This window comes from Triticum aestivum, chromosome 3D (genome assembly GCF_018294505.1).
Source record: "Triticum aestivum cultivar Chinese Spring chromosome 3D, IWGSC CS RefSeq v2.1, whole genome shotgun sequence".
Classification (NCBI taxonomy): Eukaryota; Viridiplantae; Streptophyta; class Magnoliopsida; order Poales; family Poaceae; genus Triticum; species Triticum aestivum.
The window spans coordinates 328,734,525-328,806,613 of NC_057802.1; the positions used below are offsets into that span (position 1 = coordinate 328,734,525).

Genomic DNA, 72,089 nt, shown 5'->3' on the forward strand with positions numbered 1-72,089 from the left:
GCAAAAAGCTTGCATCCGACACAGCACTGTACAGGGGCATGTGCATCTGCTCGGACCGTGCGCCAGAAGAAACCTGTACGGAAGGCCTTGCTTACGAGGGCCCGAGCTGCGGCGTGATGGCCACCGAGGCCAGCATGTATTTCGGCCAAGAGCTGCCGCCCCTCCTCTTCGGAGATACATCTTTGAAGGACTCCAGTAGTGCTTTTCTTGTAGAGTTCTCCTTCGTGAACTTTGTAGGCCTTAGAATGTCGAACTATGCGACGGGCCTCGTTCTGGTCATCAGGGAGCTCCTTCCTATTAAGGCAGGCTAAGAAGGGTTCGGTCCATGGAGCGATTACCACCATGATTACATGGACAGAAGGCGTTGGTTCGGTGCCTGAGCCCCCGATGATATCCGAATCATGTTCAGCATCCGGGGGTGTGATTGGCGCCGGACTGGTATTTCCGCTCTCGTCCTGCCATACCACGGATGGCTTGAAAATCCTTTCCACGAAGGTGTCAGGCAAGACGGGGTCGCGTTTAGCGCCCATTCGAGCAAGGATGTCCGCTGCTTGATTACTGTCTCGAGCCACATGATGAAACCCGAGCCCCTCAAACCGAGCTGACGTTTTGAGTATGGCATTGTGGTAGGCCGCCATCTTTGGATCTTTTGCTTCGAATTCTCCATTTATTTGAGATATCGCAAGATTCGAATCCCCACGCACCTCGAGGTGTTGTATGCCCATAGAAACGGCCATCCGGAGACCATGAGTAGTGCCTCATATTCGGCCGCGTTATTGGAGTCCGCATACATGATTTGTAATACATAACGGACTGTGTCCCCTGTAGGGGATGTTAGGATGACACCAGCCCCCAATCTGGCTAACATTTTAGAGCCGTCAAAGTACATCACCTAATTGGAGTATGTGCTATACTCTTTAGGGAGTTCGGCTTCTGTCCATTCGGCGACAAAGTCAGGCAACACCTTAGATTTAATAGATCGGCGTGGTTTGTATGTTATTTCAAATGGTAAGAGCTCGATAGCCCATTTGGCAATGCGGCTGGTGGCGTCTTGATTGTTTATGATGTCATTGAGTGGTACTTCGGAAGCCACCGTGATCGAGCACTTTTGAAAATAGTGCCGCAACTTCCGAGATGCCATGAAAACCGCATACACTATCTTTTGATAGTGTGGGTATAGGGATTTGCATGGTGTAAGGACCGCCGATACATAGTATACTGGTTTTTGGAGTGGGAATTTGTGTCCCTCTTCCTCCCGTTCGACGACGAGCACCGCACTCACCACCTGGTGAGTTGCTGATATGTAGAGCACCATAGGTTCGCCGACGTTTGGTGCGGTGAGGATTGGGTTGCTTTCTAACAAAGTTTTTATTTCTTCCAACCCGGCTATTGCCACATCCGTCCACTCAAAGTGGTCGGTATGTCGGAGCAGGCGATAAAGTGGCAGTGCCTTTTCTCCCAATCTGGCGATAAAGCGGCTCAAAGCTGCCACGCACCCAGCTAATTTTTGGACCTGCTTTAGGTCTGTTGGCGTTGCCAATTGTGACAGGGCTCGGATTTTGGTTGGATTTGCTTCGAGTCCTCTATTGGAAACAATGAACCCGAGTAGCTTTCCGGCCGGAACGCTGAAAACACATTTTTTCCGGATTGAGCCGTATGTCATATGTTCGGAGCTTGTCGAATGTGAGGCGTAAGTCGTCCACCAATGATTCGACATGTTTAGTCTTGATGACTACATCATCTATGTATGCCTCCACCGTATTGCCGATTTTCTTTTCCAGGCATGTTTGAATCATGCGTTGGTAAGTGGCGCCGGCATTTTTGAGTCTGAAAGGCATAGTGTCGAAGCAAAAAGGCCCATACGGAGTAATGAATGTCGTTGCGGCCTGATCAGATTCCTTCATCTTAATTTGATGGTATCCGGAGGATGCGTCCAGGAAACACAGTGAATCGTGTCCTGCAGTCGCGTCAATTATTTGGTCAATGCGGCCCAACAGGAAGGGGTCCTTAGGGCAGGCCTTGTTGAGCTCTTTGAAATCTACACAAAGGCGCCAGGATTTGTCCTTCTTTGGCACCATGACCAGGTTTGCTAGCCAGTCCGGGTGTTTGATCTCTCTGATGAACCCGACTTCGAGTAGTTTGGCTAGCTCCTCCCCCATAGCTTGTCACTTGGGTTCGGGAAATCGCCGCAGCGTTTGCTTGACTGGTTTGAACCCCTTTATTATGTTGAGGCTATGTTCGGCCAGTCTGCATGGGATTCTTGGCATATCCGAAGGATGCCAGGCAAAGATGTCCCAATTCTTGCGCAGGAACGCTCTTACAGCAGCGTTAGTCGTTGGATCCAGCTGTGCTCCAATGGCTGCTGTTTTGTTAGGATCCGTTGGGTGTACTTGAATTTTGACTATTTCATCTGCTGGCTTGAAGGAAGTGGATTTGGGCCTCTTGTCGAGGATTACATCATCCGTGTCCATTGTGGAGCTCAGAGTGGTTAGCTCCTCGGCCGCGAGGGCCTCGGATAGCGCCTCGAGGGCCAGGGATGCAGTTTTGTTTTCGGCGCGGAGTGCTATATCTGGATCACTAGTGATAGTGATAACTCCATTGGGCCCTGGCATTTTGAGCTTCATGTACCCGTAATGGGGTATGGCTTGAAAGCGTTTGAATGCATCTCGCCCCAACAGGGCGTGATATCCGTTGTTGAAAGGTGCCACGTGGAAGAGCAACTCTTCGGACCTGTAGTTCTCCGACGTGCCGAATACGACGTCAAGTTTAATCATCCTCGAGCTTCGCGCTTCTCGACTGGGGATAATGCCTCTGAAGGTGGTGCCGCTTTTCTCAATGCGACTTTTGTCCATTTGCGTTTTTTTGAGCGTATCTTCGTAGACGAGGTTCAGTCCGTTGCCGCCGTCCATGAGCACTTTAGTGAGCCGAAAGCCATCCACAATTGGGTTTAAGACCAAGGCGGCAGGTGCTCGGACTGATTTGGCCCTTGGCTTATAATCGGCGGTGAAAGTTATCGCCATATCATTCCAAGGATTTATTGCGGCTACCTGGTTGACTTCGGCAAGGTCGCGTAATGCCCTTTTGCGTCGGTTGTTGGAAGAAAAGGTCTCGAAGACCGTAAAAACATTGAGATCGGCGTCCTCCGAAGAGTGCCTTTCTGGAGTGATGTTGGTGAGGATGGCCTCGCCGTTCTTAGCCACCTGCCGGAGTACCCAACATGCCCACAGGCTATGTGTTGGTTCGGTATTCGACGTTGTGTGTATCTGACAGGGTTTGTCGAGGAGGTCGTCAAGGACAGTTCTGTGTCCCATGAAGGGCTTGATTTTTCTGTCCATGATATGACGATCGGGTTCCCCGTAAGGGTGCATCCTTTTTGTCCATCCGGAGGGCTGCTTAAAGGCAGGAGGTTCCCACCGGGCTGCCTGGGTTTTCTAAGCGCTTTCCATTGCGCAGTACTTCTGTACGATGTGTGCCAAGTCTGCAAAGTGCAGTATGCGGCGGCGGTTGAGGGCGTTCGGGATTCCCTCGTCCGTAGAGTTGCGACAAAATAGTGAAACAGCATCGTCGTCGCAGCAATCTTTAATCTTGTTTTTAACAAGGAGGAATCTGGCCTAGAAGTGATGGATCGTTTCCTCAGGTTGCTGCCGCACATACATTAGGTCACATACGTCTGGAGAACCTGAATTGCTTGGGGAATATTGCTTGTGGTGGGTGGGCGGGCTAAAATCCGAACCCTGAGCCACTATTGCATCCGGAGTTTGAAGAGTTTCCAAGGTCACCAGCCCAGGATCCGGAGTGTCCTGGTGGATTTTGGGCTCAACTCCCGGTTCTATGTTCGGAGGACATGAGGTCTCTTCCTGAAGATGGGTATCCGGCTCGCGGGGCTCGAAAATCCGAACATAGCTTGTTCTTAATTTAAGAGGAGAAGTATTCTTGGCTCATTCCTCCACGACCGCTACCAGATGGGTGATCGGCGGGACTTGATTTTCCTCTGATCGGGTTTAAGCCCAATCCGATCGTAGTCAGTTGCAACCCCCAGGGCGGCGATGCGATCTAGTAGCTCGTTTAAGGACGATACATCTGTTGGATCCATCTTTTCGCTGGTGTAGTCCCCAAGGGCCGATTTATCTTTCAAGGTAAACCAGGACATTAGAAGAAAATCCATAATGTTACTTTGAACAATCATACATTAGCCCCCAAGTGCCAAGAATAATACTTGTATTGTGCTTGGGACTTATAGAAACTTCTGATAACGAGCAAATAGGCATTAGCCCCCAAGTATCAGGTGAATAACTTGTTATGTGCTTGGTACTTCAAATATGTACTACCAACTCATCATATGTCTGCCTCTTACAGGCTGAGCTGAGCAAAAAGGAAGCTCAAACCGCTGATTTGCAAGAAAACATCAAGTCCCAGCAAGCAGAAACCTCCAAAGCAAAAGATGAGCTGACCAGTGCCTTAGCCGCCATAGAAAAGCTGAAGGAGGGTTTCAATAAGGAGCGGTCGGATTGGGCCATAGAAAAATCCGCATTGCAGAAAAGAGTCGAGGATGCTGAGGCATCCCTTAAACCGGTGGCAGAAGAACTGACCGATCTAAAGCGGCAGATCAATGCTATGACCACTGTTGTATTTGGTAAGTCTCCTCACTTTAAGTTTTCAACATAACATCCCATACATTGCCGGTTTACTAATGTTTTGTAATGATGCAGGGACTCGCATTACCCATCTAGGTTCTGACATCAGAAGAAGTTGAAGGCTGCCTATACTCTGATAGAGCAATTATATACCGACGCACAATGGATCATTTGCACTGCTTCTCACAACAAGTAGCCCCCCACTCTTATCAAGGAGACCTTAGAAAGGTTGTCAATGCTGCCTGCCCGGGTAGAAGAGCTAAAAGATCTGCTGCAAGGGTTGGTGCTCTGACCGCGCAAACCCGGGCAAAAGCATGGGGGCCTGATCTTGATCCGGTGGATGTGGGTAAAGGTTATCCGACCTTAAAAGAAGATGGATCAGAATTTGGCAATGATGACCTCCGAGCCACAAACCGGGAAGTATGTCCACTGGCTTGCCAATTGGCTGAAGAAGCTGATCTTTCACATTACAAGGCGAGTTATGACGTCAACAACAAACGGGTTGCTGCACCAACTCCTGAGGCTCAAAATCTGATCCCGCCAATTCGTAAGCACACCTATGCCCCTGACATTGAACCGTCCACCCTTATCAACGACGAAGCTGTGTTCCAAGCCCTAGCTGGGATCAACTGGGCAACTATTGACTTCCAGCCACTGGGTAGAGATGAGGAGGATGAACCGGTGCAAGATGATCCGCAGCTGTCAAGTCAACCTGGTGACGAATCATGATCCGGAGGCCGGGTTAGCCTTCTGCGAACCGCAACACTTGCTGAAAAACAATTATTCTTTTGGGCACTGAAACGCCTTGTAATAGGCTAGTTCAAACACTTGGTCTATTATGCCTTCATGCATATTTATTTTGCCTGATACTTGTTAATTCGCCATGCTTAAGATATATGACATTCATAATCCGTAGCTGCTCCTGCATACAAAAAGTTTGAAAGTGTCCTGGCGGTTTACCGCCGGACGGGTCATGATGCCCAGATATATAGCCAGGGTTTATAACCAAGGCTGTAAAAAGATAATCAAATATGAAAATAAATGATACCTGTGACCTTGAATCACAATGTTGGTTGACCAACTTTTGTAGTGAGGGTGATAACCCCAATCTTGAGTATTGATAACTCCTTTCATATTATGCCGGTTTATGATAAAACCGTATCAGGTTGTGATAAACACCGGATTAACCATACATAATACTGGCGACTTGTAGTCAAAACCAGACTGGGTTAAGAAACACCGGATTATAAGTGATCATGCACTGACAACTTGTAGTTGAAATCCGAGCCGGGTTAATGAACGCCGGTTTATCAAAAACATTATAAATCTCATCAAAGGAGAAAAACTTGGCAAATAAAAGCATATGAAAACTTGTAGTCGAGGCTTTTCATGGGCTGCCAGGCCCCAAATTTGAGGCTTTTCATGGGCTGCCAGGCCGCTGAGTTAAACCATTTTACAAAGCCTTTTAAGATGGACCTCAATCTTTAACCAATCGTCGTTTTAACTTTGACAAGTTCAGGATCTATGAGATTGACTTGTCAAAAGTTTGGCGGGTCATACCAGGTTTACCTGGACGGAGTGGCTTACTTAAAAAGGCAGGCTAACCCAGGGTTTTAGGTGTATACACCAGGCTTCCAAGCCGTGGCTTGATAGCCTATTACAAGTGTAGATTCTTTGTTCATTGTGAAGCAAAGAATCCCCAAGCAATATTTTAAGTTGTGCTCAGTGGGTGCCTATGTTTGAGTTGTTCTTTTCCAACACTCTCTTTGGCCCCTAAATAATTTTCTTTTTGGCTTTGAGCCGATCAAGAGGTGTAGCTATGGTTCGAATACGACCAAGCCCCCAAGTGATTTTTCTGGTGGCCTTGCGCCGATCAAGATGTGTAGCTATGGTTCGAGTACGACTAAGCCCCCAAGTGATTTTTATATAAGGCTTTATAAGCTGATTCAAGGGGTAAACCGGACTCTGCTTTATGAACAGAAGCTCCCATGTAACCACACATGATATAAGAAAAACAACAGATACCCCGCTTTAGCTGAGGCTCCGGTTTATTATATTGATCATAATATATACATTGTCATAACTATGTACATAAGCAGAGCCTGTGGCTCAAGTATAATATGGCTGAAGATGAGCGATATTCCACGGCCGGTGGGTCTCCTCTTCCGATTTACGTGAGTCTTTGTGCTCTCGAACATCTATAAGGTAGTATGACCCGTTATGCAGATTCTTGCTGACCACAAAAGGCCCTTCCCAAGGCGGGGATAACTTGTGCATATCAGTCTGATCCGGGATGAGTCGGAGCACCAGATCGCCTTCTTGAAAAGTTCTGGTTCTAACCCGGCGGCTGTGATAGCGATGCAGATCTTGCTGGTAAATCGCCGAACAAGCCGCTGCAATGTCACGCTCCTCATCTAACAGGTCAAGTGCTTCCTGTCGTGCCTTCTCATTATGAGCTTCGACATAAGCCGCCACACGAGGCGAGTCATGACGGATGTCACTAGGGAGAACCGCCTCTGCTCCATATACCATGAAAAACGGCGTGTAACCCGTAGATCTGTTGGGTGTGGTATTGATGCTCCATAACACAGAAGGTAACTCCTCCACCCAACAACCCGGCGTCCGCTGTAAAGGAATCATGAGTCGGGGTTTTATGCCTCTCAAGATCTCTTGATTGGCTCTCTCCGCTTGATCACTAGATTGGGGGTGAGCCACTGATGGTACGTCAAGCCGGATGTGCTCACGTTGACAAAATTCTTTCATAGCACCTTTGGACAGATTAGTGCCATTATTAGTTATGATTCTGTGTGGAAAACCAAACCGGAAAATCACCTTCTTGATGAATTGAACCGCCGTGGGTGCATCACACTTACTGACTGGTTCTGCTTCCACCCACTTAGTGAACTTGCCAACTGCCACCAACAGGTGGGTCTTCTTATCCTTGGATCTCTTAAAGGGCCAGCCATATCTAGCCCCCAAGTCGCAAACGGCCAAGTGATTGGAATCATCCTCAATTCTTGAGCCGGTACACGAGCGTGTCGTGAGAATTTTTGACATCCATCACACCTTTTGACCAAGTCCTCAGCATCAGCATGAGTCGTTAGCCAATAGAAACCATGACGAAAAGCCTTGGCTACCAGAGACTTTGAACCGGCATGGCGACCACAATCTCCTTCGTGGATCTCACGCAAAATTTCATGGCCTTCTTCAGGAGATACACAACGCTGAAACGCCCCTGTCACACTGCAATGATGTAACTCTCCATTGATAATAGTCATGGACTTGGACCGCCGGATTATCTGCCTGGCCGAAATTTCATCCTCCGGTAACTCGCCCCGGTTCATATACGCCAAATATGGAACCGTGCAATCCGGGACAACATGAAGAGCTGCTACCAACTGAGCCTCCGGATCAGGAATAACCAAATCCACTTCTGTAGGGAGCTTGACGGACGGATTATGCAGCACATCCAGGAAGACATTGGGTGGAATCGGTTTACGTTGGGAACCCAAGCGGCTTAAAGCGTCCGCCGCTTCATTCTTCCACCGGTCCACATGATCGACCTGATAACCTTTGAAGTGACCTGCAACAATGTCCACCTCTCGACGATATGCTGCCATGAGTGGGTCCTTGGAATCCCAAGTACCAGACACTTGTTGAGCCACCAGGTCCGAGTCACTGAAGCACTTAACCCGGCTTAAATGCATCTCCTTAGCCATCCGAAGACCGTGCAGTAAAGCCTCATACTCAGCTGCATTGTTTGTGCAAGGGAACATTAAACGGAGAACATAACAAAACTTATCACCTCGTGGGGAAGTTAATACGACTCCAGCCCCCGAGCCCTCCAATTGCCTGGACCCATCAAAATGAATAGTCCAATAAGTATGATCCGGCTTCTCTTCTGGCGCCTGTAATTCTGTCCAGTCATTGATGAAATCCACCAACGCTTGGGACTTGATTGCCGTCCGAGGCACATATTTTAACCCGAGAGGTCCAAGCTCAATGGCCCACTTGGCAACCCGGCCAGTTGCTTCTCTGTTCTGGATTATATCCCAAAGGAGCAGAGCTGACCACAGTAATGGGATGACCATGGAAATATTGCATAAGCTTTCGGCTTGCCATAAAAACTCCATACACCAGCTTCTGCCAATGCGGGTACCTCTGCTTGGATTCAATAAGTACCTCACTGATTGTAACGCCCCAAGACCGACGCTTCAGAAGCCTTCCAGTTATTTCGTTGTTGTCGTGTGTTTTATTTGTTTGTTGCATTTCATCATGGCATCATCCGCATTGCATCGGTACTCGTTGCCGTCATTATTTTTAAAACTGCAATCGTTCATAGTTGCCGCTCCTCGCTTGTCTCCGTTGACCTTTTGACATGCCCCTTTGTCGTTGTCGACCTCTCTCAGACCCCTCGCGTGCGTGTCCGAAACTTCCCTAAACCCGACCCGGACTATCGCTACCGATGGGTCCGGATCATCCCCAAACATCTATAAAACATCATCGTTTCTTATATAGACTCTTCTAGCATATTTTTCCCGGGACGTCCGATTACGATCGGAGGGACCGGATACCCCTAAGCTAACCCCTTCCTATAAATAGACCCTAACCCTAAATTTTAGGAGCAATGTCCCATCCATCCCCCGCCGCTGCCAGACGACTATCTTCCTCCTCCTTGGGATCCCCTCCCGATCCAAAACCACCATCCACAGCCCGCCCTCCCTCCTCCTCAGTTTCCACGCCCAACCAACCAGTGCCTCCCCTGGATCCCGTCATCCACCCAACCAGCGCAGCCACCAGACCGGAGCTCCGTTGCCGGTGAAGACCTCCTCTCCTCCCTCGCACCTCGTGCTCCCTTTTTCTCTCTCTGCCTTCTTTCCCTTCCCCGTTCTCAAAATCTCTCTGTCTCGGTTTGGACAGGGAGCCAAAGGAAGCCGCCTTGGCCTGGGATCGGCCTCAAGGTCCCGTCACCACCACCTTCTACAGCTGCTGCCCCGCTGATCGTCGGCACCCCTCGCCGGTAAGGCATCGCCACCGCGCGCCCCGATTCTCTCTCTTTTTGGCCGCTCTGACCACCCCTTCTCTCCCTCTTTTCTCTTTGAACAGAAGCAGGAGCTCCCAAGGCCGCCGCCGCCGAGCCTCCCGAGCACACCTGCGAGTGCAGGTCCGAACCCCGCCGTCCTCATCTTCTCGCGCGACCAACCGCCTCGACAGCGACCTCCAGGACCGCCGCCGCGCCCTGCTTCTTCCTCCTCCTCGAGGAGATGCCCCTCGCCTCGAACTCCAGCAAGGCCCGCCTTCTGCAGTTCGTCATCGCCGGAGTTCCCCACCACCAGCAGGTCGCCGCACCTCTTCTCCGTCTCCTCCTTCCTATCTCTCTCTCACCGGACACTCTCTGTCTCCTCTGTAACAGAGTCGTCGCCTGAGAGGCTCCTCGTCCGCCGCCACCTTCAACCAACGCCGCCGCGCCCAAGCTCCTCAGTCCGCGCTGCCATTTGCCCGGATCCGGCGCCAGCTGATCGAATCCACCCGTCTTTGTGTTCCCGGTGCTGCCGGAGCCCCAAGTTCCCGCGTCGCCTTCCTGCATCAAGCCCTTTCTCCTGCGCCCCCCGCCAAGTCCCCTGCTTCACCCGCTGCCTCCTGCTTCGTTTTGGTCAAGCAGAGCGCTCACCCGCGCCATTGACGAGTTGCCCTACTGCGTGGGCTGCCTTATCCACGGCGCCTCCCTGGCCCAACTCCAGATTCGGCCTCAAGGCCCGATGTGAGCAGCTCCTCTCTGTTGGGCCAGCCAGTTTCGGCCCGCTTATGTTTTTTTCAGCGTCTGCGAATTTAGCTAATTATCCAGAGTTGGGAGTTTTGCAAAAAAAACCTCATGATCATGCATTTAATAACTCCAGAACAGTGCATCATATGTAAATAATTTATACATGTAAAATGCTTAGAATTTTGTCTAGTTTCATAATATGCTAATTTCATCCATGTTTAAAATGTTTAAATTGCTGTGTGCATTAATTTGCTTAAATTCCATGCTAAAATGTTTTATTTCATAACTAAATAACTGTAGCTCCAAATTTAATAAACTTTATATGTAAATGGGGTGGAAAAATGCATAGTTTAACATGGTGGCATTACTTTGCATGTTTAATAACTCTAAAATTGTGTATAGGGCAGAACAGTACCAAATCAAAAATATGCACATGAGGATTTTCCGGAATTGTTGTTTGTTATTTCCGGCCTCATTTAAACTTGCCTAAATAGTTAGTTTACTTATGCTTCACATCTTGCCATGTTAATGAACATTTAACATTGTTGGGGTACATAAATGAGAGTGAACTAAATAACTTGAATGTGGTGTTTCGTCAATATGCAACTCGTTGCATATTGAGCTCCACTTAACTTGTAGTTTTGTTTGTGCACTTTGCTTTGCCATGCCTATTTAAACCGGACATGCATCATACTTGATTGTGCATCATGCCATGCTTATGTGATGGTTGTTTACCATGTTGTTTGCTTCTTTCCGGTTGTGCTTCTTCTCGATAGTTCCGGTTATGTTGCGCTTGTGAGGATTCGCTTCTTCATGGACTCGTTCTTCTTCCTTGCGGGATTTCAGGCAAGATGACCATACCCTCGAAATCACTTCTATCTTTGCTTGCTAGTTGTTCGCTCTATTGCTATGTCGCGCTACCTGCCACTTGCTATATCATGCCTCCCATATTGCCATGCCAAGCCTCTAACCGTCCTTTCCTAGCAAACCGTTGTTTGGCTAAGTTACCGCTTTTGCTCAGCCCTTCTTATAGCGTTGCTAGTTGCAGGTGAAGATGAAGTTGGTTCCATGTTGAAACATGGATATTTTGGGATATCACAATATCTCTTATTTAATTAATGCATCTATATACTTGGTAAAGGGTGGAAGGCTCGGTCTTATGCCTGGTGTTTTGTTCCACTCTTGCCACCCTAGTTTCGGTCATACCGGTGTTATGTTCCTTGATTTTGCGTTCCTTACGCGGTTGGGTGTTATGGGAACCCCTTGACAGTTTGCTTTGAATAAAACTCCTCCAGCAAGGCCCAACCTTGGTTTTACATTTGCCTAACAACCTATTACCCTTCCCTTGGGTCGGCCAACCCGAGGGTCATCTTTATTTTAACCCCCCCGGGCCAGTGCTTCTCTAAGTGTTGGTTCGAACTGGGCAGCCTGCGGGGCCACCTCGGGGCAACTCGAGGCCTGGTTTTACTCGTAGCTTGACCTATCCGGTGTGCCCTGAGAACAAGATACGTGTGACTCCTATCGGGATTTGTCGGCACATCGGGCGGCTTTGCTGGTCTTGTTTTACCATTGTCGAAATGTCTTGTAACCGGGATTCCGAGTCTGATCGGTCCTTCCCGGGAGAAGGAATATCCTTCGTTGACTGTGAGAGCTTGTGATGGGCTAAGTTGGGACACCCCTGCAGGGTATAAACTTTTGAGAGCCGTGCCGGCGGTTATGTGGCAGATGGGAATTTGTTAATGTCCGGTTGTAGAGAACTTGACACTTGACTTAATTAAAATACACGAACCGCGTGTGTAGACATGATGGTCTCTTCTCGGCAGAGTCCGGGAAGTGAACACGGTTCTTGTGTTATGGTTGTGCGTAAGTAGTTTCAGGATCACTTCTTGATCACTTCTAGCTTCACGACCGTTGCGTTGCTTCTCTTCTCACTCTTATTTGCGTATGTTAGCCACCATATATGCTTAGTGCTTGCTACAACTCCACCTCACTACCCCTTTCCTACCCATAAGCTTAAATAGTCTTGATCTCGCGGGTGTGAGATTGCTGAGTCCTCGTGACTCGCAGATTCTACCAAAACAGTTGCAGGTGCCGATGATACCAGTGCAGGTGATGCTACCGAACTCAAGTGGGAGTTCAACGAGGAACTTGGTCGTTACTATGTTTTGTTTCCTGATGGTCAGTAGTGGAGCCCAGTTGGGACGATCGGGGATCTAGCAGTTGGGTTATCTTCTTTTCATTTGGTTGTCCGTAGTCGGACTATGTGTGTATTTTGGATGATGTATGAATTTATTAATGTATTGTGTGAAGTGGCGATTGTAAGCCAAGTCTCTTTATCCCATTCTTGTTCATTACATGGGATTGTGTGAAGATGACCCTTCTTGCGACAAAACCTACAATGCGGTTATGCCTCTAAGTCGTGCCTCGACACGTGAGAGATATAGCCGCATCGTGGGCGTTACAAGTTGGTAATCAGAGCCATCCCCGACTTAGGAGCACCCTGCTTGATCGAATCGCTGACGTTGTTGAGTCTAGAACAAAAATTGTTTTGAGTCTTAGGATTATATATATCGGAGAGTAGGATTCGTTTTACTCCTCAGTCCCTTCGTCGCTCTGGTGAGGCCTCCTGACGTAGATGTTTTAACTTTCCTCTCCTCAAATTTCACTAAAATATTTTTGTAGGATCACGCGGGTATCTTGGAATCGTTTCGATGGTTTTGTGACGAGAACATTGTTCTTGGTGCCTCCTGACATTTAGGGGTTGTGGCAGTGTCCCGGGGAGTTGAGCTCCGAGGTGTTGCCGTCACAATTTTATCGTTGCAGTTCTGGAATACCCGAGTTTCGCCGACATCGAAAATCTCTTATATGCAGTTGTTGGTGAGATCACCTCGACGCCACCCAATACTGGGGTGGGAGTTCGGGAGTATTGCCATAACTCGTATAACGGATGCTTTTCGAAGGCTGAGGTACACGATTTCTGGAGTTTTCTTGGTTATGTGTTGACGGATGGATACAACCGGATCTAGGTATTGTTAGTTTGGGTGAGATATATTGCGTCCCCTGTATCCCCAACACTAGATTGCATAACCAGAAAGTTTCGGGAGTTTATAAGTGGGAATTCAAGTATCTCGTAGGATATCTTTCCAACACACACATGATATGATATGGGATCTATCATATGTTTGTTTCCGGCTTATTCTGCAAGCAAAATCCTTTGTTTTTATTTTGGTTTGTGGTATTCGAGTTGCTTCGATGTCAAGTGTTGATTCCATACCTTTCCTAAGATGTGTTCTCATATTTCTATGGGAGTGCTAATCCTTCTTGATCATCGAGATTGTCATGTCAATTCTTTTCCAACCGGCGTGCTTCTCTTCAAGTAAATCCGATCATTCCAACATTCGCGAGATCAATTCTAAGCTTTTCCTCAACGGTGTTCATTTCATCCGACCCAAGTTGCCTTTGTTTTCCCACCCTCCCACCCTTTTCTTCAAGGACTCAGATTTCTTAATCAAGTATCCTTTTTATTGACGTGAAGTCTCTTCATTCTTTTCCTCCTTGTTCTTATCCGGTGATTCTCAGGAAGATACTAATGAAGCTTCAAGTTTATCATTCTTCGCTCTTTTTCTTCTCCGGTGGATTCAATTCAAGCTTTGTCGATCATATCTTTTCCTCGTTTCAAATGTTTTTCTCGTACCGTTGCACCTCTTAATCATCCACTTCTCGCTATTCAATTGTTCCGGAGTGATGAAGATATCTCAGAAGATTCAAGTTTCCATTCTCAATTCACTCAAGTTCTTTTGAGGATGCTATCTCATTCAAGCCATTTAATTCAACCAGCGCAATCTCTCTTTGAAATCGTTCAACGGTGTATCTTTTGAGTAGGCCCTAACCCGTAGGTCTTTTCCCAGGATCTTACCTGACTCTTCTAAGTTTCCGGAGTTACTCTCAAATTCTTCCCCAAGTTTGACGTAAGAATGAATTGCCACCAGTCAAATGTCTTTCTCCAAGATCTTTCAAATTCTTTCATCGTTGGTTCAACCTTTCTATTTTTCATTCTGGAGTGCCTCAACAATTCATGGTGTTTCTCATTGTCATTCTCGGATTTTGAAGACCGAAGAAGAGTTCCTCTTAAATCCTTATCCGTTCTTCCAAAGATTCATGGTTCTAGCTTCATGCCATCCTCTCATAATTGTTTTCAAACGTGAGAATTCTTTTCACCCATCCGGAGCAATTCATGAGTCTTTTCAGTTTGATTCTTTGAAGGCCATCATTTCAGAAGATTTATTCGTTCTCAACATTCAGCTCTCGTTCTCCAAATCTTACCGGTGCATCATTCAAGTATTCTCTAATCAGTTCATGATCTCTTCGTTCTCATGTATCTAAATTCTCTAAAGTATCTTCGTTCTTTTTATAATTCTTCCCGGTGATTCTTTATCTTTTCTTTGTTCATTTTCAATTCTTACGGTGGTTCGTTCAAGATTTCTCTTCCGTTGTTATCATATCAATTCATTCGTTCTTTCCAAATCCTACCGGCGGTTCGTTGAAGACCTTCTCAAGTTATCAATATATCTCTCTTAATCCTTTCTACAGGCGTAAGTAGTATGCCAAATCTGTTGCTTGTCATCAATTTAAATTGGTGAAGGATGAGCATAACATAATTCTTATTCTTGCTTCATCCAAGTGATTAATTCCTTCTTTCGGAGTTCGTAATGGTATCAATTTCCCAGTTCTAAGTTGTTCATCTCTTCTTTCTGGAGTTTGTTCATCATATCACATTCTCGGTTTGAGATGCTTCATCTTTTATTTTCCGGAGTTCAAAGTTTTCTCATTATATCGTCCTGAAGCTCCATCTAAATCATTGCAAGGCTTCACCTTGTGTTCTCAACTTCTCTTTCTTTCTATCATCCTTTTGTTTACCGGAGTTCTTCATGGAGGCTCTACATGGTGGTTCGTCAAGGATTCCTTCATTCTTCAATTATTATTTTCAAGATTTCTCTCGAAGTTATGATCCGCCAAGCTATACTCAAAATTAAACTGGGTGCTTAACACATGTTTTGTTTTGAGGAGTTCAAGTATTCTTCATCTTGCATTCCAAAGTGCAATTCTTTCTACAATATCTTTTGAGGTGGTGCTATGTCATTCTTGACAATTTACCATTGTGTGTCATGGTTCACACATAGTCAAGAATGAGATATTGCAAACCCATCATTTTTATCTCTTCGTCCAGGAGATCTTTTCTACCCGTCAATCTCTTTGTTGGAGTTATCTTGTCACATATTTCACCTAAAGCCTTCCATTGGGAATGTTGCTATTCGTGGTGCTTATCAATGATCCAAGTTTTTCTCCTATTCTCTCGGCGAATCAAGTTTTCATCTCCGTGTTGCTCTCAAGCAATCAATTGTTTTCCGTAGTGGCAGGTATACACCTCTAAGTTTTGAGTTGTTTCCATAAGCCCACTTCAAGCTTATTCTTTTCGTTGCTAGTTTTCCAACAACTCCGTTCTAACCTTCTTGCAAGGAGGCTTTCCTAGTTCATTTGTGGCAGAAGTTGGCATTTCCTTCTCCATTCTTTTATTCTAATGATCTATCTTCTATTCCTTCTTCCGGAGGCAATGTGATGTTGCTCTCTTCGCTCATCATCTCGAATTGTGAAGATCGTGTTCTTTCCTTGTTTATCCATTTAACCGGTGTGTTGTGTTTTCTTTTCAAGTTCTTTTCATCTTATCAAGTCTTTCATCTCTTTTCAACCGAAGTGTTGTTCGAATGTTTTCTCCCTTGCTCCTTGTTTATCTCATTTCAACCAGAGTGGATTCAATTCCTTCTTGTCCATTTTTCTCGTCATTCATAGTTTTGCAAGCTCCAAGGTTCACATGGTGTTCCTTGTTTCTCTTTTCTACCGGAGTCTTCTCAATTTTGTTCAACTCTGTCGTATTCTTCTTTCAAGTTTTCAACCTCTCAAGGTTCATTGGTTTCACTCGTTTGTCAAAGAAGCAACTTGTTTTACCTGTTCCTCTTCAGGTTCTCCCCGGTGCCATCCTAGATCTCGGGACGAGATCTCTTGTAAGTGGAGGAGTGTTGTAACGCCCCAAGACCGACACTTCAGAAGCCTTCCAGTTATTTCGTTGTTGCCGTGTGTTTTATTTGTTTGTTGCATTTCATCATGGCACCATCCGCATTGCATCGGTACTCGTTGCCGTCATTATTTTTAAAACTGCAATCTTTCATAGTTGCCGCTCCTCGCTTGTCTCTGTTGCCTTTTGACATGCCCCTTTGTCGTTGTCGACCTCTCTCAGACCCCTCGCGTGCGTGTCCGAAACTTCCCTAAACCCGACCCGGACTATCGCTACCGATGGGTCCGGATCATCCCCAAACATCTATAAAACATCATCGTTTCTTATATAGACTCTTGTAGCGTATTTTTCCCGGGCCGTCCGATTACGATCGGAGGGACCGGATACCCCTAAGCTAACCCCTTCCTATAAATAGACCCTAACCCTAAATTTTCGGAGCAATGTCCCATCCATCCTCCGCCGCGCCGCCAGTCGACTGTCTTCCTCCTCCTTGGGATTCCCTCCCGATCCAAAAACACCATCCACAGCCCGCCCCCGCTCCTCCTTAGTTTCCACGCCCAACCAACCAGTGCCTCCCCTGGATCCCGTCGTCCAACCAACCAGCAGCCACCAGACCGGAGCTCCGTTGCCGGTGAAGACCTCCTCTCCTCCCTCGCACCTCGTGCTCCCTTTTTCTCTCTCTGCCTTCTTTCCCTTCCCCGTTCTCAAAATCTCTCTGTCTCGTTTTGGACAGGGAGCCAAAGGAAGACGCCTTGGCCCGGGCTCGGCCTCAAGGTCCTGTCACCACCATCTTCTACAACTGCTGCCCCGCTGATCGTCGGCACCCCTCACCGGTAAGGCATCGCCGCAGCGCGCCCCGATTCTCTCTTTTTGGCCGCTCCGACCTCCCCTTCTCTCCCTCTTTTCTCTTTGAATAGAAGCAGGAGCTCCCAAGGCCGCCGCCGTCGAGCCTCCCGAGCACACTTGCGAGTGCATGTCCGAACCCCGCCGTCCTCGTCTTCTCGCGCGGCCAACCGCCTCGACAGCGACCTCCAGGACCACCGCCGCGCCCTGCTTCTTCCTCCTCCTCGAGGAGATGCCCCTCGCCTCGAGCTCTAGCAAGGCCCGCCTTCTGCAGTTCGTCATCGCCGGAGTTCCCCACCACCAGCAGGTCGCCGCACCTCTTCTCCGTCTCCTCCTTCCTATCTCTCTCTCACCGGACACTCTCTGTCTCCTCTGTAACAGAGCCGTCGCCTGAGAGGCTCCTCGTCCGCCGCCACCTTCAACCAACGCCGCCGCGCCCAAGCTCCTCAGTCCGCGCTGCCGTTTGCCCGGATCCGGCGCCAGCTGATCGAATCCACCCGTCTTCGTGTTCCCGGTGCTGCCGGAGCCCCAAGTTCCCGCGTCGCCTTCCTGCATCAAGCCCTTTCGCCTGCGCCGCCCGCCAAGTCCCCTGCTTCACCCGCTGCCTCCTGCTTCGTTTTGGTCAAGCAGAGCGCTCGCCCGCGCCATTGACGAGTTGCCCTACTGCGTGGGCTGCCTTATCCACAGCGCCTCCCTGGCCCAACTCCAGATTCGGCCTCAAGGCCCGATGTGAGCAGCTCCTCTCTGTTGGGCCAGCCAGTTTCGGCCCGCTTATGTTTTTTTCAGCGTCTGCGAATTTAGCTAATTATCCAGAGTTGGCAGTTTTGCAGAAAAACCCTCATGATCATGCATTTAATAACTCCAGAACTGTGTATCATATGTAAATAATTTATACATGTAAAATGCTTAGAATTTTGTCTAGTTTCATAATATGCTACTTTCATCCATGTTTAAAATGTTTAAATTGTTGTTTGCATTATTTTGCTTAAATGCCATGCTAAAATGTTTTATTTCATAACTAAATAATCGTAGCTCCAAATTTAATAAACTTTATATGTAAATGGGGTGAAAAAATGCATAGTTTAACATGGTGGCATTACTTTGCATGTTTAATAACTCTAAAATTGTGTATAGGGCAGAACAGTACCAAATCAAAAATATGCACATGAGGATTTTCCGGAATTGTTGTTTGTTATTTCCGGCCTCATTTAAACTTGCCTAAATAGTTAGTTTACTTATGCTTCACATCTTGCCATGTTAATCAACATTTAACATTGTTGGAGTACATAAATGCGAGCGAACTAAATAACTTGAATGTGGTGTTTCGTCAATATGCAACTCGTTGCATATTGAGCTCCACTTAACTTGTAGTTTTGTTTGTGCACTTTGCTTTGCCATGCCTATTTAAACCGGACATGCATCATACTTGATTGTGCATCATGCCATGCTTATGTGATGGTTGTTTACCATGTTGTTTGCTTCTTTCCGGTTGTGCTTCTTCTCGATAGTTCCGGTTATGTTGCGCTTGTGAGGATTCGTTCGACTACGTCCATTTGTCTTCTTCATGGACTCGTTCTTCTTCCTTGCGGGATTTCAGGCAAGATGACCATACCCTCGAAATCACTTCTATCTTTGCTTGCTAGTTGTTCGCTCTATTTCTATGCCGCGCTACCTACCACTTGCTATATCATGCCTCCCATATTGCCATGCCAAGCCTCTAACCATCCTTTCCTAGCAAACCGTTGTTTGGCTAAGTTACCGCTTTTGCTCAGCCCTTCTTATAGCGTTGCTAGTCGCAGGTGAAGATGAAGTTGGTTCCAGGTTGAAACATGGATATTTTGGGATATCACAATATCTCTTATTTAATTAATGCATCTATATACTTGGTAAAGGGTGGAAGGCTCGGCTTTATACCTGGTGTTTTGTTCCACTCTTGCCGCCCTAGTTTCCGTCATACCGGTGTTATGTTCCTTGATTTTGCGTTCCTTTCGTGGTTGGGTGTTATGGGAACCCCTTGACAGCTTTGAATAAAACTCCTCCAGCAAGGCCCAACCTTGGTTTTACATTTGCCTAACAACCTATTACCCTTCCCTTGGGTCGGCCAACCCGAGGGTCATCTTTATTTTAACCCCCCGGGCCAGTGCTTCTCTAAGTGTTGGTCCGAACCGGGCAGCCTGCGGGGCCACCTCGGGGCAACTCGAGGCCTGGTTTTACTCGTAGCTTGACCTATCCGGTGTGCCCTGAGAACGAGATACGTGTGACTCCTATCGGGATTTGTCGGCACATCGGGCGGCTTTGCTGGTCTTGTTTTACCATTGTCGAAATGTCTTGTAACCGGGATTCCGAGTCTGATCGGTCCTTCCCGGGAGAAGGAATATCCTTCGTTGACCGTGAGAGCTTGTGATGGGCTAAGTTGGGACACCCCTGCAGGGTATAAACTTTCGAGAGCCGTGTCCGTGGTTATGTGGCAGATGGGAATTTGTTAATGTCCGGTTGTAGAGAACTTGACACTTGACTTAATTAAAATACATCAACCGCGTGTGTAGCCGTGATGGTCTCTTCTCGGCGGAGTCCGGGAAGTGAACACGGTTCTTGTGTTATGGTTGTGCGTAAGTAGTTTCAGGATCACTTCTTGATCACTTCTAGCTTCTCGACCATTGCGTTGCTTCTCTTCTCGCTCTTATTTGCGTATGTTAGCCACCATATATGCTTAGTGCTTGCTACAACTCCACCTCACTACCCCTTTCCTACCCATAAGCTTAAATAGTCTTGATCTCGCGGGTGTGAGATTGCTGAGTCCTTGTGACTCACAGATTCTACCAAAACAGTTGCAGGTGCTGATGATACCAGTGCAGGTGATGCTACCGAACTCAAGTGGGGGTTCAACGAGGAACTTGGTCATTACTATGTTTCGTTTCCTGATGGCCAGTAGTGGAGCCCAGTTGGGACGATCGGTGATCTAGCAGTTGGGTTATCTTCTTTTCATTTGGTTGTCCGTAGTCGGACTATGTGTGTATTTTGGATGATGTATGAATTTATTAATGTATTGTGTGAAGTGGCGATTGTAAGCCAACTCTCTTTATCCCATTCTTGTTCATTACATGGGATTGTGTGAAGATGACCCTTCTTGCGACAAAACCTACAATGCGGTTATGCCTCTAAGTCGTGCCTCGACACGTGAGAGATATAGCCGCATCGTGGGCGTTACACTGATGTAATAAACCGGCCGTTGAACCGGATACTCCTTTCTGGCCTCCTTGCGCTCCACCACAATAGCCACGCTAACCGCCCGGGCATTAGCAGCCACATATAACAGCAAGGGCTCTTTATCAACAGGAGCAGCAAGGACAGGCGGCTCGGCTAACTGCCGCTTTAGGACCTCAAACACTTCATTGGCGGCGTCACTCCAGACGAAGTCATCTGTCTTCTTCAGCATCTGATACAAAGGGATGGCCTTCTTCCCAAGGCGACTGATAAACCGGATCAAGGCTGCAATCCGGCCGGCCAGGCGTTGAACATCATTGATACACTTCGGTTTAGCCAAAGACGTTATGGCCTTGATTTTCTCCGGATTAGCTTCAATGCCCCTGTTAGACACCAGAAAGCCCAAGAGCTTACCTGCCGGTACACCAAAGACACACTTGGCTCGATTAAGCATCATTTTATAAACCTGGAGGTTATCAAAGGTCTCCTTCAAGTCATCTATCAATGTCTCCTCCTTTCTGGATTTCACTACAATATCATCCACATAAGCATGAACATTCCGGCCGATCTGATTACGAAGACAATTCTACACACAGCGCTGATAAGTCGCCTGGGCACTCTTGAGCCCAAAAGGCATAGACACATAGCAGAAGGCTCCAAATGGAGTTATAAAAGTTGTCTTCTCCTGGTCCTTAACTGCCATTTTGATTTGATGGTAACCAGAGTATGCATCCAAAAAGCTCCGCCGTAGCATCAATGATTTGATCAATACGAGGGAGAGCAAAAGGATCTGCCAGACAAGCCTTGTTCAAATCTGTGTAGTCCACACACATACGCCAAGTGCCGTTCTTCTTAAGTACCAGCACCGGATTAGCCAACCACTTAGGATGAAATACTTCAACGATAAACCCAGCCGCCAAAAGCCTGGCTACCTCCTCACCAATGGCCTTGCGTCTTTCTTCATTGAACCTGCGGAGAAATTTCTTAACTGGTTTAAATTTGGGATCAATATTGAGAGTGTGCTCAGCGAGTTCCCTCGGTACACCTGGCATGTCAGAAGGTTTCCATGCAAAGATGTCCCGGTTCTCACGGATGAACTCGATGAGCGCGCTTTCCTATTTCGGGTCCAAGTTAGCGTTGATGCTAAACTGCTGGGATGAATCGCCATGAACAAAATCAACCAGCTTAGTCTTATCAGCCGATTTAAACTTCAAGGCCGGATCATGCTCTGTAGTTGGTTTCTTCAAATAAGTCATATCTGCCTGATTAACATTGTCTTTGTAGAACTTCAACTCTTCTGTTACACAAACCGACTCAGCATAAGCCGCATCACCTTCTTCACATTCCAAAGCGATCTTACGGCTTCCGTGCACTGTGATGGTTCCCTTGTGACCCGGCATCTTGAGCTGCAGATAAACATAACAGGGCCTTGCCATGAATTTGGCATAAGCCGGTCGTCCAAACAGGGCATGATACGGGCTCTTGATCTTCACTACTTCAAAAGTTAGTGTTTCTGATCTCGAGTCATGTTCATCTCCAAAAGCCACCTCCAGAGCTATCTTACCAACAGGATACGCCGATTTACCATGCACCACATCGTGAAAGACAGTGTTCGACGGTTTAAGATTTTTATCTGTTAACCCCATGCGACAGAAAGTTTCGTAATAAAGAATATTGATACTACTCCCTCCATCCATGAGTACCTTGGTGAACTTATATCCTCCAACCTGAGGTGCCACCACCAATGCCAGATGACCCGGATTATCGACCCGGGGTGGATGATCCTCTCTACTCCACACGATGGGCTGCTCAGACCAGCGTAAGTAACGGGGTACCGCCGGTTCAACGGAATTCACTGCCCTTTTATGAAGCTTCTGATCGCGCTTGCACAGGCTAGTGGTGAAGACATGATACTGCCCGCTATTCAACTGCTTCGGGTTGCTCTGGTAACCTGACTGGTGCTGTTGCTGCTGATTGCCGTGATGATTATAACCACCTTGGTTGTCCTGATTGCCTTGATTACCATGTCCGCTCTGATTACCGTGAAAACCTGAACCGGAACTGCCTCCACCGTAACCCGGCCCATGAGATCCGGGGCCTGAACCGCCGCCCGGTCCATGATCATACCGAAAAAATCTGAATTTTTGAACTCCTACATAATATAACAATCCTTCCAGAGGTGTGTGGCCGGTTTATCCCGCGACCCGTGCTTTGGGCAAGGCTGGTTTAACAGGTAAGGCAGGTGCTCCGGATTGGGACTTGGTCCTCCACCACGCGGGGGCGGCTGGCCTTTGTCCTGCGCGTTGGTATTAGCCACAAAATCTAAACTGTTATCCGCTTTACGCTTACTGTTGTTTCCATGACTCGCCGGGTTATGCTGCTGCCCTTTGGTGCTGCCGCTCTTCTTTCCCTTCCCTGTCTTGTCGTCGTCAGACTCGGGTCCTTGGTACTATCAGAGTCGGTATACTTCACCAGAGCTGCCATAAGTGTTCCCATGTCATTGCAATGACGTTTGAGCCGTCCCAACTTCAACTTCAGAGGTGCAAACCGGCAATTGCCTTCCAATGTTAAAACTGTTGTATCAGCGTTGATGCGGTCTGATGAATGCAAAATCTCTGAAACCCGGCGCACCCAACGGGTTGTTGACTCTCCTTCCTCCTGGACACAGGCAGCTAAGTCCACAATTGACATGGGCTGCTTGCACGTATCCTTGAAATTCTGGATAAACCGGGCCCTTAACTCGGCCCATGACCCAATGGAGTTAGCTGGCAGGTTTTTCAACCATGTGCGAGCTGTTCCTTCCAACATCATGGTAAAGTATTTAGCACACGCCGCATTGTCCACATCCAGCATCTCCATTGCCATCTCATAGCTTTCAACCCATGACTCGGGGGATAAATCGATAGTGTAATTCGACACCTTATGTGGGCCCTTGAAATCCTTGGGCAACCGTATATTGCGCAGCGCTGGGACGACACACAGTACCCCCAAAGAACTGGAGGTAACCCCTGGTTCCACTGACGTTGTTGGACGAACCGAAGTAAGTTGGCGGGCTTCATGCTGCACCGCTAACTCGGCCTCTCGACGTGCCCTAGCACGATCCACCACATCCTGAGCATCACCACCGCCACCCGCCGGGTTATGGCCACGGGGCGGATTACGATTTCACGCACTGCTCGACATAGCCGGTTCATCCATGTGCCTGCTGTAACTCCGGCTCGGGCGGGGAGTAGAATGAATCCTTTCGCGGCTGTGTGAATAAGCCTGCTGCTGAGTCAAGGCCGTCTGAAGAAGCTCCCTAGATCGTCGTGTTTCAACTGCTACTGGGGACTAGCCTTCGATCGGGAGAGCTGCCAATCGTGAAGCGGCAGCGACAATGTTATCCAACGGGTTAGAGTAATGACCCGGTGGTGTTGGGACGTGCTGTGACAGGACATTATTCTGACGAGGCGGGTCCATCGGGCGTGGCTGAACCGACGCTCCCGTTCCAGGTGCCTCCGCCTGGTTTACCACTGGCGGATTACTGGTTCCTGCTCCTGGGGTATTAAAGAGGTTCCTGGCTTCATAAACCGGAGGCAGGTGAGACCGGTACCTTCTCCTCATGACATCGTTTGATGCGCTCTGATCCAACATAAGTCGGTAAGCCTGTGCATCCAACTCGGCTCGTTCTGCAGCCATCCTGGTATCCTCAGCCACCAGGTCTCCTTGGCTTGAGTTATCTGATCTTTCACCTTCGCGATTTCCGCGTTATGTTCCTCTTGGTTCGCCGGGTTAACTTCCGCCATCAGCGTTGCTAAAGCGTCAAATAGGTCAGATAAAACCTGAGCCGGCGGTCGCACGGAGCCTCCTGCCCGGCTGCTGTCGCCGCTACTGACCCGGAAATCATTGCTGCTGCTGTCGAAGAGTGCAGCGCAGACTGTGTACCGGCCATGAAGATTGCAACCCGACTTGGCGGATCAAATTGGTCCGGAATACTGTCGCCGTCGGAACAGCCCCCAATCTGGCCATCTTGCAACTGGTACAATGAGTCGGTCTCTCCGGTCGATGACTCGTCATCAGAATAAACAACGGTCTCACCACCAAATGCCGGTCTATCCTCAGATTCCGCTCCATGGATGACTCCCACGAAGGCACGCTTCATGGCAGGCTGAACCCGGGCGGTTCTCGCATGCTGAGACGTTTCGACGATGTCGGTGCAGATGTCCGGCTCAGGGCCCGGCTCGTGAATCTTGCCAATGAAGACGTGGATGCCACCGATGGGGACCCGGTATCCGTACTCAATTGAGCCGGCCTCGGGACCCCGACCTGCGTCGTCGATGTAGAGCTTGCCGCGACGACTCTTAGTCATCCGGCCCACAGCGTATCCCTTAAGCCCTTCGAAGCTGCCCTCTAAGAACTCGAAACCATCGTGCAATAGCCCCACGGTGGGCGCCAACTGTCGTGGTTTTGTCACGACAGATGTCCTAGAGAAAGGACTTAATCGTGGAGCCATCGCGACAGGTTATCTTAAAGGGGTTAAAGAGGACAAGGGATGCAGGGAGTTTATACTGGTTCGGCCCCTTGCGGTGAAGGTAAAAGCCTACGATCAAGTTGTTGTGGAATTTCTAGGGTTTCGATGACCAGGGAGCGAATCCGCTATGCCTGGTTCTCGAGTTGTTGTTTGTTGTCCCTAAACCACCGCCGGGTCGTCCCCTTATATACATGGGTTGACGCTCATCGGTTTACAGGATCCCGAGGCCGGCTCATAAACGTTTCCGGCCCGGTCTCTACTCTTCCTATCTTACAACACAAGTTTACATATCAATGTCGGTTTATGTCTACATGCCTTAATTCGCCTTTGGGCCCTGGGCCTTCATAAAACGCCACCGTCTTTGTCTTCATAGGCTTCAAATATAATAACTCAATATGGGGATAACCCGGCCTCTCCTGGCCGTTTATGCCTAGCAGTAATATCCCCAACAGAGTGTTCAAGCCCGATCCGAAGACGATGTTTAGCGATTTCAAGGGCTGCCTTTGGCTTAACGGCCGCGCGGGCGCTCATGGCGAAATCGCCAAGCTGGAGGACCTGTCCCGGAGCTAGGGCCCTCCAGAGGTAATGTTGTCGTTAATGACAAGGTGAGCCATCGATCCCGCCATCAACGACACAGTGGTACTCTCAATGAAAGCACCAATGTCGGTGCCAAAACCGGCCGATCTCGGGTAGGGGGTCCTGAACTGTGTGTCTGAAGATCGAAGGTTATAGGAGACAAGGGGACATGATGTTTACCCAGGTTCGGGCCCTCTTAATGGAGGTAATACCCTACTTTTTTAAAATGAACGTCGTATTTCAAGTTTATTATTTTTCCTGGAAACTTGGTCACATATGATGACACAATGTCAAGGTTTTCCATTTTTTTGATTTTGTTTGAATTTTTTATGCCCGTTTCAAAATGCGGTCAAAACGGCGGGCATGACCGTTCCTAGCTAGCGGTTAAATCTTGGAAAACTTTTGATGTTTCTCTGATTAAATAGATACTTTGGTACCTAAAAATGGTTTTTGGGAAAAATAAATAGCAAACTATGAGGCAGCCGCGGTTCAAATTTGACCCCGCTTCCTGCTGAATCGGCGGAAATTTGTCTTTTTCACCAGAGATGGATCAAAGCTTTTGACACCCAACCATTTTGTCAATTTTGCATCAAATGTGGCCTAGTATTTTAGAAAATTGATTTGGTCCAATTTTGCAACAAATATATGGTAGGTCTTTCACAAAAAAAACTCATTTCAAGCACTCGGAAAATGGAAAATGAATTTTCTGTGCAAAGAAAATGAAAACCCCCTTAGGAAACATTGTTTGGAATTCCAAGATGCACCCTTGTGCACAATATGAGATTATTCGAACAAACTATGCCATGAATGTGGCCATAAGATTGATCATTTGGCTTGAAAGCCATGAATCTTCACGCATGATAGCTCATTTCTGAGAACACTTTTTTAAAATAAACGTCGTATTTCAAGTTTATTATTTTTCCTGGAAACTTGGTCACATATGATGACACAATGTCAAGGTTTTCCATTTTTTTGATTTTGTTTGAATTTTTTATGCCCGTTTCAAAATGCGGTCAAAACGGCGGGCATGACCGTTCCTAGCTAGCGGTTGAATCTTGGAAAACTTTTGATGTTTCTCTGATTAAATAGATACTTTGGTACCTAAAAATGGTTTTTTGGAAAAATAAATAGCAAACTATGAGGTAGCCGCGGTTCAAATTTGACCCCGCTTCCTGCTGAATCGGCGGAAATTTGTCTTTTTCACCAGAGATGGATCAAAGCTTTTGACACCCAACCATTTTGCCAATTTTGCATTAAATATGGCCTAGTATTTTAGAAAATTGATTTGGTCCAATTTTGCAACAAATATATGGTAGGTCCTTAAAAGAAACTCATTTCAGGCACTCAGAAAATGGAAAATGAATTTTCTGTGCAAAGAAAATGGAAACTCCCTTAGGCAACATTGTTTGGAATTCCAAGATGCACCCTTGTGCACAATATGAGATTATTCGAACAAACTATGCCATGAATGTGGCCATAAGATTGATCATTTGGCTTGAAAGGCGCGAATCTTCACGCATGATAGCTCATTTCTGAGAACACCTTTTTAAAATAAAGGTTGTATTACAAGTTTACTATTTTTCCTGGAAACTTGGTCAAATATGATGACACAATGCGAAGGTTTTCCATTTTTTTGATTTTTTTTGAATTTTTCATGCCCGTTTCAAAATGTGGTCAAAACGGCGGGCTTGACCATTCCTAGCTAGTGGTTGAATCTTGGAAATTTTTTGATGTTTCTCTGATTAAATAGATACTTATGTACCTAGAAATGATTTTTGGAAAAAATAAATAGCAAACTATGAGGCAGCTACAGTTCAAATTTGACCCGCTTCCTTCTGAATCGGCGAAAATTTGTCTTTTTCACCAAAGATGGCTCAAAGCTTTTTACACCCAACCATTTTGTCAATTATGCATTAAATATGGCCTCGTATTTTAAAAATTGATTTGGTCCAATTTTGCAACAAATATATGGTAGGTCCTTCACAAAAAAACTCACTTCAAGCACTCAGAAAATGGAAAATGAATTTTCTGTGCAAAGAAAATGAAAACTCCCTTAGGCAACATTGTTTGGAATTCCAAGATGCACCCTTGTGCACAATATGAGATTATTCGAACAAACTATGCCATGAATGTGGCCATAAGATTGATAATTTGGCTTGAAAGCCATGAATTTTCATGCATGATAGCTCATTTCTGAGAACACTTTTTTAAAATAAAGGCCGTATTACAAGTTTATTATTTTTCCTGGAAACCTGGTCACATATGATGACACAATGTGAAGGTTTTCCATTTTTTGATTTTTTTTGAATTTGTTATGCCCGTTTCAAAATGCGGTCAAAATGGCGGGCTTGACCGTTCCTAGCTAGTGGTTGAATCTTGGAAATTTTTTGATGTTTCTCTGATTAAATAGATACTTATGTACCTAGAAATGATTTTTGGAAAAAACTAATTAGCAAACTATGATGCAGCTACAGTTCAAATTTGACCCGCTTCCTCTGAATCGGCGGAAATTTGTCTTTTTCACCAGAGATGGATCAAAGCTTTTGACACCCAACCATTTTGTCAATTGTGCATTAAATATGGCCTAGTATTTTAGAAAATTGATTTGGTCCAATTTTGCAACAAATATATGGTAGGTCCTTCACAAAAAAACTCATTTCAGGCACTCAGAAAATGGAAAATGAATTTTCTGTGCAAAGAAAATGAAAACTCCCTTAGGCAACATTGTTTGGAATTCCAAGATGCACCCTTGTGCACAATATGAGATTATTGGAACAAACTATGCCATGAATGTGGCCATAAGATTGATCATTTGGCTTGAAAGCCATGAATCTTCACGCATGATAGCTCATTTATGAGAACACTTTTTTAAAATAAAGGCCGTATTACAAGTTTATTATTTTTCCTGGAAACTTGGTCACATATGATGACACAATGCGAAGGTTTTCCATTTCGTTCATTTTTTTTGAAATTTTTATGCCCGTTTCAAAATGTGGTCAAAACGGTGGGCTTAACCGTTCCTAGCTAGTGGTTGAATCTTGGAATTTTTTTAATGTTTCTCTATTAAATCTATACTTATGTACCTAGAAATGATTTTTGGAAAAAAATAAATAGCAAACTATGAGGCAGCTACAGTTCAAATTTGATCCGCTTCCTGCTGAATCGGCGAAAATTTGTCCTTTTCACCAAAGATGGCTCAAAGCTTCCAATTTTGCAACAATATATGGTAGGTCCTTCACAAAAAAAACACATTTTGGTCACTCAGAAAATGGAAAATGGTTCTTTTGAGCAAAGAAAATGAAAACCTCCCAAATCAACATTGTTTGTCATCCCTAAATACACACATGTACAAAAAATGGTTTATTTGAACTAACTATAAGAGGTTACATGTTTTTCATTTTTTTAATGAATTTCCTATGCCGATTTCAAAATGTGATCAAATTTGACCGCGCGACCGTTTTTAGTTAGGTGCTTAATAATGCAAAAATCATCCATGAAAGGTGGTTTAACTTAAGTGAAAATCTTAGTGATGCCATTTTGCCAAATATTTTCGGTAGCTGCTTCAACCCCCTGTTTTTAGCACTAAGAAAAGTAAATTTTAATAGCTCATTTTTGAACCAATCAGGACGCAGCCCACGGATCACCCCCTTTATTGGATCTGAGCCGTCCCCCTACTGATCCAGCGTCTCTCGATCCCCTCCTTCCCGAAAAACCCTAGGGCACTGTTGCCCCTCCTCTCCCCGATCCAAATCCCTCCTCCGCCGCCCCTCCTCCCCCATCTAGATCTAGATCCCCCCACCCCTCCTGTTCACTCCCGCAGCCGACGCCCCTCACTCGCCGTCGACGACCCACGCCGCCGCCGCACACTACCGCGCCCTCCCCTCACCCTGGCCCAATTCAATCCAACCCCGCGCGCACACCGATGCCGCCGCCGTCGACCCCTTCCTCCCTCCCCTGCCTCGCACCCATGGCGTTTGCGCTCAAGGCCTCCGCCTCCCCCGCCCTCACCGCTACCTCCTCAGCGACGTTCCCCTCCTTCTCAGCTGCCTCCGCGGTGCCCAGGGGCCGCGCCGCCGCGGCCAGGAGAGTCTCGCTCCGCGGGGCCGCACCCGCGACCTGCTACCCCGCGCCCGCGCCAACTCCAGCAGTTGGCTCGCTCGCTTGCTGCTGCAGGTGAGTGCTGGTGGAGCTCGTATCGGGGATGAGGAAGGCTGTAGATCCGGCGGGCGAGGAGGCGAGCCGTGGGTTGCAAGAAGGCGGTGGTGGTGTGCGCGCTCATCGGCTTCCTCGGCGTCCTCTCCGCCGTGCTTGGCTTCGCCGCCGAGGGCACCCGCGTCAAGGTAAAACCGTCTAGCTGTCTCCAGCGCATCTCGCCGCGTAGGAAACGGCCTCCCTTTTTGCTGCTGCTAGATCTCATCCCCCCGCCACCAACCAAGAAGAAACACCGGTAGGTGCGCTGCGCAGGCAGAGGGCAGAGGCCTTATTAGCTACTTGTTGCTGATGTTGTGATGCTAGTAGTATCGATCTCGTTGCTTGGGGATCGACCCTCCCGCTTTGCAAAGCGCATTGGGGATTTTCTTCATTAGCCAGCAGTGGTAGTAGGTGTGGCCGCTTCACCACGCGGCCTTGTTCAACCAAAGCGTGCTGCTACTGCTGTGATTACTGACTGATTTTCCCTCAACGAAGATCATTGTGAGGCCGACTGGAGTGGAGTGGGGTGGATGCTTGCTTGGCCTAAATTGCCTCACACAATCCCTCTCTTCTAACTAAAATAGTATGATTGGGTCAGCATTTGTGCATCTTGCTTCCTTTCCATGGAGCTCACTTGCTGCTGCTAGAATATGTAGTATCTATGTATGCTACATGCGGCGATGCGTATGCGGCATTCATGGCGGTCTATTCTGTCGTTATCTATATGTTCTTGAAATTGCAGTAGAAAGCTAATAAATAGTTTGAAATTGTGAATAAGATGGTAAAGCAGTCATAATCATGTCAAACTTTTTTGTTGTCTCAATAATATGCTGTTCAAAATTAACAGTGCCGAATGTTTGATTTCCAGACAATGTTGATATGGGAACTGTGTGTGGTAATACTTCCAAGTCTGCTGCCTGAGTATCATCGACCCTGGTATCTAGCACCACATTTCTCATTGTGTTACCTGGTTCATACTTTGATATACAACAACTGGGTTTCTGATCATGCTCTATTCCTTGTTGAATTTTCAGGCGATTCCGACATCATCAACGCAACACCAGCTGTACAAAATAACTAAAAATTCCCAGGTGTACCCTGTTCAAACTATGCTGCATATCAGCACATGCTAATGGTTAATGTGCATGCTCAACCAGAAATCAGAATTGCCTCTGTAAGATGTTGTTTGTCAGTCATCCAACAACAACTTGGTTTTGATTATCTTCTTAGTGATGTTGTCTTGTTCTGCTTCTGAAGTAGTACTGCTTTATCCAAGCCTGGATCTCCTATATACTGTAGTCCTGCCATGCAATCTGATCCTGACACATAACATTACTCTGTCTAACCCATGTCTGATTTATAACATAGTAATATTGTGTAGCTTGATTATTTGTAAAATGGCGGGCAAATGCTGCTGCAAAGATATTAGTGGTATATGTGCATGCAGTTGACAATATGATTTCACATGTGTGTTTGAACATTAACCATACAGATTATGGTACTGTTAATTTGGTGCAGTTGAATGAGTGCTTGGTGTTGATATTTTCTTAAATGAGCATTATTTTGTCTTATAATAGATTGATTTGCACTGTTTTGGTTAATCATAGTCCCACAACCGTATGTGATTTAATTGACTGAGATGTTGCAGTAGACTTTGTTGCTAGCTATTTAAGATCACTTAAGATATTATATAAACATCATGTTGTGATCGTGGTGGTCATCGTGTTAAATAAATTGTAACACTGGTAGTCTAGTAGAAATTTTGATCAAATTGGAACTTTCATATGCTTATAAAGCTTTCCTATGAACATTCATAGGGATTTTAGCATGGCTGCTGTTGGCCCTTTGTATTAATATGTAATTAGTGTATGTACAAACTGAATGTTAAAATGACAGGGATTTCTGATGGCGGTGGTGCACATCCCGCGCCAGTTCAAGGTGTCGGACTGGTTCCTGAACAGGAAGGACTACAAGGACGGGAGGTTCTCCCAGGTCTTCTCCAACGCCGTCGACATGAAGCTCAGGGATGACCTTGAGAGGCTCAAGAAGATCAGGTATAACCTCGCCGTTCCCTGTTCTTTTCCCCCCTTGCTATTTGTTGATATATGACTATGTGTTAGATTCAACTACTGAAGATGCTTGCACTTCATATCAGGACTAGCAGTTTGTGTCTTGCTGGTAGTATACAGTTTAATTTGCTATTATTAGCTAGGGTTGTTGATAGACTTAATTTTCTACTGGAAGTCAAAACTTCTGCCAGCTCTAACTTGGTTATATAACAGTTCAATTCAGTCAATCTTTGGGGTGTTGATACACTACTGTGCAAGTTCTATGGTATGTGAGTTCCTTCTATTGCTGCAAGCATTGACACAATATGTCATGTGCAGGGAGCTGGAGCTGGGCCAAGGGAGCAAGCAGCGCTGCTGGTTACTTGGGGCCAGATCGAGTAAGATGGCGCACCATGGCGTGTGGCGGCCTATTTTGCTTCCAAGAGCAGTACTGTTTATTTGAATGAGATGTACTCGTCTACTGCCTAGTAAAAAATGAATGATTGTCATGTACTGTCTATGATGTAGTGAGCTATAGGAGTGAAATGAAATTTTATCTGCTGTTGTATGTGTTATTTTCCTGTAATGTGTTGTGTACATTTTACTTGAACATTAAATTCTCCAGAAAATGTTCTTACTGGACCTGATAGTGGCCACGGCCCAATTATACTTGTACTATTAAGATGCCATGGCCCAAAATAACGTGGGCTGAAAAGCTATTCAGAAGTACTATAAGCAGGCCTTGACTCAAATAGAAAATAGAAACAAAAAGGAAACGAACTATGTGGAAAGGTAAAGGCCCATGATAGAAAAGGCCCAAAAACATCAAGGAAAAATCATAAATGGGCTGAATTAATGGGCAAGGCCCATATAGACACCTAATCGGACCGGGCTGAATCTTATCAACGACCTTTTCAATTGGTCGCAATTTTGCCACGTCAGATTGCCACGTCGGATCTGACGTGGCCTGGGCAGACAACCAGTGACCAAAACAAAAGGTCATGGGTTCCATGACCTTCTGTGAGAAGGTAGTTAATTTCAGTTTACGACCGCCAGCTTTTGACCTTCTGTTTTTTGTCACAAAAAGGTCGCAAATGAAAAACTATGACCTTTCAACGGCCAATAGTGAGGGTCACAAGTTGACATATTTCTTGTAGTGTGTATCACCCACAACTCACTTGTGTTCTACTCGTGCATATAACATCAACGCATAAAACCTGACTCTGATACCACTGTTGGGGAACGTAGTAATTTCAAAAAAATTCCTACACACAAGCAAGATCATGGTGATGCATAGCAACGAGAGGGGAGAGTGTGTCCACGTACCCACGTAGACTGAAAGCGGAAGCGTTAGCACAACGTGGTTGATGTAGTCGTACGTCTTCATGATCCGATCGATCAAGTACCGAACGCACGGCACCTTCGAGTTCTGCACACGTTCAACTCGATGACGTCCCTCGAACTCCGATCCAGCCGAGCTTTGAGGAAGAGTTTCATCAGCACGACGGCATGGTGACGATGATGATGTTCTACCGACGCAGGGCTTCGCCTAAGCACCGCTACAATATTATCAAGGTGGATTATGGTGGAGGGGGGCACCGCACACGGCTAAGAGATCAAGAGATAGATTGTTGTGTCTATGGGGTGCCCCCCTCCTCCGTATATAAAAGGGGGAGGAGAGGGCCGGCCAAGGGGAGGAGGCGCGCCCAAGGGGGGAGTCCTACTCCCACCAGGAGTAGGACTCCTCCTTTTCCTATTTGGAGAGGGAGAGGGAATGAAGAGGAAGGAGGGAGGAAGGAAAGGTGGGCTGGCCCCCCTCCCAATTCGGATTGGGCTTGGGGGGGGGGGCGCCCCCTCCCTTGCTCCTTTCCCCTCCTTTCCACTAAAGCCCATTAAGGCCCATATACCTCCCGGGGGGTTCCGATAACCTCCCGGTGCTCCGGTATTATCCCGATCTCACCGGGAACCATTCCGGTGTCGAAATATAGTCGTCCAATATATCGATCTTTATGTCTCGACCATTTCGAGACTCCTCGTCATGTCCGTGATCACATCCGGGACTTCGAACTACCTTCGGTACATCAAAACACATAAACTCATAATATAACCGTCATCGAACTTTAAGCGTGCGGACCCTACGGGTTCGAGAACTATGTAGACATGACCGAGACACGTCTCCGGTCAATAACCAATAGCGGAACCTGGATGCTACTATTAGCTCCCACATATTCTACGAAGATCTTTATCGGTCAAACCGCATAACAACGTACATTGTTCCCTTTGTCATCGGTATGTTACTTGCGTGAGATTCGATCGTCAGTATCTCAATACCTAGTTCAATCGCGTTACCGACAAGTCTCTTTACTCGTTCCGTAATACATCATCCCGCAACTAACTCATTAGTTACAATGCTTGCAAGGCTTATAGTGATGTGCATTACCGAGTGGGCCCAAAGATACCTCTCCGACAATCGGAGTGACAAATCCTAATCTCGAAATACGCCAACCCAACAAGTACCTTCGGAGACATCTATAGAGCACCTTTATAATCACCCAGTTACGTTCTGACGTTTGGTAGCACACAAAGTGTTCCTCCGGTAAACGGGAGTTGCATAATCTCATAGTCATAGGAACATGTATAAGTCATGAAGAAAGCAATAGCAACATACTAAACGATCAAGTGCTAAGCTAACGGAATGGGTCAAGTCAATCACATCATTCTCCTAATGATGTGATCCCATTAATCAAATGACAACTCTTTGTCTAAGGCTAGGAAACATAACCATCTTTGATCAACGAGCTAGTCAAGTAGAGGCATACTAGTGACATTCTGTTTGTCTATGTATTCACACATGTACTAATTTTTCGGTTAATACAATTCTAGCATGAATAATAAACATTTATCATGATATAAGGAAATAAATAATAAATTTATTATTGCCTCTAGGGCATATTTCCTTCATGAACATCCCCCTTGTTCTTGAAGATTGGTACTAATATACTCCCTCTCCATTCTTCTGGCATCTTGTGTGCCCGAAAAATGAGGTTGAAAAGCTTGGTTAGCCATACTATCGCTATGTCCCCGAGACCTTTCCACACCTCAATGGGGATACAATCAGGGCCCATCGTCTTGCCTCCTTTCATCCTTTTTAAAGCCTCCTTCACCTCATACTCCTGGATTCGCCGCACAAAACGCATGCTGGTCTCATCAAAGGAGTCGTCCAGTTCAATGGTAGAACTCTCATTCTCCGCATTGAACAGCTTGTCGAAGTACTCCCGCCATCTATGCTTAATCTCCTCGTCCTTCACCAAGAGTTGGCCTGCTCCGTCCTTGATGCATTTGACTTGGCCAATATCCCTCGTCTTCCTCTCTCGGATCTTGGCCATCTTATAGATGTCCCTTTCGCCTTCCTTTGTGCCTAACCGTTGGTAGAGCTCCTCATATGCCCAACCCCATTGCTTCACCAACAGCTCGCTTTGCAGCCTTCTTCGCCATCTTGTACTTCTCTATGTTGTCTGCACTCCTATCCAGGTATAGGCGTCTGAAGCAATCTTTCTTCTCTTTAATCGCCTTCTGGACATCATCATTCCACCACCAGGTATCCTTATCTTCGCTTCTCCTTCCCCTGGACACTCCAAACTCCTCCGAGGCCAACTTACGAATGCAAGTCGCCATCTTCATCCACACATTGTCTGCATCCCCTCCTTCCTCCCAAAGGCCCTCCTTAATGACCCTCGCCTTGAACGCCTGAGCTACCTCCCCCTTGAGCTTCGACCACTTTGTTCTAGCGACTTTGGCACGCTTATCCCGCTGGACACGAATCCGAGAGCGGAAGTCAGCAACCACTAGCTTATGCTAGGGTACAACACTCTCTCCAGGTATCACCTTACAGTCTAGGCACGCACGCCTATCTTCTCTTCTCGAGAGGATGAAATTAATCTGGCTAGAGTGTTGGCCACTACTAAAAGTCACCAGATGTGATTCTCTCTTTCTAAAGAGGGTGTTAGCTACAATCATGTTGTAGGCTAGAGCAAAGCTTAAGACATCTTCTCCTTCTTGATTCCTGATGCCATAGCCAAAGCCCCCATGCGCCCCTTCAAAACCTGTGTTAGATGTACCCACGTGGCCATTGAGGTCTCCTCCTATGAAGAGCTTCTCACCAATCGGTACACTCCTAACCATGTCTTTCAAGCCTTCCCAGAGCTCCCTCTTGGTGTTCTCATTGTGGCCTACTTGCGGGGCATACACGCTGATAACATTGAGAACCAAGTCCTCAACTACCAGCTTGACCAGGATAATCCGGTCCCCATGTCTCTTGACGTCTAGCACTCCATACTTGAGGCTCTTATTGATCAAGATGCCTACGCCATTTCTGTTTGCAGTCGTCCCCGTGTACCACAGCTTGAAGCCGGTATCCTCCACCTCCTTCGCCTTCTGTCCTCTCCAAACCAAAAATACCTAGTTGCAATTTATTTTATTTGGCGTTCGATCTATCAATATTTACAACTCTCTCACGTCCATTTGCCAATTTCTGGCGCCGTTACCCGAAAGGGATTGACAACCCCTTTAATACGTCGGGTTGAGAGTATTTGTTATTTGTGTACAGGTACAGTTTACGTAGTGTTGCTTGGTTCTCCTACTGGTTCGATAACCTTGGTCTCATCACTGAAGGAAATACCTATCGTCGCTGTGCTGCATCATCCCTTCCTCTTTGGGGAATTACCGACGTAGTTCTAGCAGACATCAGTGCTTCAGCTTCTTGCTGCTACCATGGCCCCGCTACTCTATGCACGTGTATGTGTGTAAATGTGGCTTCCTCACCATTCTTGATGTTATGTTGTTGTAACATCCCAAAATTCTAAATTTTGGAATGTTATAATAAATAGATAGTTATGATTGATTGATTGACTTATTGTGTGAAGTTGAGTGAAATTTGAAACTTTTGAAAGTTAAATGAGAGGGAATAAAAGGACTTTCCCAAACTTTCATTTTTGCATTTATGATCTCCGTGAATTCAAATTCTTTTCAAATACAAAACCCTAGAGAGAAGATGACATGACTTCTTCCATTTAAATAAATGAAAAGGGTTTTGAAAAGATTTGAATTTTATTTGGAAATATTTTCCAATTCAGAAACTTTAAGCAACTCAATGATTTTCATGAGAGAAGATAAAATGACTTCTTCAAAACATATTAAATATGAGTTGGAGGTTTAAAAGGATCAAATGTAAAGTTGTTTTCAAATTACTTTTAATTTGGCGTTATTTGGTTTTTATTCAAATTATTTTTCTCCAAAAATAAAATATATGGAAAATAGGGTAACATGATTCCCTACAATAGAAAAATGAGAGAAATAAATTTGAAATTATTTTGGTATTTTTAAAATAATTTTTTTATTGGATTCTATTAGACTGTAGCACTGTTTGCTTTATTTGAATTTTTGTGGATTTTATTTGACGTTAGTAAAATGTTCATGTGGTAGAAAATATTTTTCTGAAAATTTTGATATATTATATGCCTATATAATCAACAACAACAAAGCCTTTAGTCCCAAACAAGTTGGGGTAGGCTAGAGGTGAAACCCATAAGATCTCGCAACCAACTCATGGCTCTGGCACATGGATAGCACGCTTTCACGCACCCATGTCCCTCAGACGATGTTGGACAAGCTTCTCCTCAATTGGTGCTACCCCAACTCTATCTCGTATATCGTCATTCCGGACTCGATCCTTCCTCGTGTGGCCAGGGACCCATCCGTGAATGCTTTGTTTACAGATTAGTCCCTGATCTTCAAACCTTCGCTACTTTTCGCTCGCTTATCCAAATCCAACAAACCAACGCCCACTTCTTCGTTATGATCCCCTCTATCCAGTAATACAACTTGAACATGTTTTTAAAAGTTTAAAATTTGACTTCAAACAGATTTGAATTTAACCTTCGTTTGATCGTAATTTGAGTTTTATAACTCCGTTTGAGTTGATTCTTTTTGCAAATTAAAGCTCTTGACCTAAACTTTCTGATAAGGCCAAATACACATAATTTTGGTACTGTTAGAAATCGTTTTATGTTGCAAGAGTTATTTGCTTGGTTTTGATGTTTTCCGTATTGTCTTCTTCATTTTTCCCGATCTTTCGAGTGATTGCTTATGTGTGGTTACTATTGCTTGCTTACACTGGATTGACCGGAGTGTGATGAGTAGAACTATCAGGAGTTATGAGTGCGAATCATCTTCATCATCAGTACAGGCCAGTTCACACTTTGATCATATCCCTTTCATACCCAGTTTGTATGCATTAGTTTCAACCCTCAAACATTGGATGGTTAGGATTGATAACATGTGGGTATTGGGAAGTAGTTGATGAGGTAGGAACCTATTGTCCTGCATTCAAACCTTGGGAGTTACTTCTACGTTATGCTCATACTGCTCTGCTAAGCTCGTAGACGTGGATTGGTTGAGTGATTCATGACAGATGTGAGAGTTATTATTTAATGGTTAACTTAAGGTGGCTACTTTAATACACATCTGGGGTGGAATGGTAGGGCACCCTGGAGCACCCAGTGGTTTGCCTGGGCACCTGGAGAACCCAGTGCTTGCCCAAGGGGATCCCGGAGGACCCGTGTGATCACCCTATGGAATGCCACCCAGGCTCAAAGGGATCATAAGATTATTCATGCTAGAAACTTCCATGTGCAGCCACAAGCTATTATGGGCTCTAGCATAGTTGAGTATGTTGCATGACCTCTTTCAGTGGTGGGCTAGGAGATGTAGGGGAAAGTAGGTGTAACTGTCCACCCAGAGTAAAGAGTTAGTGCTTCTAAAAGACTGTGTCTCGGTCATCCGTTTCTCAAACACCATGTAGTGCGAGAAATCCAACAGAGGAGATCGAGTCTGGTGGGGAAAAGTGCGCAAACCTCTACAGAGTGTACAAACTAATCATGATTAGCCGTGTCCCCGGTTATGGACATCTTGAGTATCTGGTTCTTGAATTATCATGTTGATCTCATCATGTTACTTAATTAATTTGTTGGGTTGTTAACTATTAAATGGGGATTGAGTTGGAGGAACCTTCTCAATGTTTGTCAACAACTTTGTAGTTAAATAAAATATATTCCTTTGCATTAGGGAAAAATTGGCTTGTCGCAAAAACATTTTAACCATAGAGCTTTTCCACCAACCAAATATGCATGTAGTGATAGCTATTATTCATCATTTTCCTATGGTGTGAATTTGCCAGTACATTCAATGTACTGACCCTTTGTGGCTACAACGTCTTATGTTGCAGGATTCTTACGACGAGTAAGTGATACATTAGGGTTACAATTTCTACACTCAACTTTGTCGTTGATGTTGATGGGAATCCACAACCTTGTTGTTACTTTCGCTATTTGTATTGAGGTAATAGTATTTACGTTACTTTATACATGTGATTTACCTCTGTTATAAATCCTGGAGTACTGTGTGTGTCAGCATACCGATCCAGGGATGACACTTAAGGACAGAGACTTGACCGTCTGAGGTCGGGTCGCTACAAGATGGTATCAGAGCACATGTTGACTGTACGACGTGACCCCTAGAAACTGGCAAGCCCATAGGAAAGCTTTTCTCTACAACTTTCTTTGCAAAAAGATCGTTTACCTCTCTTCTCTTCTGAGCTTATTCCAAATATTCCCTTTTAGTGAGACTATACCCCTTTCCCCTTTTGACCACATGCGGAATCGACTGATGAGACCACACCAAGCAGTACAAGATATCGGACAACTAAGACCACTTCGGAATGAAGAGGATTTTACCGTGCATTATAGTAATGGAAACTACAATGGTTGAAGACTCCGAAGGCTAGGAGAATTTGAAGGCTCTGAAGAATTTCTAGATTAGTATGACCTAGGAAGGCTACCCTTATGGAACTTGGCAGACTATGGAAGCTGTCAATACCCGAGATCAAGGTGTATTGGAGAAAGACCGGAACATGGAGCATTAGAACTTAAAGTTTTGTCAAGAAAACCCTAAGGCAGGAGATATCAACTATGGAATGATAGTTCATGGCAATGACCAGGGCAGAAACACGGCTAACCATGATGTTATCACCCGCTTACGCTATTGTCACGGTGCTGGGTTAAGCATGCATTTCTTTGGAAGGATTGGATGACAAAAAGGGCTAATGGAGCACCTACCAAAAAAAGATGAAGTTTTAACCTTAGCTGATGTATCTCCAGGATCTGGAGTATTACATCAAGAATTTTAAGGTGGACCTTTAGGAAGCCGAATTTGACAAGGAAGCATTCGTGAAGAACTCGGGACCTAGAAGTTGAAGTAGCCAAACTGGAGGAACAAAACCTCGAGATACCGGAGATTCGTCAGGAACTGAAGGACAGTAGGACCATGGTTCATGCCAAGGATGTTGAAACCCAGAAGTTGGAATGCAACTCCAAAATATTAAAGGACGTCACGAGAGAGTTCGCGTCAACAGAGATGATATGGCAAAAAGAACTTGAGAAGGACAAGCACGATCGGAAGAAGCCATCGAAGACATGAACAAGACTTGAAGAGTTTGGCGACATTGAAGATTAATTGACCTTCAGAAGACCAATCCCCTGTTATATACTTACGTTAGTTGCGACGATTGTGAGCTGTCATTTGTTTGATGTTCTCCGACAGCGACAAAATAAAATTTGTCTTTTCAAAACTATTGTTTGCATTGTGTGCATTCCCTCTCTATCTCTCATCTCACCCCAAAACCCATGGACCCAATAGAGGATGAATGGATATGAGCTTGTATTTTCTCGACCGATGAGTCAATTGGAGACAGACCGATGAATTCAGAACATTGAAGGTCACAGGAAGAATGACTCTATGGCCGGAAAAGATATGGCCCAGCATGCTCTTCAGTGCTTTGAAAGAGGTGGTGCTACTTGGTGGATGATGTACCAAACCATCAATGGATGGCAAGGAGTAACCATTTGGAAGGAATTTAAGTTGACTTTGCTAAAGTCTCGTCTTGTGTCCCCGAATTTGAAGCCTTGTGGAAGTGATATGAAGAAACCTTGTGCATGCAAGATTTGTGGAGAAATAGGACACACCCATAAAGAACACAAGGATGAATGCCCTAATTGTGAAGGAAGTCCCCCAGCAGAAGAATGCCCAACTAGTCAGATTACTTGTTTCTTGTGTGAAGGGACTACCCACTACCCTGCTCAGTGTCACATTTACCCCATGGTACAAGAAACCATCCAGCAGAAGAAAGAAGCAATGAAAGGAGCCCTCATGGAAATTTTAGAAGAACCTGTGATGACGGAAGAGGTGGAGGACACACCCAAAGAAGACCCAATTAAACCGTGCACCAAGTCATGCTATTCATGTGGAGAAGAAGGACACATCTCCCAGAATAGTTTGAATGCGGATCTAGTAAAATTCCCGACAGAGGAAGTAGAGTATGAGCCACAGGAAATAGAAGCCCTGATTGGCACGGAAAAGCCCAAGAAGAGAAGTAGATTCGATACCAGGAAGGGCATGAGTCATATCACCTGTTTCAGGTGCAAGGAGTCAGTGCACTACTTCAGCAGTTGCCCAAAAAGGAAGCCGAGGACCCAAGGAGGCTATGTAGTCATAAGGAAACCACGCGACTTGTCGGAAGTAATATGTTTTTGTTGAAATGAAGCAGGGCACCTTGCCAGAGATTGTCCCAAGGAGAAGGAGACTTGTGATAATTAGTTGTGTCTGTGAGAAGTATAGTAGTAGTAGTAGGGAGAGCATTTCTTTATTATTGAGGTGTTGAGTTGAGGGATGTAATGGAAATACAGGAGGTCAGCTGCTGCCAATCGTAGGACATACGGTGAGGTTCAACCCAGACCCGTTTTCTGCAGGAGAAACCATAAATGGTTGACCACCATGAGATATCGATAGTTGATTAGTATTGGCGCCAGACCCGTCAGCTAAGAAGGCCCAGTCCCAGAAGAACCTTACCAAGATAAAAGGACAGAAGAATTGCGGTAAAGGTTATGCCACTACCGGAAGAGCCCAGAGAAGGAATTGTCCTAAAGATCTGAGAAGACGGATCCTGTCAACAATAAGGATGGAGAATATGAGTTTTGATGGAACCAGAACCATGTATCTAAGGGTGGTAGCACCCCTGACCCCCTGTGATGATCGATGGATTTTGAGAAGACCCCAAATCTGAGCTATTTCTTTCTAGCCTCTCCGAATCTCGAGGACGAGATTCATTTTAAGGGTGGTAGGTTTGTAACATCCCAAAATTCTAAATTTTGGAATGTTATAATAAATAGATAGTTATGACTGATTGTTTGACTGATTGTGTGAAGTTGAGTGAAATTTGAAACTTTTGCAAGTTAAATGAGAGGGAATAAAAGGACTTTCCCAAACTTTCATTTTTGCATTTATGATCTCCGTGAATTCAAATTCTTTTCAAATACAAAACCCTAGAGAGAAGATGACATGACTTCTTCCATTTAAATAAATGAAAAGGGTTTTGAAAAGATTTGAATTTTATTTGGAAATATTTTCCAATTCAGAACATTAAGCAACTCAATGATTTTCATGAGAGAAGATAAAATGACTTCTTCAAAACATATGAAATATGAGTTGGAGGTTTAAAAGGATCAAATTTAAAGTCCTTTTGAAATTACTTTTAATTTGGCGTTATTTGGTTTTTATTCAAATTATTTTTCTCCAAAAATAAAATATATGGAAAATAGGGTAACATGATTCCCTACAATAGAAAAATGGAGAGAAATAAATTTGAAATTATTTTGGTATTTTTAAAATAATTTTTTTTATTGGATTCTATTAGAGCTGTAGCACTATTTGCTTTATTTGAATTTTTGTGGATTTTATTTGACGTTAGTAAAATGTTCATGTGGTAGAAAATCTTTTTCTGAAAATTTTGATATATTATATGCCTATATAATCAACAACAACAAAGCCTTTAGTCCCAAACAAGTTAGGGTCGGCTAGAGGTGAAACCCATAAGATCTCGCAACCAACTCATGGCTCCGGCACATGGATAGCAGGCTTCCACGCACCCCTGTCCCTCTTTAGTGATACTCCAATCCTTCAGGTCTCTCTTAACGGACTCCTCCCAGTCAAATTCGGTCTACCCCGCCCTCTCTTGACATTCTCCGCACGCTTTAGCCGTCCGCTATGCACTAGAGCTTCTGAAGGCCTGCGCTGAATACGCCCAAACCATCTCAGACGATGTTGGACAAGCTTCTCCTCAATTGGTGCTACCCCAACTCTATCTTGTATATCATCATTCCGGACTCGATCCTTCCTCGTGTGGCCACACATCCATCTCAACATACGCATCTCCGGCACACCTAACTGTTGAACATGTCGCCTTTTAGTCGGCCTACACTCCGCGCCATACAACATTGCGGGTCGAACCGCCGTCCTTTAGAACTTGACTTTTAGATTTTGTGGCACTCTCTTGTCACAGAGAATGCCAGAAGCATGGCGCCACTTCATCCATCCGGCTTTGATTCGATTGTTCACATCTTCATCAATACCCCCATCCTCCTGCAAGATTGACCCCAAATACCGAAAGGTGTCCTTCCGAGGTACCACCTGGCCATCAAGGCTAACCTCCTCCTCCTCACACCTAGTAGTACTGAAACCACACATCATGTACTCGGTTTTAGTTCTACTAAGCCTAAACCCTTTCGATTCCAAGGTTTGTCTCCGTAACTCTAACTTCCTATTTACCCCCGTCCGACTATCGTCAACTAGCACCACATCATCGGCAAAAAGCATACACCATGGGATATCTCCTTGTATATCCCTTGTGACCTCATCCATCACCAATGCAAAAAGATAAGGGCTCAAAGCTGACCCCTGATGCAGTCCTATCTTAATCGGGAAGTCATCGGTGTCGACATCACTTGTTCGAACACTTGTCACAACATTATCGTACATGTCCTTGATGAGGGTAATGTACTTTGCTGGGACTTTGTGTTTCTCCAAGGCCCGCCATATGACATTCCGCGGTATCTTATCATAGGCCTTCTCCAAGTCAATGAACACCATATGCAAGTCCTTCTTTTGCTCCCTATATCTCTCCATAAGTTGTCGTACCAAGAAAATCACTTCCATGGTCGACCTCCCAGGCATGAAACCAAACTGATTTTTGGTCACGCTTGTCATTCTTCTTAAGCGGTGCTCAATGACTCTCTCCCATAGCTTCATTGTATGGCTCATCAGCTTAATTCCACGGTAATTAGTACAACTCTAAACATCCCCCTTGTTCTTGAAGATTGGTACTAATATACCCCGTCTCCATTCTTCTGGCATCTTGTTTGCCCGAAAAATGAGGTTGAAAAGCTTGGTTAGCCATACTATTGCTATGTTCCCGAGACCTTTCCACACCTCAATGGGGATACAATCAGGGCCCATCGCCTTGCCTCCTTTCATCCTTTTTAAAGCCTCCTTCACCTCAGACTCCTGGATTCGCCGCACAAAACGCATACTGGTCTCATCAAAGGAGTCGTCCAGTTCAATGGTAGAACTCTCATTCTCCCCATTGAACAGCTTGTCGAAGTAGTCCCGCCATCTATGCTTAATCTCCTCGTCCTTCACCAAGAGTTGGCCTGCTCCGTCCTTGATGCATTTGACTTGGCCAATATCCCTCGTCTTCCTCTCTCGGATCTTGGCCATCTTATAGATGTCCCTTTCACCTTCCTTTGTGCCTAACCGTTGGTAGAGGTCCTCATATGCCCGACCCCTTGCTTCACCAACAGCTCGCTTTGCGGCCTTCTTCGCCATCTTGTACTTCTCTATGTTGTCTGCACTCCTATCCAGGTATAGGCATCTGAAGCAATCTTTCTTCTCTTTAATCGCCTTCTGGACATCATCATTCCACCACCAGGTATCCTTATCTTCGCTTCTCCTTCCCTTGGACACTCCAAACTCCTCCGAGGCCACCTTACAAATGCAAGTCGCCGTCTTCATCCACACATTATCCGCATCCCCTCCTTCCTCCCAAGGGCCCTCCTTAATGACCTTCTCCTTGAACACCTGAGCTACCTCCCCATTGAGCTTCCACCACTTCGTTCTAGCGACTTTGGCACGCTTATCCCGCTGGACACGAATCCAAAAGCGGAAGTCAGCAACCACCAGCTTATGCTGGGGTACAACACTCTCTCCAGGTATCACCTTACAGTCTAGGCACGCACGCCTATCTTCTCTTCTCTAGAGGATGAAATCAATCTGGCTAGAGTGTTGGCCACTACTAAAAGTCACCAGATGTGATTCTCTCTTTCTAAAGAGGGTGTTAGCTACAATCATGTTGTAGGCTAGAGAAAAGCTTAAGACATCTTCTCCTTCTTGATTCCTGATGCCATAGCCAAAGCCCCCATGCGCCCCCTTCAAAACCTGTGTTAGATGTACCCACGTGGCCATTGAGGTCTCCTCCTATGAAGAGCTTCTCACCAATCGGTACACTCCTAACCATGTCTTCCAGGCCTTCCTAGAACCTCCTCTTGGTGTTCTCATTGTGGCCTACTTGCGGGGCATACGCGCTGATAACATTGAGAACCAAGTCCTCAACTACTAGCTTGACCATGATAATCCGGTCCCCGCGTCTCTTGACGTCTACCACTCCATACTTGAGGCTCTTGTTGATCAATATACATACGCCATTTCTATTTGCAGCCATCCCCGTGTACCACAGCTTAAGCCGGTATCCTCCACCTCCTTCACCTTATGTCCTCTCCATTTGGTTTCATGGACGCAAAGGATATCAACACCTCTCCTCACCGCTGCATCAACTAGCTCCCGAAGCTTCCCTGTTAGAGACCCTATGTTCCAGCTACCTAAGTGAATCCTGCTAGGCTCGGCTAGCTTCCTTACCCTTCGCACTCGTCGAGTCAAATGCGAAGACCCTTGCTCATTTTCCACTACATCCGGGCGCCGATGTAGCGCGCCACTAAGGATGCGACGACCCGATCCTCACTCACTTGCCACCGTATCCGGATCAAGATACGGCGCGCCACTTGGGGGGTGATGGCCCGGCCCTTGCCCATTTTCCACCACACCCGGGTTCCGATGTGGCGCGTCGCTGAGAGGGTTACGCCCCAACGAAAATCTTTTGGGTTTCATCTCCATAAGAGTGGCTGAGTTTTTACGTTGGCTCGCCAAGCCTATCACAACCCTCCTCCTTTACCCGGGCTTGGGACCGGCTATGTTGAGACAACATAGGCGGAGTTTATATGCCTATATAATATTTTTATTTATTTTGCTTTTATTATTTTTTGTTTGACTGTGTTTAAAAAAACATTTCCATCGACTGGGCCGGCCCAGCTCCCAGGCCAGGCCACGGCCCAGCCTATGTCACCCGTCGCCACCGTCCGCAAGCGGGACTCAGCTCGGGAGTCCGCCGCCGCCATGGACGCCGTCCTCGCCGCGGACTCCTCGCGCCGCCTCTCCCTTGCCCCTCTTCCACGCCTCCGAGGCCGCCTCCTCCATAAATAGCCCGCACGGGCCTCCCTCCTCTCCCCTCGCCTCGCCTCGCCTCGCATCTCGCGCCTCGCCGCCGCCGGCGAGATCCGCCGCAACCGCCGCCATCGCCGCTTCTCGCCGCTGCTCGCCCCGTGCTGCTCCTCGCCGCCGCCGTGCTGCCGCCGCCCGAGCCCCTCGTCGCCGAAGCTCGCCGCCGCTCCACCGATCCAAACCGCCGCCGCCGCCAGTTTTCTCAACGAAAACCGCCAGACCGCCGCCGACCGGTATAACCGCCGCCCGTCCGGTTTTCTTTTATCAGTTCGGTTTATTTTATTTTTAGATCGGTTTTCTTTTTAGTTAGATCTAAATAGCTAACGTTCACTGGTTAGGCCTCTGTAGTGAACGGTTTTCATCGCATATGCTTCTGTAGCGAACGTTCGTTCGATAGGATTTTTCTTTTTATTTTAGTTTTCGGCCAGGGACCCATCCGTGAATACTTTGTTTACAGATTAGTCCCTGATCTTCAAACCTTCGCTACTTTTCGCTCTCTTATCCAAATCCAACGAAACCAACGCCCACTTCTTCGTTATGATCCCCTCTATCCAGTAATCCAACTTGAACATGTTTTTGAAAGTTTAAAATTTGATTTCAAACAGATTTGAATTTAACCTTCGTTTGATCGTAACTTGAGTTTTATAACTCCGTTTGAGTTGATTCTTTTTGCAAAGTAAAGCTCTTGACCTAAACTTTCTGATAAGGCCAAATACACATAATTTTGGTACTGTTAGAAATTGTTTTCTGTTGCAAGAGTTATTTGCTTGGTTTTGATGTTTTTCGAATTGTCTTCTTCGTTCTTTTCGATCTTTTGAGTGATTGCTTATGTGTGGTTACTATTGCTTGCTTACGCTAGATTGACCGGAGTGTGACGAGTAGAACTATCAGGAGTTATGAGTACGAATCATCTTCATCATCAGTACGGGCAAGTTCACACTTTGATCATATCCCTTTCATACCCAGTTTTTATGCATTAGTTTCAACCCTCAAACATTGCATGGTTAGGATTGTTAACATGTGGGTATTGGGAAGTAGTTGATGAGGTAGGAACCTATTGTCCTGCATTCAAACGTTGGGAGTTACTTCTACATTATGCTCATACTGCTCTGCTAAGCTCGTAGACGTGGATTGGTTGAGTGATTCATGACAGATGTGAAAGTTATTATTTAATGGTTAACTTAAGGTGGCTACTTTAATACACATCTAGGTGGAATGGTAGGGGCACCCTGGAGCACCCGGTGGTTTGCCCGGGCACCTGGAGAACACAGTGCTTGCCCAAGGGGATCCCAGAGGACCCGTGTGATCACCCTAAGGAATGCCACCCAGGCTCAAAGGGATCATAAGATTATTCATGCTAGAAACTTCCATGTGCAGCCACAAGCTATTATGGGCTCTAGCATAGTTGATTATGTTGCATGACCTCTTTTAGTGGTGGGCTAGCAGATGTAGGGGAAAGTAGGTGTAACTGTCCACCCAGAGTAAAGAGTTAGTGCTTCTGAAAGACTGTGTCTCGGTCATCCGTTTCTCAAACACCATGTAGTGCGAGAAATCCAACGGAGTAGATCGAGTCTTGTGGGGAAAAGTGCGCAAACCTCTGCAAAGTGTACAAACTAATCATGATTAGCCGTGTCCCCGGTTATGGACATCTTGAGTATCTGGTTCTTGAACTATCATGTTGATCTCATCACGTTACTTAATTAATTTGTTGGGTTGTTAACTATTAAATGGGGATTGAGTTGGAGGAACCTTCTCAATGTTTTTCAACAACTTTGTAGTTAAATAAAATATATTCCTTTGCAGTAGGGAAAAATTGGCTTTTCGCAAAAACATTTTAACCATAGAGCTTTTCCACCAGCCAAATATGCATGTAGTGATAGCTATTATTCATCATTTTCCTATGGTGTGAATTTGCCAGTACATTCAATGTACTGGCCCTTTGTGGCTGCAACGTCTTATGTTGCAGGATTCTTACGACGAGTAAGTGATACGTTAGGGTTACGATTTCTACACTCAACTTTGCCATTGGTGTTGATGGGAATCCACAACCTTGTTGTTACTTCCGCTATTTGGATTGAGGTAATAGTATTTACGTTACTTTATACATGTGATTTACCTCTGTTATAAATCCTCGAGTACTGTGTGTGTCAGCATACCGATCCAGTGATGACACTTAAGCACAGAGACTTGACCGTCTGAGGTCGGGTCGCTACAATTGTGGACTCTGCTAGCCAATGAATGACCCACCAAGAGCGATAGCTCGGATTTCGGCTATGAGTTTATTACCATACGTAGTGCCAACACTACAAACGCATATTATTCAGCTTTCTCTTGAATGGGTATGTATGTGGTAAATAAAGGGGATTGATCAAAAGAGCTCGAAAGAGACATATATCAAAGTTCCATAGTTCCCAAACTTTAATCCACAGTATAAACCTATGCATGATCACTTAGTTGGCATAATCCCTTCACGTGACCATCAAAGTTCCAACAAACAGTGATTGAAATGAAGTGCTTGAGAGCCTTGAGGAGGAATAATTGTGGGTGTGCTTATGAGCACTAGAGCATCATATTTTACTACATGTTTTTCACTCCCTAACTTATGTTTTAAGGGCTCTATCAAAAGAAACCTCTCCCGTGCATTCCTAGCAAGCAACTGTTGTCTAGAATAAATAGAATAGAGTGTTGCAAAGTTGTTTTATCTAGTGGATCAAGAACTTTGTGTTGATTATCTTTGCTTCACTAACACTTGCACTATAACCATGCCACCACTACAGCTATGCTAAGTTTTCATGTCAAGAAGCGGAGGGCTATCTAGGCAAACGGTCATAAGTGAACTAAAACCTTCTCGTTATTTTGGTTTAAACAACTGAGTTCCTTATGATTCAGATTCCTCTTTATGTTGCTCGATGACGATCAAGTTTAAGCTTGTGGGAGTTGATGAGTGATATTTTTGCACTCATTTCACCTTTGTTTAAACTAAGATATTTCATTTTAAAAGAGATATTTGCTCCGATATTGCTACTAATGACTATGAATGCAAAGGATTCCACAATCCTCTCTTTGATGTGTTTCCATAGGAAATAGGCTAAAAAGGGAAGAAATCACGTGTGGTAATGGAATGGAAGGAAAATGGAGGAAGAAAGAATCAACAGGAAGCGCCTGCGCGAAGACAGAGCAAAAGACGATGTTCCATACGGGCGCGAGCGCCCGTATGAGCGCCCATTTCGCATGGATTTCAAGGCAGATCATCCACCTCTGCAACTTTTATTAAAGGGTCCCCATCGAAATGTCGACCAAACAACAAGCACGGAAGCCAGAACATGTTCATCATCATCTTCATCCACAAACCCTAGCCGCTGCCATTTCCATCTCCATAGCCATCTCCACCACCATAGCGCTCTCTTATCTAGTTCATACTTGTAATCGTGCGTCGCACAAGGCATCCATTGTAATACATATTGCAATCAATCAATCTCACGATGTGTTCTTCAATGTTTTCTTCTCGCGATTTGATCTTCATGTGTGAGTAGTTCAGTAAGGTATGGGTTGAGGCATGAGCCTTGCAACCCAAAGTATTTATTGAGGGGATCAATGGAAGACTTTGACATAACGTCTTGTATGTGTGAAATAAAATTGTTCCATGAAGATGTCTCTTGTCTTGTCCATGATCTTCAGCTTTGCAGGTACCCAGGATCATGGAGATTGAGCATCGGTGAGGCTAGGAGCAAGGAGACCGTGAAGTGTTATACTGAACACCAGTAACAATAAGGTTCAGTTGGTTAACATGGATCATATCCTTGGGGATAAATGAGGTGTAATCATTAAACGCCCAAAGCTCTTGTTTGATTTCATTATCTTAATTATCAAGGCAACCCCACATGACAGATAGGGCCTACGGTAGGACAACTAATTCTTGATGTAGGACTCGTGTTGGTCAAGATGTTATTTGGACACATCCCCCACTTCGATCCATAACAAGCACATCTCGATGGGTGACTTCCAGCACACAAATTAATACCCTATTTGATACCAACGCAAATAGAAGGTTGTAGGAATTAAGATCTCATGCCCGTACCTACTTTTATTATAAGTGTTTGAATCACTATTTGCTTGCTAATCTGATCAAAAGCTGGATTTGACACTTTGACAAAAGCTTGCTGGAGACCATCGCTTCAAGGGAATCTTCCTCTCATGGGTTTCATTACCCAAGGTCACCTCTGGGGAAATAGGTGTGGGATACTCTTTCTGTTCCAATACGGGATCAACAAAAGGAGGTATCAGCCCCTCTGGTTACTTGTGGTGGCGACCGACGTGAGCTGTCTCCTCGCCTATGGCGAAGACATTTGTGATCTTCATGAGGGATGCTACATTAGGTAGTTGTCCTTGCACCCTCTTTCTGTCGATCTTGTGCCTCAACATGGGGTCCAGTGCTCCTTTGACGAATGCTTCGATGGTTGTGCCATCGAAGATGTTTGGTATTGCGTTTTTCTTCGTGAGACAGCGGACAATGAAGTCGCGCAGCGGTTCTTTTGCTTCTTGTGTTATATTGTAGAGGTCTACCAGGCTTCCTGGCCGGTGGTACGTCCCTTCAAAGTTGTTGAGGAACTCGTGCTCAAAATCTTCCCAGTTGTGGATGGAGTTTGGTGGGAGCTCGTTCAGCCATGACCGTGTCGATCCTGAAAGGCACAGCGGGACATGGTGGAGGGTGTTTCCAATGTTGCCTTGTGCTAGCTCGATGGATGTCAGGTAGTCGCTGAGCCAGAGGTCGGGTTTGGTATCGCCAAATATTTTTGAACCCCGTGCACAATAAATAGCTAAGGGAACTGGTGCGTGATTACCTCATAACCAAAGCATGCGGGTGCGATGCCGGATGTCAACCGAGGTATCGGAGCTTCATATTCTGCCCATGGCGCTCCATGGTCCGTGCTCATAAGTGGTCGCGAGATCTGGGCAGAAACCAAGTCGTTCACGAACCGACCCCTCTTCGCTTCTTACTTTTGCGGCTTGTATTGTGTGTCAGAGGTCGTCGGCGCATAGCGTCTCGTCGTACCTCTCAAAGTTTCCTGCGTCCTGATGACCCACAAGTATAGGGGATCAATTGTAGTCCTTTCGATAAGTAAGAGTGTCGAACCCAATGAGGAGCAGAAGGAAATGACAAGTAGTTTTCAATAAGGTATTCTCTACAAGCACTGAAATTATAAGTAACGAGTAGTTTGATAGCAAGATAATTTGTAACGAGCAACTAATGGTAATGGCTACAAAAGTGCAGCAAGGTATCCCAATCCTTTTGAGGCAAAGTACATGCAAAAACAGTCTCTTATGATAAGGAAAGCGTTCTTGAGGGTACACGGGAATATCATGTAGTCCCTTCCATCATGTTGGTTTGATTAGTGTTCGCTACTTTGATAATTTGATATGTGGGTGGACCGGTGCTTAGGTGCTGTTCTTACTTGAACAAGACTCCTACTTATGATTAACCCCCTCGCAAGCATCCGCAACTACGAGAAAAGTATTAAGAATAAATCTAACCATAGCATTAAACTTTTGGATCCAAATCAGTCCCTTACGGAATAGCGCATAAACTAGGGTTTAAGCTTCTGTCACTCTCGCAACCCATCCTCTAATAGCTACTCCACAATGCATTCCCTTAGGCCCAAATATGGTGAAGTGCCATGTAGTCGACGTTCACATGACACAACTAAGGGAATCACAACATACATACCATCAAAATATCGAACACATATCAAGTTCACAAAATTACTTGCAACAAGATTTCTCTCGTAACCTCAAGAACAAAACCAACTACTCACAAATGATAATCATGCTCAAGATCAGAGGGGTATTAAATAGCATAATGGATCTGAACATATAATCTTCCACCAAATAAACCATATAGTAATCAACTACAAGATGTAATCAACACTACTAGTCACCCATGAGCACCAATCTATAGTTCTGGTACAAAGATTGAATACAAGAGATGGACTAGGGTTTGAGAGGAGATGGTGTTGTTGAAGATGTTGATGAAGATTGCCCTCCCCAAGATGGGAGAGTTGTTGGTGATGATGATGATGATGATTTCCCCTCTGGGAGGGAAGTTCCCCCGGCGGAATCGCTCCGCCGGAGGGCAAAAGTGCTCCTGCCCAAGTTCCGCCTCGAGACGGTGGCACTTCGTCTCGAAAGTCCTCACCTTCATTTTTCTAGGATAAAATGACTTATATACCAGAAGAGCGGCACCGGAGGTGGGCCGAGGAGGGCACAACCCACGAGGGCGCGCCCAGGTGGGTTGTGCCCACGTAGTGGGCCCCCTCAGGAACTTATTTGCTCCAATAATTCTTATATATTCCATAAAAATTCTCCGTGAAGTTCAGCTCATTTGGAGTTGTGCAGAATAGGTAGCCTGACGTAGCTTTTTCAGGTCCAGAATTCCAGCTGCCGGTATTCTCCCTCTTTGTGTGAACCTTGCATATTATGAGAGAAAAGGCATTAGAATTACTCCAAAAAACATTATTATACATAAAAACTATATAAATAACAGTAGGAAAACATGATGCAAAATGGACGTATCAGCTCCCCCAAGCTTAGACCACGCTTGTCCTCAAGCGAAAAACCGAAATCGAAAAACATGTCCACATGCTTAGAGAGAGAGGTGTCGATAAAAACAAAATACGGACATAGAAGCATCATGTATATTATTATAACAGCAACAAACTTTAACATAAAACTTCATCACATAACTTTTATCATAAACTTATCATGAATAAGTAACAATTCAACACAACATCGAAGTATAAAGCATAAACTCTATTGGAACCAACAAACTATGTTCTCAGTCAACTTTGTAGCTACAATTCATCATCTTTTCAGGAAGGGTCATGTATCGGAGCCTTTTTGGCAAGTCCACATACTCAACCATCATATAGTCTTGTATGATTGCTAACACTCACCTCATACACATGAACAAAAAGTTTCAACCAGACACATAGAAAGATAGGGGCTTATAGTTTTGCCTCCCAACATACTCACCTCAAGGGTGATGTCAACAATAATAACTCATGTTACCCATATCCATCTGGATATATGTGCCTAGATCTTTCCTCACCACATGATGCTTGCCAAAAGAGAAAATAAAAAGGAATAGAGAGAATTTTTTTTACTCTTGCATAAAAGTAAATACATATAACTAAAAGATAGGCCCTTCGCAGAGGGAAGCAGAGGTTGCCATGCGCTTTTTGTTTGTATGCTCAATCTCTTAGTGCAAAAGAGCATCACGTTATATTGCCCCTTATGATAGCAACCTTTATTATGCAGTCTATCGCTTTTATTCTTCACTGTCACAAGTTCGTACAATGCTCAATTTTCTCTTACACTAAATGATCCAACACTTTTAGAAGCAATTTTTATTGCCCTTTCTGCACCGATGACAACTTACTTGAAGGATCTTACTCAATCCTTAGGTAGGAATAGTGGACTCTCAAAATAAGATTTGGGTTTAAGGTTTTTGGATGCACAAGTAGTATCTCTACTTAGTGCAGAATTTTTGGCTAGCAAAGATGGGGGGCAAGCACCACTTGTTGAAGGATATATGACAATATAACTTCTATGTGAATATGAACAAACATAAATCATTACGTTGTCTTCCTTGTCCAACGTCAACAATTTTGGCATATAATATTTTGATGGGGGCTCACAATCACAAAAGATGTCCAAGATAGTGTATTTGCATGTGAATCTTCTCTTCCCTTATTAATTCTTTCATGAATTGCATCATTGACCAATGCTATGTTTGTAAATCTCCAATAAAATTTTCTACTTATACTCTTCCTTATGTGATGTCATTACTTACCATAAGATTAGCATATGATCTTTTTCATTTATTTCCTTTCTTTTTATTGAACATGAAAGTAAAGAAAACAAAACTCAAACTAAACTTTATTATATATCTCGCACACGATTACAAGGATAGATCACTAAGCAAACACTCGAAAAGAAAGGATCGAACTAAACTTTTATTCATCTAAAGCAAAAGATAACTATGGATCGAACTAAGATAAGTAAAGGTAAAATATAATGGAGGTGATACGATATCGGGGCACCTCCCCCAAGCTTGGCACAAGCCAAGGGGAGTGCCATACCCGATACTCAATTTTCCTTTGGTGATGAAGAAGGTGGTGGTGATGAAGTAGAGGGTTTGTCTTTATTTTCCTCCAGCATACGCCGGAGGATAAAGTTATCTATCCTCAACTCATCATTCTCCATCTCGAGCTTTATTATCTTTCTGCATAATGCCTCCATGCTTTCATGCTTGAAGCGAGGAGGGACTGGTTCATCTTCATCTTCCTCATCGGAGAACCATATGTAGGGATATGTGTCCTTGAATATATTTTTATCCAAAGGCTGATAAGAAACTGGACACTCCTCCTCGGAATTTTGAGACGACATATTTTCAGATCTGTCAGGAAACAACAAGGAAAAGGAAATAGAAGATTTCTCTGCGATACGGTGGTCAATATGTTCGGGGGTATATAAAGATCTTTTATCTTGGGAAACAAGCAAACGGGAGAAAAACGGAGTCCGGAAGGTACCTGAGGTGGGCACAACCCACCTGGGAGCGCCTGGAAAGCCAGGCGCGCCCTGGTGTCTTGTGCCCACCAGGGGTGCCTTCATAGTTGTTTCTTATTTTCCTAATTTTTGATATATTCCAAACTAACAAAAAATATTTTTATGGATTTTTCGAAGTCCGTTTACTTACCGTATCACGTACCTCCTCTTTTTTCATGATTCTGGAGTGTTCCGGAAGGTTTCTTTTATATGTTCTCCCGGTGTCATAGTTTGGACAATATTGCTTTCAACATTAATGGGCGTACCTGAGATATAATGTTTTATTCTTTGCCCATTGACAACCTTCGGGTTAGTACCCTCAGAATTATTTATTTTGATGGCTCCAGATCGATAAACCTCCTCGATAACCTATGGTCCTTCCCATGTGGAGAGGAGTTTTCCTGCAAAGAATCTGAAACGAGAGTAGTACAAAAGAACATATTCTCCAACTTTGAACCCACGCTTTTGAATTCTTTTATCTGCCATCTTTTAACTTTCTCTTTAAATAACTTGGCATTTTCATAAGCTTGGGTTCTCCATTCACCTAGTGAGCTAATATCAAATAACCTCTTTTCACCGGCAAGTTTGAAATCATAGTTGAGTTCTTTAATTGCCCAATAAGCTTTATGTTCTAACTCAAGAGGCAAATGGCAAGCCTTCCGATAAACCATTTTATAAGGAGACATACTCATAGGATTTTCATATGCTGTTCTATAGGCCCAAAGTGCATCATCTAATTTCTTAGACCAATTCTTTCTGGACCTATTGACAGTTTTTATAATATCAACTTTATTTCTCTATTGCTAAGTTCAACTTGACCACTAGACTGAGGATGATAGGGTGATGCAATTATATGGTTAACATCATACTTAGCAAGCAGTTTATGGAAAGCACCATGAATAAAATGTGAACCACCATCAGTCATTAAATATCTAGGGACTCCAAATCTTGGGAAAATGACTTCCTTAAGCATTTTAATCGAGGTGTTGTGATCAGCACTACTAGTTGGAATAGCTTCTACCCACTTAGTAACATAATCAACAGCAACCAAAATATGTGTATACCCATTAGAGGAAGGAAAAGGTCCCATGTAATCAAATCCCCAAACATCAAATGGTTCAACAGCAAGTGAATAATTCATAGGCATTTCTTGACGCTTACTAATATTTCAAATTCTTTGACATTCATCACAAGATAAAACAAACTTACGGGCATCCTTGAAGAGAGTAGGCCAATAAAAACCAGATAGCAATACCTTGTGAGCAGTTCTATCTCCCGCATGATGCCCTCCATAAGCTTCGGAGTGACATTTCCATAGGATTTGTCCCTGTTCATCCTCAGGTACACAACGTATAATAATACCATCTGCTCCTTCTTTATAAAGATGTGGGTCATCCCAAAAGTAATGTCTTAAATCATCGAAGAATTTTTTCTTTTGTTGGTATGTGAAACTAGGTGGTATGTATTTAGCAACAATGTAATTAGCATAGTCAGCAAACCAAGGAGTGTTATGAGAAACATTTATTGCAGCTAATTGTTCATGAGGAAAACTATCATTAATAGGTTGTGGGTCGTCAAGAATATTTTCTAACCTAGACAAGTTATCAGCCACGGGGTTCTCAACTCCTTTTCTATCAGTGATATGTAAGTCAAATTCTTGTAGCAAAAGAACCCACCTAATAAGTCTAGGTTTAGCATCTTTCTTTTCCATAAGATATTTTATATCAGCATGATTAGTGTGAACAATCACTTTAGAATTAACAATGTAAGATCTAAATATATCACAAACAAACACCACTGCTAAAAATTCTTTCTCAGTAGTAGCATAATTTCGTTGGGCACTGTCTAGAGTTTTACTAGCATAATGAATAAAACTTAATTTCCTATCAACTCTTTGTCCTAGAACAGCACCAACAGCATAATCACTAGCACCACACATAATTTCAAAAGGTAAGTTCCAATCAGGTGGTTGAACAATAGGTGCAGAAATTAAGGCTTTCTTAAGTGTTTCAAAGGCTTCTACACAATCATCATCAAAAACAAATGGAAAATCCTTTTGTAAAATATTTGTAAGAGGCCTCGAAATTTTAGAGAAGTCTTTAATAAATCTCCTATAGAAACCAGCATGGCCGAGGAAACTACGAATAACTTTGATATATTTGGGACATGGCATTTTCTCAATTGCGTCAACTTTAGTTTTATCCACCTCAATACCTCGTTCAGAAATTTTATGTCCCAAGACAATACCTTCATTAACCGTAAAGTGGCACTTCTCCCAATTCAAGACAAGGTTAGTTTGCTTGCATCTCTACAAAACTCGATCAAGGTTGCTTAAGCAATTATCAAAAGAAGTTCCGTAAATGGAAAAGTCATCCATGAAAAACCTCAACAAGTAAAGGTAGCAAGTGCATTGCATAAACCTAAAGTCATACGTCTATAAGCATAAGTTCCAAAAGGACAAGTAAAGGTGGTTTTCTCTTGATCAGGTTGTGAGATAGGTATTTGAGAAAAACCAGAATATCCATCAAGGAAACAAAAATGTGTGTGCTTTGATAGTCTTTCTAGCATTTGATCAATAAAAGGTAGAGGGTAATGATCTTTTCTAGTTGCTTTATTTAATTTTCTAAAATCAATTACCATTTTGTAGCCAGTAACAATTCTTCATGGAATGAGTTCATTTTTATCATTAGGAACAACAGTAATACCTCCCTTCTTAGGGACACAATGAACATGAATTATCCATCTACTATCAGCTATAGGATAGATTATACCTGCTTCCAGAAGCTTCGATATTTCAGTTCTTACCACTTCTTTCATTTTAGGATTTAAACATCGTTGGTTATCAACAACGGGTTTAGCATCAGGTTCATATTAATTTTATGCTGACAGAGAGTGGGACTAATGCCCTTTAAATCATCAAGAGTATATCCAATAGCAGCTCGGTGCTTCTTCAGAACCTTCAATAGTATTTCTTCTTCATGTTCTGAAAGGTTACCACTAATATATAATAACAGGATATATCTTTTTCTCATCAAGATAAGCATATTTCAAAGTGTCTGGTAATTGTTTTAATTCAAACACATGATCACCTTTAGGTGGAGGAGGACCTCCTAGAGTTTCAATAGGCAAATTGCATTTGAGCAGAGGACGTTGTTCAAAGAAAATTTTATCTATTTCATTTCTTTCATGCGGATGCATATCATTTTCATGGTCTAGCAAATATTGTTCTAGTGGATCAGTAGGAGGCACGACAATAGAAGCAAGACCAATTATTTCATCCTTACTAGGCAATTCTTTCTTATGATGCTTTCTACTAAACTTAGAAAATTAAACTCATGAGACTCATCACCAGAACTTACACCGGCAGTTTGTTTCTCACAATCTATTTTAGCATTTACGGTGTTCAAGAAAGGTCTACCAAAGATAATGGGACAAAAGTCATCTTGTGGGGAACTAAGAACAAGAAAAACCAATAGGATATTTTATCTTCCCACACAAGACTTCAACATCTCTAACAATCCCAAGTGGTGTGATGGTGTCTCTATTAGCAAGTTTAATAGTAACATTTATGTCTTCTATTTCAGCGGGTGCTATATCATTCATAATTTCTTGATATAAGGTAAGAGGAATAGCACTCATGCTAGCACCTATGTCGCATAAACCATGATAACATTGATCTCCTATTTTAACTGAGATAAGAGGCATGCCAACAACAGGTCTATTGAAAGAGCAATCATGCCCTTACATCATATTTTGATGTTGATGACAATATACATGTAAGGGAATAACAATGGTTGTCAAGTTAATCTCAGGTGTTAGTTCTCGGATCATCGAAGTGTGTGGATCAAGAGCATACAAGTGATTTTACTCAAGGATGAAGCATAAAAATTGATTCCATATTTGTTTTCTTGAGAATAGGATCCCGCACTATTAAGAGGGGATCGATAGGGTTAGTTAAAGGCTTGCTCTTGCCACAAACCTCCTTGCCACATACACATGCTTAAACCTTACTGTTTCTATCTCCTGGCTGCCGGATGTCCAGGCCCCATTCCGGATATCCGGGCATAGATATCCAGAGAACGTTTTTATGCTGGGCTGTGTGCCGGATGTCCGGCCACCTGCCGGATGTCCGGGCTTGGCCCCGGATGTCCGGCCCCTCTGTTCTCAGCTCTGGTTCTGTTTTCTGTTCCTCATATCTTGCCAGGCCGGATGTCCGGCCCCTTGCCCGGATGTCCGGCCTGCTCGTTCTCTTACACTACAACGGCCATATTCATGCTCACGCTATATATACCCCTTCTTCTCCACGGGAGAGGGTTGACCATTCACTTTGAACAAACCCTAGAACACTTCTCACTCTCTCTCTCATTCCTCCACACCAAATCTTAGATCCCCAAGGGATTTGAGAGCTTTGAAGAGAAGTTGTCCAATCAAGTGATAGATCCACCTCTTCCCCTTCTTTGCACCCAAGGAATTCGTGATTTGAGCAAGTCTTGAGCTTTTCCCCATCGATCTTGTTACTCTTGGAGGTTGGAGACTCCTAGGCGGTAGGAGTCTTTCGGAGAGGAATTGACCTTTGTGATTACCCCTGGAAAAGTTTGTGAGGGTTTGGAGACCACCCCAAGGTCTACCACTAGTGGTTGAGAAACGCCTTCGTGGTGTTGTCTCAAAGGGAGAATAGGGTGAGCCTTCGTGGCGTTGGTGTGCCTTCGTGGTAACATCCACCTCTCTAACGGTGACGTAGCTTCCCTCCAAGGAAGTGAACATCGGCATACATACTCGTCTCCCGGAGTTGCGGTTATTCCTAACCCTAACTCTCTACTTGTGGTTACTTGTCTCTTAGCACTTACTTATATCATATTGTGCTTGTTTACTTACATACTTGTGTTACTTGTTTATCTTGCTTAGCACTTAGTACTACACTTGCAATTGTTAGGCTCACTCTCACATTCCACATTAGTGTCTAAAATTGCTAAGTAACAATTAAAATTTTGTAATTGTACCTATTCACCCCCCCTCTAGGTCCATCTCGATCCTTTCAATTGGTATCAGAGCCTCGTGCTCTATTCTTGTGGCTTAACCACCCTAGAGCGAGATGAACCCCGATGGGACTCCCCGTGTTCCAGATCCGAAGGATAAAGGCGAGGCTTCTTCTGAAGTCAAGTCCTTTACTTATACACTAGAAGAGGGGCACTGTAGGTGGGCCGAGGAGGCCACAACCCACCAGGGAGCGCCTGGGCTCCCTGGCGCGCCCAGGTGGTTTGTGCCCACCTAGTGGGCCCCCTCTGTTACTTATTATTGGGGAACGTAGCATGCGATTTCAAAAAAAATCCTACGATCATGCAAGATCTATCTACGAGATGCATAGCAACGAGTCGGGGAGAGTGTGTCCACGTACCCTCGTAGACCGAAAGCGGAAGCGTTATGTTAACGCGGTTGATGTGGTCGAACATCTTCACGATCCAATCGATCCAAGTACCGAACGTACGGCACCTCCGTGTTCAGCACACGTTCAGCTCGATGACATCCCTTGAACTCTTGATCCAGCAGAGGGTCGAGGGAGAGTTCTGTCAGCACGACGGCGTGGCAACGGTGTTGGTGATGTGATCCGCGCAGGGCTTCGCCTAAGCACTACGTGAATATGACCGGAGGAGTAAGCCATGGAGGGAGACGCCGCACACAGCTTGGAACGATTGTTGTCTCTCCAAGGGGTGCCCTGCCACATATATAAAGGAGGGAGAGGGAGGAGGCCGACCCTAGGGGTGCGCCATAAGGGGGGGTCCTACTAGGACTCCGAGTCCTAGTAGGATTCGGCCCCCTTTTCTTTTCCTTCTCATGGAGGGGGAAAGGGGGGAAGGAGAGGGAGTAGGAGAAGGAAAGGGGGGCGGCGCCCCCTTCCCTAATCCAATTCGGCCTCCTCCCTTGTGGGGGGCGCGCCAGCCCTTGTGGGCTGGTTAGCCTCCTTCCTATGGCCCATATGGCCCATATCTTTCCCCGGGGGGTTCCGGTAACCCCTCAGGTACTCTGGTATTTACCCGATACACTCCGGAACCCTTCCAGTGTCCGAATACTACCTTCCAATATATCAATCTTTACCTCTCGACCATTTCGAGACTCCTCGTCATGTCCGTGATCTCATCCGGAACTCCGAACAAACTTCGGTCACCAAAACACATAACTCATAATACAAATCGTCATCGAACGTTAAGCGTGCGGACCCTACGGGTTCGAGAACTATGTACACATGACCGAGACACATCTCCGGTAAATAACCAATAACGGAACCTGGATGCTCATATTGGTTCCTACATATTCTAGAAAGATCTTTATCGGTCAAACCGCATAACAATATACGTCATTCCCTTTGTCATCGGTATGTCACTTGTCCGAGATTCGATCGTGAGTATCCTCATACCTAGTTCAATCTCGTTACCGACAAGTCTCTTTACTTGTTCCGTAATGCATCATCCCATAACTAACTCATTAGTCACATTGCTTGCAAGGCTTAAAGTGATGTGCATTATCAAGAGGGCCCAGAGATACCTCTCCGATACACAGAGTGACAAATCCTAATCATGATCTATGCCAACCCAACAAACACCTTTAGAGACACCTGTAGAGCATATTTATAATCACCCAGTTACGTTGTGACGTTTGATAGCACACAAGGTGTTCCTCCGGTATTCGGGAGTTGCATAATCTCATAGTCAAAGGAATATGTATGAGTCATGAAGAAAGCAATAGCAATAAAACTGAACGATCAACATGCTAAGCTAACGGATGGGTCTTGTCCATCACATCATTCTCCTAATGATGTGATCCCATTCATCAAATGACAACACATGTCTATGGTCAGGAAACTTAACCATCTTTGGTTAACGAGCTAGTCAAGTAGAGGCATACTAGGGACATTCTGTTTTGTCTATGTATTCACACATGTACTAAGTTTCCGGTTAATCAATTCTAGCATGAATAATAAACATTTATCATGATATAAGGAAATAAAAATAACAACTTTATTATTGCCTCTAGGGCATATTTCCTTCAGTCTCCCACTTCCACTAGAGTCAATAATCTAGTTCACATCGTCATGTGATTTAACACCAATAGTTCACATCTTTATGTGATTAGTTCACATCTCTATGTGACTAATACCCAAAGGGTTTACTAGAGTCAATAATCTAGTTCACATCGCTATGTGATTAACACCCAAAGAGTGATCATGTTTTGCTTGTGAGAGAAGTTTAGTCAACGGGTCTGCCACATTCAGAGCCGTTGAATTTTGCAAATTTTCTATGTCTACAATCATCTGCATGGAGCTACTCTAGCTAATCGCTCCCACTTTCAATATGTGTCCAGACTGAGACTTAGACTCATTCGGATCAGTGTCAAAGCTTGCATCGACGTAACCCTTTACGACGAACTTTTGGTCACCTCCATAACCGAGAAACATGTCCTTATTCCACTAAGGATAATTTTGACCGTTGTCCAGTGATCCACTCCTGGATCACTATTGTACCCTCTTGCCAAACTCATGGTGAGGTACACAATAGGTATGGTACACAGCATAGCGTACTTAATAGTTCCTATGACTGAGGCATAGGGAATGACTTTTCATTCTCTTTCTATTTTCTGCCGTCGTCAGGTTTTGAGTCTTTACTCAACTTCACACCTTACAACTCAGGCAAGAACTCCTTCTTTGACAGATCCATTTTGAACTCCTTCAAAATCTTATCAAGGTATGTACTCATCGAAAGTCTTATCAAGCGTCTTGATCTATCTTTATAGATCTTGATGCCCAATATGTAAGTAGCTTCACTGAGGTATTTCATTGAAAAATTCTTATTCAAGTATCCTTTTGCGCTATCCAGAAATTTTGTATTATTTCCGATCAACAATATGTCATCCACATATAATATCAGAAATGCTACAAAGCTGCCACTCACTTTCTTGTAAACACAGGCTTCTCCAAAAGAATGTATAAAACCATATGCTTTGATTACACTATCAGAGCGTACATTCGAACTCGGAGATGCTTGCACCAGTCCATAAATGGATCACTAGAGCTTACACACTTTGTTAGCACCTTTCGGATTGACAAAACCTTCTGGTTACATCATATACAACTCTTCTTTAAGAAATCCATTAAGGAATGCATTTTTGACATCCATTTGCAAAATTTCATAAAATGCGGCAATTGCTAACATGATTCGGACAGACTTTAAGCATAGATACGAGTGAAAAACTCTCATCGTAGTCAACACCTAGAACTTGTCGAAAACCTTTTGCGACAATTCGAGCTTTGTAGATAGTAACACTACTATCAGGGTCTGTCTTCCTCTTGAAGATCCATTTAATCGCAATGGCTCGCCGATCATCGGGCAAGTCAATCAAAGTCCATACTTTGTTCTCACACATGGATCCCATCTCAGATTTCATGGCCTCAAGCCATTTCGCGGAATATGGGCTCATCATCGCTTCCTCATAGTTTGTAGGTTTGTCATGGTCTAGTGACATGACTTCCAAAAAGGATTACCATACCACTCTGGTGTGGACCATACTCTGGTTGACCTACAAGGTTCGGTAGTAACTTGATCTGAAGTTTCATGATCATCATCATTAGATTCCTCACTAATTGGTGTAGGAATCACTGGAACTGATTTCTGTGATGAACTACTTTCCAATTCGGGAGAAGGTACAACTACCTTGTAGCGATTCGACCTCAGACGGTCAAATCTTTGTGTATAAGTGTCATCCCTGGATCGGTAATGCTGACACACACAGTACTCGAAGGATTTATAACTGAGTGCAATCACACACTTATTACATCGAAATTACTCAAAAGAGTACTTATTACAATAATGTGGCTGAAGGCCATCTAAATAAGATAACTGCGGAAGCATCAAAGATAAATGAGTCCATCAACTCCAACGGCATAGCTGAGTGCACGACAACGACCTAGCGCACCTTATTCTTCGTCTGAAAAGTCTGCAACATCATACGTTGCAGCCCGAAAATGGTCAGCACATGGAATATGCTGTCAAGATAACACTATAGAGCAATGAACAAATAACAGCTATAACTATATGCATATTTGGGTGGTGGAGGCTCTATGGTTAGCATTTGCAGAAAGCTAGTTTTTCCCTACAACAAAGGAATGTATTTTATTTAACTACGAAGTTGGTTGATAAATATTGAGAAGGTTCCTCCAACTCAATCCCAAATTAAACAATATTAACAACCCAACAAATTAATTAAATAGAGTGATGAGATCAAATCAATAATTCAAGTACCAGATACTCAAGAAGTCCATAACCGGGGACACGGCTAATCATGATTAGTTTATACACTCTGCAGAGGTTTGCGCACTTTTCCCCACAAGACTCGATCTCCTCTGTTGAATTTCTCACACTGCATGATGTTTGAGAAACGGATGACCGAAACACAGTATTTCCGAAGAGGTCCCCTTAACCGATAGATATGTCGGTACACCTACAATCCCCTACGTCTGCTAGCCCATCATGGAACGGATTCCTACAACTTACTCAACTATGCCAGAGCCCATAATGGCTTGTGGTTGCACACAGAAGTTTCTAGCATGAATAATCTTATGATCCCTTTGAGCCTGGGTGGCGAACCATAGGATGATCACACGGGTACTCCGGATATCCCAGGACATCGCTGGATTGCTCCAGGTGCCCAGACAACCACTGGGTGCTCCAGGGTGCCTCAACCAATCCACCCAGATGCGAATTAAAGTAGCCACCTTAAGTTTAACCATTAATAATAACTCTCACATCTGTCTTGGATCACTCAAACCAAACCACGTCTACGAGCATAGCATGGCAGTATAAGCATAACGTAGAAACTTCCCAGGGTTTGATATAAGACAATAGGATCTACCTCATCAATTACTTCCCAATACCCACATGTTATCAAGTCCTAACCATGGAATGTTTGAGGGTTGTAACTAATGCATAAAAACTGGGTAATAAAGGAGTATGATCAAAGTGTTACTTGCCTTGCTGACGATTTGAAAACCCTAGTGACTCGTAGTAGCACGATTCGCACTCCGGAAACTCTATCATAAACAAACAATAACATACATAAGCACTCAAGCATAATATGCAAGGGTAAAACTCAAGAGAAAAGATCCAAATAGAAAGTACGAGAGAAGAGATTCAATTTGCAAAAAGAATCAATCAAATCGGAGCTACAAAACCCAAACTACGATCAAAAGAAGTTCGAATTCAAATCTGCTTGAAACCAAATTTTAAATTGTCAAAATCATGTTCAAGTTGATTATCTAGAAAGAGGGGTTCGAGATGAAAACTTTGGCGTTGGTTTCACCGGATTTGGATAAACGAGCAAAAAGTAGTGAGGGTTTGAAAATCAAGGACTAATCTGTAAGAAAACTATTCGCGGATAGGTCCCTGGCGGAAAAATAAACAGAAAAAGAAAAATCTAACGAACGAATTAGTTCGTTAACAGAAACTAACGGATGAACGCTCGCTAATTAGCAAACCCTAAATAAAAATCGATCTAAAACCGAAGAACCGAAAAAACCAAAAAGAAAACCGGCGAACCGGGACGGCTTTTATACCGGTCCAAGCGGCGGCGAGGTCAACGGCGGGGCGGCGGGATCCGGCGAGGCAGCGGCTCCGGCGGCGTGGGGCGGGGCGGCGCGGTGGGGCGGCGGCGTCGGCGGCAAGAGGCGGCGCTGGAGGCGGCGGCGAGCGGCAACGGCGGCGGCGGCGCGGCTCGGCGGCGGTGGTGCTGCGGGGGCTCGGGGTGAGGAGAGGAGGCGGCGGTGGCTGGCGGGCCGGCCTGCTCGGTTGGGCCTTCGGCCCAGTCGGGCGGGAAAAAGATTTTTTTTAAATAAAATTCCGCCCGAATAAAAATCCTAATAAATTATAAAAAAATCTAAATGTGCCAAAAACAATTTTCACCGTCTAAACCTATTATTTAGAACAAAGTGAACATTTTTCTGCCCTAAAATGAATTTTTTAAAAATGCATATTTTTCTAATTCAAATAAAATAGCAAATAAAATCCAAATAAAATATAAATTTGATTTTTAAAACTTCTCCTCTAATATTCCTCTCTTTTGAAGAAGTCATATTATCTTCTCTCTTTTATTTTTTTAATATTGGAAATAATTTGGAGATAAAAGTATTAAAACCAAATTGATCCTCTTTTCAAATTTGAGAAAAATTCAAATATGAAAATAAATGAAATCCCCAGCTCTCTCCTTGGGTCCTTGAGTTGCTTAAGATTTCTAGGATCACAACCAAAATGCAAATAAAAATATGATATGCATATGATGACCTATGTATAACATCCAAATTGAAAATTAGGATGTTACAAACCTACACCCTTAAGATGAATCTCGCCCTCGAGATTCGGGTTGGCTAGAAAATAGGTGTGGGTGGTCTTTCCGTAGGTCTTCTTCTCGCTCCCAGGTGGCTTCATCCTTGGTATGGTGGCTCCACTAAACTTTGCAAAACTTGATAACCTTGCTGCGTGTAACTCGGCTGGCAAACTCGAGAATCTTCACTGGTTTCTCCTCGTAAGTTAGGTCACTATCCAACTAAATTGCTTCCAGTGGCACTGTATCTCTCAAAGGAATATCAGCCATCTCAGCATGTCACTTCTTCAACTGGGAAACATGAAACACATCATCAACTCCTGACAATCCTTCGGGTAACTCCAACTTGTAGGCCACCTCTCCCATACGTTCCAGAACTCGGTATGGTCCTAAAAATCTCGGGGCTAACTTTCCCTTAACTCCAAATCGTTTAACTCCTCGGAGTGGTGATACACGAAGATAGGCTCTGTCTCCAATTTCATAGACTACCTCCTTGCGTTTGCTATCCGCATAACTCTTTTGCCTGGACTGAGCTACCTTCAATCTATCGTGAATCAACTTAACCTTCTCTTCAGACTCTTTGATCAAATCTGGTCCAAACAACTAATGGTCTCCAACTTCATCCCACATTAACGGTGTCCTGCACCTTCTTCCATACAAAGCTTCGAAAGGTGCCATCTTCAAACTAGCCTGATAATTATTGTTATATGAGAACTCTGCGTAAGGCAAATTATCATCCCAACTAGATCCATAATCTAGCGCACAAGCTCTCAACATATCCTCCAGAATCTGATTGACTCTCTCGGTCTGTCCATCTGCCTGCGGGTGAAAGGCTGTACTGAACTCTAGCCTGGTACCCAAAGTTTGGTGCAACCGATTCCAAAACTTCGAGGTAAACTGTGTTCCTCTATCTGATACGATGGTCCTCGGACTCCATGCAGACATACGATCCTGGTCATATATATCTTGGCCAACTTCGCGCTCGCATAAGTGGTTTTCATGGGGATAAAGTGAGCTACCTTGGTCAAGCGATCAACTACTACCCATATAGAATCATATCCCGATCGTGTCCTGGGTAATCCGGTGATGAAATCCATGCCAAGCTTGTCCCACTTCCATTCGGGTATTGGCATAGGCTGAAGCAATCCTGCTGGCTTCTGATGTTCTGTCTTCACTCTCTGACATACATCACATACTGCTACATACTCGGCAATATCCTTCTTCATACCGGTCCACCAGAAACGTTCCTTTAAATCCAAATACATCTTGGTGTTTCCGGGGTGTATCGAGTATGGCGAGTCATGAGCTTCCTGAAGTATTAACTTCCTGATCTCTGCATTATTGGGTACATATACATGATCCTCAAACCATAAGGTTCCATGCTCATCCTCACAAAAACCCTTGGCTTTCCCTTGCTCATCTTCTCCTTTATCTCAGCAATTTCCTTATCCTCCTTCTGAGCTTCTCAAATCTTTCCCAATAATGTAGACTGAACTTCCATTGCTGCAACAAAACCTCTTGGAACTATCTCCAAACGAAGTTCCTTGAGATCGTCAACTAAATCCTGCGGTAAACCTCCGCTTATGAGGGTATTGACATAACTCTTGCAGCTCAAAGCGTCTGCTATGACATTGGCCTTTCCCGGGTGATAATGCAACTTCATATCATAATCTTTTATAAGCTCCAACCATCTCCTTTGCCTGAGATTTAGCTCCTTCTGAGTGAAAATATACTTCAGACTCTTATGATCCATGTATACATCACAACATTTTCCAATAAGAAAATGTCTCCAAGTCTTGAGCGCATGCACTACGGCTGCTAACTCCAAATCATGTGTGGCATAATTCAACTCATGAGGTCAAAGCTGACGTGAAGCATATGAAACAACTCTTCCATCTTGCATAAGTACACGTCCAAGTCCCAAGCGGGAAGCGTCGCAATACACTTCGAAATCCTTGCGTATATTCAGAAGAATCAGTACTGGGGCTGTAACTAACCGCTTCTTCAACTCCTGAAAACTGGCCTCACATTCTTCGGTCCACTTAAACTTGGTATCCTTCTTCAACAACTCCGTCATGGGCTTCGCAATCTTGGAAAAGTTCTCAATGAATCTCCTATAATATCATGTGAGTCCCAGAAAACTGCGGATCTCTCCTACTGAGGTGGGTGCCAACCACTCAGTGACAGACTGAACCTTGGTAGGGTCTACTGCTATACCTTCTCCTGATATAACATGTCTCATAAATCCAACTTCCTTCAACCAAAACTTAGACTTGCTGAACTTGGCATATAGCTGATGTTCCCTGAGCTTCTCGAGAACTAATCGCAAATGCTCCTTGTGTTCCTCTTCATTCTTCGAGTACACCAAAATATCATCAATGAACACCACAACAAACTTATCAAACAACTCCATGAACACCTTGTTCATCATACTCATATAGCCCATACCATGTGGTAAAAGCTGTCTTAGGTATATCCTGCTCTCGGATCTTCAACTGGTGGTATCCTGATCGAAGGTCGATTTTGGAGAATACTGTAGCTCCTTGCAACTGGTCAAAAAAATCATTGATCATCGATAGTGGGTACTTGTTCTTGATCGTCACTTCATTCAAAGCCCGATAATCAACAACCATTCTCAAAGATCCATCCTTCTTGTCAACTAAGAGCATTGGGGCTCCCCATGGTGATGAACTTGGTCGAATATATCCTTTCTCCAATAACTCCTTGATCTGCTTCTTAATTTCCTCCAGATTGTTAGCGGGCACCGATACGTCCTCTTCGATATTGGTCCGGTGCCTGGCAACAGTTCTATCAAAAACTCTATGTCTCAATCGGATGGCATGCCTGGTAATTCTTCTGGAAATACATCCAGGTAATCCTTCACAACTGGTACTTCCTCCTGAACAACTCCTGAGAGCGAATTTACTTGGGTCCTCCTTGGTGCATGTCGTGATACATCCTTGATCATCTTTCCCTCCGGGGTGGTGAGTAGAATTGACCTACTAGCACAGTCAATGTTTCCTCCATACATCGATAGCCAATCCATGCCCAATATAACATCCAATCCTTGTGACTCCAAAATTATTAGGTATGAGGGGAAATCATACCTACCTATGGTCAATGGCATCTGAAAACATCCTCTGCTTGCCATATACTCCGCTCCCGGCGAGCTTACTAGCATAGGTGTCTTAAGAACTTTGCTGGGTAACTTATAATTATCCACAAATCCCCTTGATATGTATGAATGCAATGCACCAGTATCAAAAAGAACAATTGCAGTAAATGACTTAATCAAAAACTTACCTATAACTGCATCTGGCTGTTCTTCAACCTCCTCCACGTTAACGTGGTTCACTTGTCCTCTGTTGAAAGGGTTGGGCTTCTTCCCAGAACCTCCATTGCCATTTCCATTCTTTGCTTTGGGACACTCGATGGCGTAGTGTCCAGTCTTCTCGCACTTGAAACAAGCAATGTGACTTAGATCCTTCTTGGCGGGTGTAGTGGGGTTGGAACGGTTCTGGCTACTGCTTCCTCCGCTCCCATTTCCATTCTTAGGGCCACTGTGGTTATGTGAACTTCCTCCATTGTGGGTGTGGCCTCCATGATTATGATGGGTATGTCCTCCCGAGTTCGGGGTAAAACGAGGCTTCTGCTGAGCTCCAGAATTGTACTTCCCCTGTTCATACTTCCTTTTGCGGCTCTCAATCCGTGGTTGCTTGCCTTCAATCATAAGAGCCCTATCTACCAACTCCTGGTAGTTAGCAAATGTTGCCACCATCAACTGCATACTCAGCTCATCATTCAGTCCCTCCATAAACTTTTCCTGCTTCGCGGCATCTATGGCCACATCATCTAGGGCATAATGAGCTAACTTGCTGAACTCATCCACGTACTGTCCCACAGTACGATTTCCCTGGCGTAAGTTGTGAAACTCACGCTTCTTCATGCTCATTGCTCCGGTTGAGACATGTGTAGTGCAGAATGCTTGTTGAAACTGATCCCAAGTGACATTGGCTATGGGGAAAGTGGTGGTGTAATTATCCCACCATGAGGCTGCGGGTCCATCCAATTGGTGTGCGGCAAAGCGCACCTTCTCCGCATCTGTGCAACCTGCGGTGGTCAGCTCCCTTCCAATCCTGCAGAGCCAGTCATCAGCAACAATCGGCTTGGTGCTACTGGAAAACACCGGCGGATTCAACCTCAGAAAATGGGCTAAGTTGTCAACTGGAGGTGGTGGCAGTGGGTTATTGTTGTTGTTGTTGTTGTTGCCTTGGTTCTGTACTAGCAACTGCATCAAGGCATTCTGCTGTTGGATCAACAGAGTGAGCTCCAGTGGGAAGACAAATCCGGGGTCATGTCTCGGAGCCATCTGATGGGTTTAGAAGGGAGAGATTAGAATAGAGTGAGGTCTAAAGAGGAATCACTACCCATATGCACATGAGACAAACACATTCATAGAATATCACTCAATTCAAACAAGGCATACAATCGATCTAACTACCGTTACAAAATACTCGGACTATTGCTATATACATGGGGGAAATACTACTGATAATATGGTGGTCGACTAGAAATTTTGATCTATGGAAGACTCAATGATATCTGCTCCAGCTTCGTCTTCATAATCATCATCACTGTCGGGGTCAGAGTCTGTGTCGTCGATGATGATGTAGTCTTCAGAACGAATGTCCTCCTCAGGTGCGGGATCTCCCATGAATACTCCTAACTTCTTCTTCGGGTCTTCATTCTTCTCCAGTAGTACTGCAATTTCCTCTTCGTATCCATCGCGTGTAGACTTGAGTTCCTCTTCAAGCTCCATGTTCCTGGTCATCTCTTTCTTCAGGTCTAGCATGCTGGCGCACATTTGGTTCTCCTGGCGATGAATGTGCTGGTTTAACTCCTGAATGTAGGCTGCAATTGACTTGTCCCTCCTGGTGCAAATCATCTCCCATTGCTCATCTCGGCGCCCACATATCTGGTAGATGGTGTCCTTAAGATCCTTGTGATAAACTTCGTCGATGCGTCCCATGGCGATGTGGGCTGCCATACTGTTTCCTAGGCTCCAGGTTGGTGCATCGAAGGAAAACTCTACGGGCTCAGTGACAGGTGTGAATGTCCTTCCTGGAACATGAACTCTAATCATCCAACGCTCCTCTCCTGGTAAAGTGGCGGTGTAGGTCTCGGTGAAGCTTGGTATTCCGATGTTCAGGTACCTAGTGGCTTCCTTCATGTGTCGTCCAAGAGGTGTGTCTTCATCCGGTTGAGCAAACTTGTTCCTTGGGTCCGCCATCTATAGAGTGGAAGAATGGAGAAGAGTCAGAAATGAGTAGAGAGAGGTTCCTATGGCTTATCTTAGTGGTCGCGTCCTACAGTCAGCGTGTGCTCTGATAGCATCTTGTAGCGATCCGACCTTAGACGGTCAAATCTCTGTGTATAAGTGTCATCCCTGGATCGGTAATGCTGACACACACAGTACTCGAAGGATTTATAACAGAGTGCAATCACACACTTATTACATCAAAATTACTCAAAAGAGTACTTATTACAATAATATGGCTGAAGGGCATCTAAATAAGATAACTGCGAAAGCATCGAAGATAAATGAGTCCATCAACTCCAACGGCATAGCTGAGTGCACGACAACGACCTAGCGCACCTTACTCTTCGTCTGAAAAGTCTGCAACATCATACATTGCAGCCCAAAACGGTTCAGCACATGGAATATGCTCGCAAGATAACACTATAGAGCAATGAACAAATAACACCTATAACTACATGCATATTT

At 44.7% G+C, this 72,089-nt stretch overlaps 1 protein-coding gene across 1 annotated transcript; it reads left to right on the forward strand.

Annotated features, from left to right (window-relative positions):
• The first annotated feature begins 29,357 nt into the window (after positions 1-29,357).
• Positions 29,358-32,484, forward strand: LOC123078686 (uncharacterized). The gene is made up of 5 exons (XM_044501275.1): positions 29,358-29,941; positions 30,661-30,728; positions 30,827-30,966; positions 31,689-31,846; positions 32,180-32,484. Exons 3-5 carry the CDS (start codon positions 30,919-30,921, stop codon positions 32,301-32,303), a joined length of 330 nt encoding a protein of 109 aa, XP_044357210.1. The 5' UTR covers positions 29,358-29,941; positions 30,661-30,728; positions 30,827-30,918; the 3' UTR covers positions 32,304-32,484.
• Positions 32,485-72,089: the final 39,605 nt, after the last annotated feature.

Excerpts from the sequence above, each read along its gene's own strand:
- LOC123078686 (XM_044501275.1), top strand. The coding sequence starts at position 30,919 with ATGCTAATGGTTAATGTGCATGCTCAACCAGAAATCAGAATTGCCTCT. Across the intron at positions 30,967-31,688 it reads CAGAAATCAGAATTGCCTCT|GGATTTCTGATGGCGGTGGT; the intron begins GTAAGATGTTGT and ends TTAAAATGACAG. Across the intron at positions 31,847-32,179 it reads GAGAGGCTCAAGAAGATCAG|GGAGCTGGAGCTGGGCCAAG; the intron begins GTATAACCTCGC and ends TGTCATGTGCAG.